At 47.5% G+C, this 72089-nt stretch overlaps 4 protein-coding genes across 4 annotated transcripts in view; 2 read left to right on the top strand and 2 right to left on the bottom strand.

Moving 5' to 3' along the window:
• The window catches only part of LOC308150670 (ankyrin repeat, SAM and basic leucine zipper domain-containing protein 1-like), a gene marked incomplete at both ends in the record, with an annotated part of 31254 nt that extends 10109 nt beyond the window's left edge, over positions 1 to 21145 (top strand). Inside the window, 9 exons of the mRNA XM_080523475.1 lie at positions 3223 to 3343; positions 4597 to 4731; positions 6933 to 7051; positions 8238 to 8310; positions 11137 to 11193; positions 12935 to 13062; positions 15529 to 15634; positions 16025 to 16138; positions 21002 to 21145. Of these exons, the coding sequence (XP_080379601.1) occupies positions 3223 to 3343; positions 4597 to 4731; positions 6933 to 7051; positions 8238 to 8310; positions 11137 to 11193; positions 12935 to 13062; positions 15529 to 15634; positions 16025 to 16138; positions 21002 to 21145 (997 nt within the window). The remainder of the gene's footprint in view (positions 1 to 3222; positions 3344 to 4596; positions 4732 to 6932; positions 7052 to 8237; positions 8311 to 11136; positions 11194 to 12934; positions 13063 to 15528; positions 15635 to 16024; positions 16139 to 21001) is intronic.
• Positions 21146 to 53630: 32485 nt separating this feature from the next.
• LOC308150669 (helicase-like transcription factor) lies at positions 53631 to 63452 on the bottom strand (the record flags this gene model as incomplete). The annotated part of the gene is made up of 13 exons (XM_080523474.1): positions 53631 to 53777; positions 54095 to 54175; positions 54882 to 55062; positions 55707 to 55819; positions 56294 to 56413; positions 56633 to 56814; positions 56955 to 57070; positions 57226 to 57405; positions 57631 to 57766; positions 57899 to 58029; positions 58451 to 58596; positions 62959 to 62977; positions 63382 to 63452. The coding sequence occupies 13 exons, from the start codon at positions 63450 to 63452 to the stop codon at positions 53631 to 53633; spliced, it is 1623 nt and encodes a 540-aa protein (XP_080379600.1).
• Positions 63453 to 63768: 316 nt separating this feature from the next.
• On the top strand, positions 63769 to 65194 carry LOC308149498 (CMP-N-acetylneuraminate-beta-galactosamide-alpha-2,3-sialyltransferase 2-like; the record flags this gene model as incomplete). Its single annotated transcript, XM_080522357.1, has 1 exon — positions 63769 to 65194. One exon carries the CDS (start codon positions 63769 to 63771, stop codon positions 64834 to 64836), a length of 1068 nt encoding a protein of 355 aa, XP_080378483.1. The 3' UTR covers positions 64837 to 65194.
• Positions 65195 to 67632: 2438 nt separating this feature from the next.
• Positions 67633 to 72089, bottom strand: part of LOC308150666 (uncharacterized protein) — a gene marked incomplete at both ends in the record, with an annotated part of 18975 nt that continues 14518 nt past the window's right edge. The window contains 2 exons of the mRNA XM_080523471.1: positions 67633 to 67702; positions 71742 to 71901. Of these exons, the coding sequence (XP_080379597.1) occupies positions 67633 to 67702; positions 71742 to 71901 (230 nt within the window). The remainder of the gene's footprint in view (positions 67703 to 71741; positions 71902 to 72089) is intronic.

Raw genomic sequence — 72089 nt, 5'->3', positions numbered from 1 at the left:
GGCGGTGACGTTGGAGCTGTGTTTGCTTGTTTGCTCAAAACACTTGTCTACGTATCGATTCTCTGCTAGTCTGGGAATGAGTAAGGACTTCTACAGTACACACACACACACACACACACACACACACCAGTTCACAACCCCCCCCCCCCCCCAGCAAACGACCTTGTCACCTGTCTGCCTCTGAGAACAGCCGCCCGCCCCTTGGGAAAAACATGAGAGCAGGTTCACTTCAACACCAGTGACGCTCGCCTGACTGACTGTCACCTGACTGCATAGATATGGTCAAACAGGAAGTAGATGGTAAATGTGTCGTGATGAGATATGGCTGTACCTGTCACTCACCTGAGCTTAGAGGACTGTGTCACACACAACTTTCCATACAAGTACTCACATTCACTTACTCTTTCACACACACACGCGCGCACACACACGCTCGCACACACACACACACACACACACACACACACACACACACACATACACACCACACCACACCACACCACACCACACCACACCACACCACACCACACCACACCACACCACACCACACCACACCACACCACACCACACCACACCACACCACACCACACCACACCACACCACACCACACCACACCACACCACACCACACCACACACACACACACACGCCTCTCTCTGTTCCTGGGAAGTGTCAGGTAGGGGTGGGCAAACGATCAACATTTTTTGTTCGATCATCGTAACGAATTAACGATCAATTATCGATTAATCAATAAGGTTTAAAAAAAAAAAGCGAGAAATAACAAACATGTTTTCCTTGGGGAAAAAACTTTATTTGTGTTGCTATTGCAGAATTGCACAATGCACACATTCATTCATTCACATTAACTAGACACTACAGTCAGATAACAATCCTCTTAAACAAGGCAGTGAGTACTGAGTAGCCTAAATTCCCTGTCTTCTACTCTATCCGGACACGTTGGAATTATTATCATAACCCCCGGAGAATCAAAGTTATTGACCTGCAAAGGGTGCCTCCTTGACCGGCTTTTCCCGTGAATAACACCGGGTATGGAGGTGGTACAAACATAAGACTATTATTGCTAAATTCACCATCAGTATACGGTCATTTTGAGCCCTTAACCACCGCGCTGACACCCCGAGAAGATATACTTTTAATATGAAACTCGATCAATCGGGCGTTCACCGGCTGCTGGACGAAACTCCCAACTCCCGCTGTCAGCGAGGCGAGGGAATATTTATATCCGGGAATTCGCTCCTTGCTGTGTCCACGGTGATAGGAGTGGAGGATCGTCTCCATTCAAATAGTGTTGGATTCCCTGTCTTCTACTCTATCCGGACACGTTGGAATTATTTTCCTAACCCCCGGAGAATCAAAGTTATTGACCTGCAAAGGGTGCCTCCTTGACCGGCTTTTCCCGTGCATAACACCGGTTATGGAGGTGGTACAAACATAAGACTATTATTGCTAAATTCACCATCAGTATACGGTCATTTTGAGCCCTTAACCACCGCGCTGACACCCCGAGAAGATATACTTTTAATATGAAACTCGATCAACCGGGCGTTCACCGGCTGCTGGACGAAACTCCCAACTCCCGCTGTCAGCGACTGGACAGCGGGAGTTGGGACTGGAGGTCAGGTTACACTAACGTACGGGAACTTCCGTCATGCCGTACTGCGTTGTGAAATTCAATGCGAAGGCAAATGCAAAGTTCATTTCTCACACATAACGTGGACAAACTAATTTCCATTATTATTATTATTATAAAAAAATAAATAAAAAAAAAACGATTATCGAGCAAAATATTTTGTGATCGACCAAGACCTTATCGATCAATTAATCGATCATCGATCATCGATGCCCACCCCTAGTGTCAGGTATGGTGATGAATAGCCAGTGTGTTTCCCACACCTCTGGTCTGACGCGGTCTCTCACCCACTGTGTGTGTGTGTGTGTGTGTGTGTGTGTGTGTGTGTGTGAGTCCCAGGTGATAAAGTTCAGTGGAAAGCATCAGTGGTTATTTGTACTTTGCCAAGATGATGTTGCTTCACACACGAGCTCTGGCACACGTAGGTAGATGACCAATCACATCCTCTTCCTCTGTTCTCGGTAACATTGTTCTTTTTCATGAATGAAACCCCACAGAAACCTTCAAGCGGGGGTAACACTTTTACAGGGGTGCAAACTTGTCACCTTTTAGCCGTTTTAGCCGATTTTTACCTCAAAATAGGTCAACAGTTTTCATAAAGTTCTTTCAAAAAGTCACCTTTTTGGGCCATCACCAGTTTGCATCCCTGACTTTATGTGAACAGTGATTACTTAGTGATTGATTACTTAGTGATTTATTAAGTCATTGAGTGCCGACAGTCTCCAGACCGCTTGGCCATATATCGTACAGTACGACATGTTTTTATGTTGCCACTGAGATTGTGAAAGAGATTGGTGGTCTAGGACATCCAGAACCAGTGAAATAGGGTAGGTAGGTAATTTGCGGTAGGTCATTTTGACTGACGTTTTTACGGACATGGCCGATACGCATGGGATTAAGAACACAGACGACCTCCATAATCATTACAAATTACGGACGTCACCACGTAATACTAGTCCTGTGTGAATAGGGCTTTTGTGAGCAGCAGATCTAGGTAATGACCAGGTATCTGTGTGGCCAGTCAATGACACAAGTTGATCTACGTGCGAGAGCCCGCCAGGACACGAAACAGGCGTTCACAACACTGGTGTTTAGTCAGGTCATAGTGAGGGAGAACAGCATGAACAAACAGCGTGAACAAACTCTCTTGAACTGGACATACAGGGTTCCCACGGGCCCTTGAAATCCTTGAAAGTTTGTGAATTTGAGAAAAAGAAATCAAGGTCTTAAAAGTTTTAGAAAATAGACATGGGTCATTGAAAGTGCTTGAATTCCCCTCTCTCTCTCTCTCTCTCTCTCTCTCTCTCTCTCTCTAAAAAATATATATATATTCAACAATGTTTTACTTAGCTCGTCAACTAGTTCTGTCTCAAACTATGCCGTGCTGGGTCCTTGAATTTGAGAGAATTGAGTCTTGAAAGGTGCTTGAATGTGATGTTTCAGAATGTGTGAGAACCCTGTACTTAGTACTCGGTTCTAGGAGTGCCATGGGCTTGGTGTATGTCGCCCTCTAGAGGAAATCCAGTGTCACTGCGCCGTATCAAACCCCATTGCACCATCTCTGGTCCACAGCTCTGGTCTGACCTCTCTGATGCTGGCGGCGCGCGAGGGCCAGCTGATCAGCGGTCAGCTGATCAACCTGCTGGTGTCTCACGGCGCAGAGATCAACTCCCAGGACTCCCATGGCGACACGGTGAGTGTACCAACTTTTCAGAACTGCAGAGTCACTACCCATCTTCCGTTGGAGACTGAAGACCTCCATCTCTTCAGGTTACACCTTAACTGCTCCTCCTGAGACATCTACTGCCCCCCAGCACTGCGTCTCCTGAAGACACCCGCTTTTTTCCCTCTACTGTGTCCCCTAAAAACTTCTATTGACCCCTTTGTACTGTTTCTCTGTTTCTCCAGTGTCTATATATTTAAAAAATCTATAATAATAACTAGGTTTAGAAGAAGGTGATAGAAGAAGGTTTTTCCTTCTATCACAGAGACTGCCAATTGCCCCGGGCCTGAGCTGGATTACTCTTCCTGCTACGACTTGTGGATTGACGATTCACTTGCTTAGTCAAATGTATTGATTAAGTAAGTCGATTTGGAATAAGGCGTCTGCTGAATGCCAAACATGTAAATGTGAATGTTAATGTAAATGTGACCTGCCTGAACCCCCCAGTCTCACAGGGGCGTCGTGGTCACGCCTGGGTTCATTTACATTTACATTTTTGGCATTTAGCAGACGCCTTACTCCAAAGCGACTTACTTAATCAATACATTTGACTAAGCAAGTTAATCGTCAATCCACCAGTCGTAGCAGGAAGAGTAATCTAGCTCAGCTCAGGGGCCATTGGCAGTTGTCGTGATAGAAGAAAAAATAAAACAAAAAAACACTTATGTTTTAATATAGACACTGGAGAAACAGAGAAACAGTACAAGGGGGGCAATAGAAGTTTTAGGGGACACAGTAGAGGGGAAAAGCGTGTGTCTCAAAAGATGCAGTGCTGGGGGGTAGTGGATGTCTCAGGAGACACAGTGCTGGGGGGTAGTAGATGTCTCAGGAGACGCAGTGCTGGGGGGTAGTAGATGTCTCAGGAGACGCAGCGCCTTATGTCTACGACATAAGGCGTCTGCTAAATGCCAAAAATGTAAATGTAAATATAAGTCAGTCCATTTACTAATTACCACCCTGGTAACTCTCCTTGTGACTCTCCTGGTAACTCTCCTTGTGACTCTCCTGGTAACTCTCCTGGTGACTCTCCTGGTGACTCTCCTGGTGACTCTCCTGGTAACTCTCCTGGTAACTCTCCTGGTAACTCTCCTGGTATCTCTCCTGGTAACTCTCCTGGTATCTCTCCTGGTATCTCTCCTGGTAACTCTCCTGGTGACTCTCCTGGTAACTCTCCTGGTAACTCTCCTAGTAACTCTCCTGGTACCTCTCCTGGCCCCCCCCAGGCCCTCACCATGGCGGTGCAGTACGGCAGGGACGTGGCCGTCCTCAAGCTGCTCCAACTGGGGGCCGACCAGAAGATCAGCAACAAGGCCGGGAAGACTGCTGCAGACCTGGCCCAGACCTTCAGGAGAACACAGGTACAACCAACCACCTCCTGACCCTGTGTGAGTCTGATCAGATGAATGACCAGAGTGTGTACACTTTGATCGCTCTGATGGGCTTGGCACGTCCAGTTAAAGCTGTCGTCAGATAAAAGAGTCGTTCAGAAAAGATGTTGTCACGTAGTCCGGGTGCTTGAGAGTGTATAAACTGAATAACCCTAAACACTAACCCTAACCCCTCCTGCACACTGGTGTGTAAGGTTTGGGGGGTCGCTCTTATTGTGGAGCGACCCTTTGGCGTCCTCTGGTGTTTATGTATGCATTTTTGTCTGTCCTAATTACTGATTGGTACCTGGTGTGTTTTTTTGGCTGTGGCTATTTATATCCCTCTGTTTCCTCTCTGGTTGTCGGTTGTTCACTATATGTTGTGTTCATTATGTGTGTACGGGGTCGTCGTAGCCTTATCGTTCCTCGCCTGTTTAGGAAATAAAGTATCGTTTGACTTTTGTAAGTACATTGCCCTGCCTTGTTCTATTGACGGCGTTTTTGGGAGACTAAAGCCATCTCCCCTTTTGTTTTGTTGTTTTGTTGCCTATTATTATTTAATCGTTTATCGGAGACTTGATTTCTCCTCTTTTGTTTCACCGCTTACTGGGTGGTTATTATTAATTCCCGTTTGCTCAAAATAAAGAGTACCTTTATTTTTGAATTATACTCCTGCATCCGTCTACTCTGTTCTACTCTGCACTTGGGTCCAAATACATTATCCCATCGTAACACTGGTGCCCTTGTTTGATTCACAGCTCTTGGGTCATAACGACCCCCAGGTTATGTGCTGTAGACTATATGGAGTATGGGCAAGTCTCTGCATTAAGAACTACCAGTGTCAGTGCTCCTGTCCCAGGGTGCTCCAGGGCTTGCTGTTATGCACAAGTTGCCTGTTATGAAAAAAACCGAAAACCAGATATTGTTGACACCCCTTCGATTCTGCGACTGCTTTACAGTCTCACCAGCGGGCGTCACTAGGCTACACTTTAAAAAAAGGTCCTATAATTGATTTGCCATTTGTAAGAGAAGATAAATAGAATAAAAAATGAAGGCACTAAAACTAGAAATCAGACAGTAACTCTTTTTTTCCTACAATGCTGAATGCTGCTGTTTAAATAGTTTTAACTGTAAACCAGTTGGTCACTGAGTACTGCAGAGTACTGTTTTGTTGCTTGATTAAAGGCTGGCAGTCCTCTTGTTGTGGACTATACTGGGGAAGTATTTCAGGAGTACAACAATAAATACAAATACCGGATTGATATCGGTATCGCAGATACCTGAAGCCCAGGTATCGGTATCGGTATCGGTAGTGAAAAAATGGGATCGGGACATCCCTAGTTCTAACCCCCTGTGTGCTCCCTATCCAGGGACGCGGGAAGGGGGGTGCTGAGGGTGCTGCAGCACCCCCTAGCGGCAGGCAGAAGGAGCTCCTCCTGCCTGAATTTAAAAAATAAAAATATTATTCAAACAATAATTTAAAACAATATAATAACTATTGTTGCTTTTGGGAATACAAATAAATGTGTTTTTTGTAATAAATGTAAAAATGTGTTTGTTCGTTTTAATGTTAGTGATCACATGGTCATATCTTGCTAGGGAATCTCTGAGTTCTTTAGCAAAAATGCTAAATCAGCCAGAACAATTGAAGTGGAGTTGGAAGAAGATGCTGAGCTTAACAACACTCCCATTAATGCTCTACTGTCGGACGTTGTTGAGAAAGAGCAACAGACGGCCAGAAACGTATTAGAACTGATATTCAGATCCATCCGATTCTTCGGCAGCGAAGGGCTTCCGTTAAGAGGCAATAACAATCGACATGGAGTGCTGTCTGTAATAATGGTCAACATCATGTTTGTGGACATTGTGGGACACTGTGAGCTGAGTGGAAATTACTGTAAATTCCAACACATTGTTCGTAAAATATTTAACGTTACGTCTTTGTAGTGTGCGGGTGCGTGCGTGCTTAACTATTATTGCCCGTGCATTGGGGCCCGTCGTTATGCCACTGTGTGCGTGTGAGCGAACGAGCAATCAGCGAGAGGGAGGGAGGGAGGGAGGGAGAGAAATCGTTATACTTTTTCCCCTGGCAATTTTTTTCCCTGTAGCGTATATAGACAGCACCTCAGCACCCCCAGTCAAAATACCTTCCCGCGTGCCTGTCCCTATCCATGGCTTCCTCCCTCCTGCAGATCATCAGGAACCTGGCCTCCTACGGCGAGGCCCTGACAGACGGGCTGGGGCCCTCCAGGGAGGAGACCATGTTCAAGTTCTTCAAGGGGGGGCCTCGCGCCCCCGCCTCCAAGCAGAGGTGAGGTCGGGGCTTGACCCACTAGAGGGCTGACCCAAACCCTACTGTACTAGCTCTGATATTCTACATTCACATTGTCCTTTGCAGCACTGCCTGCAGTAGGCCCCGCCCACTACTGCCCAGCTGAGCTGGTTTAGTCTATGTCCTGTAGTTAGTGTAACTCTCGTTAACACTAGAAGAGCCGTGAGGGGTCACGGTGACCCCTGTGAGTAAAAAAAAATTTCTATCTTTGCACTCGATCAAATTTCAGGACCCTCCTTTCATGACTTCTCCTAGATATGTGCGTTCTACCACCCAGTATCCTTACATTTTCTAAATCACTTCAGGATAAGATAGTATAAAGCTGTTTTGCAGTTTTTCTGTGTAGGAGGCAGGCTAAAAAAAAGAAGCGCCCTCTAGTGATCTCTGTGTGTAAATAGCAGATTTACATTCTAAAAAGGGGGTCTATTTGACCCTCTACTAGTAGGTAAAATAGGTACGGCTGTTGTAGTGTTAAAACACATCCTCTCTCCTCAAAGTAACCCTACATCTTGCCCTGAGTGGATGAGTGACAGTAAGGATTCCACTACGCTGCTGTCACCTGTCACAGTTGGTCATGTCAGCTGAAACATCATAGACAGGAGGAAGGAAGTATGGACTTCAAACTATTCCCATTAGACTCGTCATTCAGTGTGGGCTGTGAAGCGTGTGTTTGGCCCTCTTGTGGGCATTATAATAATAATAATAATACATTAGTCTTATATAGCGCTTTTCTAGACACTCAAAGACGCTTTACAAACTGAAAAGATCGAGTAGTAATAATAAAAAGACACAAAAAATAAATGAAAGAAAGTATAGGGGCCTAATGAATGTAGTGCTGGGGACACATGGGAGAGGGAGGGGGAGAGGATTAACTGGTGAAGGCGAGCTTGAAGAGGTGGGTTTTGAGGGCCTGTTTAAATGTTGGGACCTGGCCTGTGAGACAGCTGTTTCTCCATTGTTCTTTAGCAGCTAGACATAAACACAAATAAACTGCCGTCATAATGTGTGTTACTGTTTACCAGAGCTGAACTGGCGTAAGCAAAAGCTTTGTTGCGATTACATACGACTGTTGGTGATTCAGTGTGTCAGTGTTTAACACGGTTTCCGCTGTGACCTTGTTTGAAACCAGTTTGAAACTGTGACCTTGACCTTCTCCTCTTAACAGCCTGGCCGAACTGTGTGACTTGGAGCTTCTCCTGCACGGCCTGGACCTGGAGTACCTCTTTGACGTCATGCTGGTGAGTCTCTATGTTGAGTCCTCCTGTTTAACAGTGTATCATCAGGCTGGCCTTAAAACCACATCAGGCAAGATGTTTTTAGATTAGATTAGATTAGATTAGACTAGACTAGACTAGATTAGATTCAACTTTATTGTCATTGCAGAGTTCAAGTACCAGACAGCAAAATGCAGTTTCGCATCTAACCAGAAGTGTGAATAGTGATATAACACATGATATAAAACATGATAGTGATAAGTGATAGGTACAGTATGGCAAGTTACGGTAGTTAGTTATATACAGGAGAGGATAGCAGTAAGCTATGTACAGTTATGAGCTATGAACAGTTAAGGTAGATATGTACAGTTAAGGTAGCTATGTACAGTTAAGGCAGATATGTACAGTTAAGGTAGATATGTATAGTTAAGGTAGCTATGTACAGTTAAGGTAGATATGTACAGTTATGAGCTATGTACAGTTAAGGTAGATATGTACAGTTAAGGTAGCTATGTACAGTTTTGATTGATTGATTGAAAACTTTATTAGAAGATTTGCAGAAGTAGGTACATGAAAGTACATATTACATACAAGGTCAACTAACAGGATAAAAACCCAAGAAAGCCACTGGCTTATTTCAATTGGGGTCCTTGATTCTCAATTCATCGTTACATGTAAGACCGACAAAAAAACTAGTACTATCTACAAGATAATACAGACAAATAACTAGTACTATCTACAAGATAAACATACATCCAACATGGGAAGAACAATACAACAAAACATAAGGTATGTACAGCGGGTAGGACAGGTGGGGACATACACCACAGGTGGGGGCGGGGGACAAAACACAAAGTATGTACAGTGGGTAGTTCGGGCAGGGGGACAGACAAATAATATGTACAATGGGTAGTTCGGGCGGGGGGACAAAACAACAAGTATGTACAGTTTTTGATTTAGAGGGTCCAGTTACGGATTGCAGCCTCCTGTAAATGTTTTTGAGAGTGGTTTTGAAGGTGGGCAGTGTTTTGCACTCCTTTAAGATTATAGGAAGGGCGTTCCACATTTTTACTGCATAGTTTGCAAACGAGTTTAACCCCTTGTTTGTGGTGCAACGCGGTTGAACGTGGTTCGTGGAGCTTCCTCTGGTATTGTATGTGTGGACGTTGTTCACTTTTTGGAAGTATGTTGACAGGTACTTGGGTGTCTTTGTGGTGTAGCGTATCTTGAAGACCAGGCCCAGTGCAAGCTGCTGCACTCTGTCAACTACTCGTAGCCAATCAAGGCTAAAAAAATGAGCAGCGGTTAGATGTGTCCTAGGGTTGAGGCCTAGCAGAAGCCTAACCAGTTTATTTTGGGCTGTCTGGAGTCTTGTTTTTTGGGCCTTTGTGGTTCTATAGTACCATGATGTTACGGCATAGTCGAAGTGACATTGAATGAGAGCTGCTGATAGGGTCCTCAGTGTGTTTTTACTGACAAGTGAGGATATCCTGTACAAGAATCTAGTTCTATGGTTAACTTTTTTGATTACTTTTGCTGCCATTTTATCTCCGGAAAGATTTGCCTCTAAGATGGAGCCCAGGTATGTAATATCCTCTTTTCTTGTGATAGTAATGTTACCCACTTTTATTTTGTAATTTACAGCCTTTCTGAGTTTAGATGGGGATCCGTATAGGATGGTTTCAGTTTTACCTAGGTGTATTGATAGTTTATTGTCAGCTAGCCAGATGCAGATTCTACTCAGTTCAGTGCTTAGCGCTTTTTCCACCTGCAATATGTCCCTGTCAGAGACCAGCAGAGCCGAGTCATCCGCGAACAGGAACAAATTGCAATCACATGCTGATGACATGTCATTCACATATATTAGGAACAGTAAAGGTCCCAATATGCTTCCTTGTGGAACGCCGCAGTTAAGGTAGCTATGTACAGTTAAGGTAGATATGTACAGTTATGGTAGATATGTACAGTTAAGGTAGCTATGTACAGTTAAGGTAGATATGTACAATTAAGGTAGCTATGTACAGTTAAGGTAGATATGTACAGTTAAGGTAGATATGTACAGTTAAGGTAGATATGTACAGTTAAGGTAGCTATGTACAGTTAAGGTAGCTATGTACAGTTATGGTAGCTATGTACAGTTATGGTAGATATGTACAGTTATGAGCTATGTACAGTTATGGTAGATATGTACAGTTAAGGTAGCTATGTACAGTTAAGGTAGATATGTACAGTTAAGGTAGCTATGTACAGTTAAGGTAGCTATGTACAGTTAAGGTAGATATGTACAGTTATGGTAGATATGTATAGTTAAGGTAGATATGTACAGTTAAGGTAGATATGTACAGTTAAGGTAGCTATGTACAGTTAAGGTAGATATGTATACTTAAGGTAGATATGTACAGTTAAGGTAGATATGTTAATTTTGCCATTTAGCAGACGCTTTTATCCAAAGCGACTTACAATTACGAATTACAGGGACATTCCCCCTGGAGTAACTGAGGGCTAAGTGCCTTACCCAAGGGCACACTAGTAGTGGTGTGGCTTCAGGCGGGATTTGAACTCACAACCTTCCGATCACAAGTCCAACTCACTATCCACTAGACCACCACTACCCCTATACGTGTGTAATTATATGTACAGTTAAGGTAGATATGTACAGTTAAGGTAGCTATGTACAGCATGGTGTATACAGATGTATACATTAGAGGCTATATCAAAAAGAGGTATGTAGAAATGTGCAAAGATATGGTATGCTAGATACCAGACACTCTGGTTTGGAACATTATGCAAACTGTAAAAGTCCTATTGTAGCAGTGTAGATGTGTATTTTATTAATGTGGTTTCTTACAGGAGAATGACGTCACCTGGAGCGACCTGCTGACCATGGAGAAGGACGACCTGGAGAACGTAAGAAGAAGTCTTACACACACACACACACACACACACACACACACGCTCACACACACACACGCTCACACACACACACACACGCTCACACACACACACGCACACACACACATGCTGTCGCAGCTTCAAAGTACTACCACTGTAGTCCAGGGGTTGACATAATAATAATAATAATAATAATAATAATAATAATAATAATAATAATAATACATTAGACTTATATAGCGCTTTTCTAGACACTCAAAGACGCTTTACAAACTGAAAAGATTGAGTAGTAAAATAAAAAGACACAAAAAATGAAAGAAAGTATAGGGGTCTAATTCATTTTTAGATTACTAATCTAAGTCTAGGTGTCTTTGTGGGACAATCTACTCTGTATACTAGTGATGGGGGAAACGAAGCTTTCGACGCAATTGACACGTTCGACACAATTGTGTCGGAAAAAGTGTCGATCTATCGATGCAGTCGATACAGCAGCTCCACAATGACATCTGCTGGTCAGGTCATGGTATTGCGGCTGTATCGACTGATTCACAAGTCAGGAATTTGAGGCAAAATACAATAAGCCTTGTTCAATAAAGGTGCTGTGATAAACTGTGTGGCCATATATGCGATCTTAAATGTTGATGTGTCTAGTAGACTATAATAAATACATATATGAAAGAATAAATAAATAAATGCAAATGTTGTGTCCATTTCTGATATGTAAAGATACAAATCTGAACGACATTTAGGCATGTGTGGGACATGGCTGTTTGATAATTGGGGCAGATATAGATGGTCAACATGGCATAACAGGGGCCACAGTGTTGGGACGTGCTCGTGGAACAGGGAAAGAGTGCAAAACAAGGCTACATTGTGGAAACTGGACAGACTTGTGCTTATGTGAACAATCAAATATTTATTGCTTGTGTACATGAACAGGCAACGTTTTTTTATGTGTATCTATCTGGCTAGCCTATGTGTTGCAATTATGAATCTATGACTATCTCTGTATGTTCTATATCTATCTATCAATATCTACCAATCTCATGTCTATTTCTATCTCTATCTCTGTCTCTGTCAATAAATGTATTCTGTCTAGCGTCCGTATGTCTCCACTCTGACTACAACCCTCGAATATGAGTGAATATGAGTGAATATGAGAGTTCAACGTCATTTTATGCAGTACCAAACTTGGAACACTGCCCCGTTTGCGGAACGATTGACACACGCGTCAGATGTGCGTGTGTGACGTACGAATCTTTCTTCGAGTAGTCACGTGGTTTTTGCCATTTGACACAAGCATCGATACATTTGTATCGACGCACATTGCGTCGGAAGATAGACGCTGTGTCGTGACTACTGCGTCGAGCGTAACATCCCTACTGTATACTGCAAATCCACCTAGTAGATTTCAGGCGGCGAACAAGCAACGCCAGCGTCCTCTCTCAACCGCAATTTTTTTTAAAGCTCAAAGTCAGCTTTATTGTCAATCCAGTATATGTACAGACATACAGAGGGCTGCCATTGCGTTTCCCTCTCATCCACGGTGCATAGCAAACAAAAACAATAAATAACAATATGATACGACAAGATAAAAAAATAAAAAAAAGATAAAAGATTTGAAATGTGCGGTACAATGTACAGGGGTGGAATACAATATGAACAATGACAATAGTACAGGCGTGCTTGTATGCATGAAGCTGAAATGTGTCTGAAGGTTCTGTATCACGGGACTGAGCTCCTCTGTGTCTCCCAGATGGGCATCGATGACCCAGAGGACCAGAGGAAGGTGCTCAGCGCCGTGCAGGAGATGCACCCGGACAGAGTGGACCTGGACAGAGTGGACCTGGACAAACTCAGCCAGCTGGACAACATACACACTGGGTACCCACACACACACACACACACTCAGCCAGCTGGACAACACAGACACAGGGTACACACACACACACACACACACACACACACACACACTCAACACACACACACACACACACACACACACACACACACACACACTCAGCCAGCTGGACAACACAGACACAGGGTACACACACACACACACACACACACTGCAGACTAGTTACTTGTTTAAATGTTGCAATTGATCCGCGGTGGACATGCTTGCCGAACCGTGGGGGGGCGTTTTCTTTCTTTTCAGGAGAAAATAAATGGTCACCTTTTTGGGCCGTCACCAGTTTGCACCCCTGACTACAGCAGGTGGATCATATCTACTGGTCTCACACTCTGCAGCAGTCCACCATTCATTCACACACACACACACACACACACACACACACACACTGGAAGTCATCCATCCCTCCGCCCCTCCAGTCTAACCCTTCCCTCTGTCCCCCCTGCCTGGGATCTCCTGTCCCCCCCCAGCCCAGAGAGAGAGGAGTGCGGGGCGGTGTGTGTGTGTGTGTGTGTGTGTGTCCTAATGGGCTAAGCGGGCAGTAATGATTTGTAAGGTGAGAGGGGATGGAAGGTGACAGATGGAGGGCCAGAGCTCAGGGCCAAACAGCCGTGTCTGTCTAGACCCACCCCCCCCCCCCACACCATGAATCCTCAGTCCTACCCCGCTCTCTCCTCCCTGTACTCAGCGTCCAGGCCCCGTAGAGGGGAGGGCGGGGGTGCGGAGCGCGGAGAAGACGCTGTAAATCCCACAAGGCTAAACCTCTCCTCCGCTGACGGGTCCCACTGTAAACACCCGCAGACAGACAGACAGACAGAGAGGTCCAGAGGTTTCGGCTCATCCTACCACAGCCCTAAGCCGGATTTCTGGTGGGAAAAAAGGTTCCGCTCACACACACACACACACACGCCCATCGCGGCGCGGTCATCCGTTTAGCTTTTCATCTCCGCTGCCCTCAAAGCGACTCACTTAGAAGAGGCGTCGTCTCAGGGAGATCAACCACCGCTCCGGCTGGGAACGTCCCTCCTCCTCCCCCTCCTCCCCCTCCTCCTCCTCCTCCTCCTCCTCCTCCTCCTCCTCCTCCCCCTCCCCCTCCTCCCCCTCCTCCTCCTCCTCCTCCTCCTCCCCCTCCTCCTCCTCCTCCTCCCCCTCCTCCTCCCCCTCCTCCTCCTCCCCCCCCTCCTCCTCCTCCTCCCCCTCCTCCTCCTCCTCCCCCTAGACTAAGATTTAGACTAGACTAGAGTAGAGTAGAGTAGATTTAGATTCAACCTCTTCTTGTCATTGCACAACAGAATGTCTTTTTTTTTCTCTAGGCAGAAGAGCAATTAGGGGTTAAGTAAGTGCCTTGCTCAAGGGCACAATGGCAGTGGTAGGCACCACTTGCGGCCCTGAGGGAGGGGATCGAACCGAACCAGCGACCTGCCTATCGCTATCCGCCGGCCTCTCTTAACAGAGGTCAAGTCCCCTAGATAAACTAACAGAGTGTCTAACACCCAGGGGCCTGAGCAGGGAGATAGTACCTCCAGGCCTGCCTGACAGTGTTTACATGCCCCGCTGACAGAGTGTGAGGCTCACAGAACAAGCTGCTGGGATCCACCACGGCTCACCTATCACCCCCCCGCCCCCCGCCCCCGCCACGGGAAACATACCATTAAGATAAAGAACCGCATTTATCAGCCATCATCACCACCACCATCTCGAGAATGTCGTCGCTGAGAGGAATAGGACTTCTTTGACGGATACGAGATTATGTACGAAGACGGAGAGAGAGAGAGACAGGAGAGACATAGGTCACGGTCTGTGGGTTTTTTGAATGATGATGATGCTGAGGGTCCACACATGGTCTAGGAACAAGTGTTTCTGTGTGTGTTCAGTTGTCTGGGTGTTGCGTAGGGGGGGAGACTGTAAATGGATTGTAAACGGACTGCACTTACATAGCGCCTTTATCCAAAGCGCTTTACAACGGCCTCTCATTCACCCGTTCACACACACACATTCACACACCAATGGCGGCAAGCTGCCATGCAAGGCGCCGGCCCCGCTCACTGGGAGCAATTTGGGGTTCAGTGTCTTGCCCAAGGACACTTCGACATGTGGCCAGTCGGGGCTCGAACCGCCGATCTGCCAACCTTGTGATCATTAGGCGGCAGCTCTACCTCCTGAGACACAGCCGTTTGACTGTGCGCCCCTAGTCGCCTGTCTGTCCGTCCGTCCGTCCGTTCATGGGAAGTGGAAAGTGGAGCCTTCCTGTCTCTCTGTCGTCACCTCTTTGGGACAGACGGACACAGACATCCATTTGTGTCTGTCTGTCTGTCTGTCCCAAAGAGGTGAGTCGTCTGCTGTACATCTCCCCTGATCGATGTCTCTGTGTGTGTGTGTGTGTGTGTGTGTGTGTGTGTGTGTGTGTGTGTGTGTGTGTGTGTGTGTGTGTGTAGGAGTGAGGAGTTGTGTAACTTCCTGATCAGTCTGAGGCAGCAGTGTTGTTACCTGACGGAGACGGTTCAGGACGTCATCGGCCGCTTCCCACAAAGCGCCTCTGAGGTAACACTGGTGTGTGTGTGTGTGTGTTTGTGTGTGTGTGTGTGTGTGTGTGTGTGTGTGTGGGTGTGGGTGTGGGTGTGGGTGTGGGTGTGGGTATGTATGTGTGTGGGTGGGCGGGTGTGTGGGTGTGGGTGTGGGTGGGTGGGTGGGGACATGAAGGGTAGTAGGATGAAGCCTAAGCTTATCATGTCCTACCCCTAACCGTCACTTCCATGTGAGAACAATAATACTTAAATTATATTCTCCATTGATTAATACATAAATTAACAGGATCAACAGTACTGATAATTTTTCTGTCTTCTTAATACTGTCTGCTGCTCTTGGTGCGTCTTAATACTGTCTGCTGCTCTTGGTGCGTCTGATGGATGTCTGTCTTCCTCTGGTCCCCAGCTGATTCTGGGCCTGGACCCCCAGGGCAAGTCTCAGGCCATCTGCAGCGAGCTGGTGGTCCAGACCGGAGACCTGCAGAAGGAGGTCACCTCTCTCCGGAACCTTCTACGCAAGGTCAGTACGGTACTCTCCATGTCTGTCTCACCCTCTGCTCCTTATCCTCCCCCTCCACCTCCCTATCCTCCTCCTCCACCTCCCTATCCTCTCTGCTGTTCCCCAGCCCCGGCCAACCTCCCCCTCCACCTCCCTATCCTCCTCCTCCACCTCCCTATCCTCTCTGCTGTTCCCCAGCCCCGGCCAACCTCCCCCTCCACCTCCCTATCCTCCTCCTCCACCTCCCTATCCTCTCTGCTGTTCCCCAGCCCCGGCCAACACCCCCCTCCACCTCCCTATCCTCCTCCTCCACCTCCCTATCCTCTCTGCTGTTCCCCAGCCCCGGCCAACCTCCCCCTCCACCTCCCTATCCTCCCCCTCCACCTCCCTATCCTCTCTGCTGTTCCCCAGCCCCGGCCAACACCCCCCTCCACCTCCCTATCCTCCTCCTCCACCTCCCTATCCTCTCTGCTGTTCCCCAGCCGCGGCCAACCTCCCCCTCCACCTCCCTATCCTCCTCCTCCACCTCCCTATCCTCTCTGCTGTTCCCCAGCCCCGGCCAACCTCCCCCTCCACCTCCCTATCCTCCTCCTCCACCTCCCTATCCTCTCTGCTGTTCCCCAGCCCCGGCCAACCTCCTCCTCCACCTCCCTATCCTCCTCCTCCACCTCCCTATCCTCTCTGCTGTTCCCCAGCCCCGGCCAACCTCCCCCTCCACCTCCCTATCCTCCTCCTCCACCTCCCTATCCTCTCTGCTGTTCCCCAGCCCCGGCCAACACCCCCCTCCACCTCCCTATCCTCCTCCTCCACCTCCCTATCCTCTCTGCTGTTCCCCAGCCCCGGCCAACCTCCCCCTCCACCTCCCTATCCTCCTCCTCCACCTCCCTATCCTCTCTGCTGTTCCCCAGCCCCGGCCAACACCCCCCTCCACCTCCCTATCCTCCTCCTCCACCTCCCTATCCTCTCTGCTGTTCCCCAGCCCCGGCCAACCTCCCCCTCCACCTCCCTATCCTCCTCCTCCACCTCCCTATCCTCTCTGCTGTTCCCCAGCCCCGGCCAACCTCCCCCTCCACCTCCCTATCCTCCTCCTCCACCTCCCTATCCTCTCTGCTGTTCCCCAGCCCCGGCCAACCTCCCCCTCCACCTCCCTATCCTCCTCCTCCACCTCCCTATCCTCTCTGCTGTTCCCCAGCCCCGGCCAACCTCCCCCTCCACCTCCCTATCCTCCTCCTCCACCTCCCTATCCTCTCTGCTGTTCCCCAGCCCCGGCCAACCTCCCCCTCCACCTCCCTATCCTCCTCCTCCACCTCCCTATCCTCTCTGCTGTTCCCCAGCCCCGGCCAACCTCCCCCTCCACCTCCCTATCCTCCTCCTCCACCTCCCTATCCTCTCTGCTGGTCCCCAGCCCCGGCCAACCTCCCCCTCCACCTCCCTATCCTCCCCCTCCACCTCCCTATCCTCTCTGCTGTTCCCCAGCCCCGGCCAACCTCCCCCTCCACCTCCCTATCCTCCTCCTCCACCTCCCTATCCTCTCTGCTGTTCCCCAGCCCCGGCCAACCTCCCCCTCCACCTCCCTATCCTCCTCCTCCACCTCCCTATCCTCTCTGCTGTTCCCCAGCCCCGGCCAACACCCCCCTCCACCTCCCTATCCTCCTCCTCCACCTCCCTATCCTCTCTGCTGTTCCCCAGCCCCGGCCAACACCCCCCTCCACCTCCCTATCCTCCTCCTCCACCTCCCTATCCTCTCTGCTGTTCCCCAGCCCCGGCCAACACCCCCCTCCACCTCCCTATCCTCCTCCTCCACCTCCCTATCCTCTCTGCTGTTCCCCAGCCCCGGCCAACACCCCCCTCCACCTCCCTATCCTCCTCCTCCACCTCCCTATCCTCTCTGCTGTTCCCCAGCCCCGGCCAACACCCCCCTCCACCTCCCTATCCTCCTCCTCCACCTCCCTATCCTCTCTGCTGTTCCCCAGCCCCGGCCAACACCCCCCCCACCTCCCTATCCTCCTCCTCCACCTCCCTATCCTCTCTGCTGTTCCCCAGCCCCGGCCAACACCCCCCCCACCTCCCTATCCTCCTCCTCCACCTCCCTATCCTCTCTGCTGTTCCCCAGCCCCGGCCAACCTCCTCCTCCACCTCCCTATCCTCCTCCTCCACCTCCCTATCCTCTCTGCTGTTCCCCAGCCCCGGCCAACCTCCCCCTCCACCTCCCTATCCTCCTCCTCCACCTCCCTATCCTCCTCCTCCACCTCCCTGTCCTCTCTGCTGTTCCCCAGCCCCGGCCAACACCCCCCCCACCTCCCTATCCTCCTCCTCCACCTCCCTATCCTCTCTGCTGTTCCCCAGCCCCGGCCAACCTCCCCCTCCACCTCCCTATCCTCCTCCTCCACCTCCCTATCCTCTCTGCTGTTCCCCAGCCCCGGCCAACCTCCCCCTCCACCTCCCTATCCTCCTCCTCCACCTCCCTATCCTCTCTGCTGTTCCCCAGCCCCGGCCAACCTCCCCCTCCACCTCCCTATCCTCCTCCTCCACCTCCCTATCCTCTCTGCTGTTCCCCAGCCCCGGCCAACCTCCCCCTCCACCTCCCTATCCTCCTCCTCCACCTCCCTATCCTCTCTGCTGTTCCCCAGCCCCGGCCAACCTCCCCCTCCACCTCCCTATCCTCCTCCTCCACCTCCCTATCCTCTCTGCTGTTCCCCAGCCCCGGCCAACCTCCCCCTCCACCTCCCTATCCTCCTCCTCCACCTCCCTATCCTCTCTGCTGTTCCCCAGCCCCGGCCAACCTCCTCCTCCACCTCCCTATCCTCCTCCTCCACCTCCCTATCCTCTCTGCTGTTCCCCAGCCCCGGCCAACCTCCCCCTCCACCTCCCTATCCTCCTCCTCCACCTCCCTATCCTCTCTGCTGTTCCCCAGCCCCGGCCAACACCCCCCCCACCGTACTGGTGAGAGAGTGAGTGACCAGGGTCATCTTCCTCCTCGCTCTCTCTCTCTCTGTGTGTGTGTGTGAGCGAGCGTGTGTGAGCGAGCGTGTGTGTGTGTGTGTGTGTGTGTGTGTGTGTGTGTGTGCACACAGGGGTAGTCCTGACAGGGCTGGGTCCTCACAGCCCATAAGTCAAAGACAGTATGACAGTGTTCTGTCAGTGGGGGGGGGGGTGGAGGGGAGGGGGGGTGGGTTCTGTCAGTGGGGAGGGGTGGAGGGGTCGGGGAGGGGCGGGGGGGGGGGGGGGGGGGTCTTCAGGGAAGTGGGGGTCGGGGTGAGGACAGGAAGGGGGGGACCCCTGGACGCTCCCGGTGTCAGACAGGAATTCGACGGCCAACAGAGGCCATGTGGAAAGACGAGGTTCTCCTTCTCCTTCTCCATCTCCTCTGTGACAGCTCAGCTCCAGACATGGACCCGCACGCGTGCGCAACACGCACTGAGTGGAAGAGTGGGGGGTGGGGGGTGTGGGTCAAGATATCCCCTCTGTGTCATCTGAGTGTGTTGGTGTGTTGGCAGATATCAAGTGAAGTCTCAGCGTCCTTGTCGCCCCTCTGGAGATCAGCGTGAATGACACGGGTTTGAGGTTTGAACACGTTTAGCCTCCTGCTCTGAACTCTGTTTCATAGAAGAACAACATGGTCAGGAAATGACGAGGACAATTTCCCCCAACCACATTCATTCAATCAACAAACATCAACACGCCCGTGACTGCCACCTAGTGTCCAGTTTAAACTCTACACCGAGTTGGGAGTCTAAATAGAGCACACACAGTATACATAGTGAGATGAGCCATGTTATCTCGTAATGTCTAATGTTGTAGTGGGGCGGTTGTGTCTCAGGACGTAGAGTCGCCGTCTAATGATCACAAGGTTGGCAGATTAGTGGTTCGAGCCCCGGCTGGCCACATGTCGAAGTGTCCTTGGGCAAGACACTGAACCCCAAATTCCTCCCAGTGAGCGGGCCGGCCGGCGCCTTGCATGGTAGCTTGCTGCCACTGTTGTGTGAATGTGTGTGTGAATGGGTGAATGAGAGGCCGTTGTAAAGCCCTTTGAAGTGGAAAAGCACTTTCATTCATAAAATTCACCCTGTCTGTGTTGACTTTTGACTTGACTTTTGGACCATTGGGACTGACTATAGCGTCATATACCATCAACGGGGGAGAAATACGACATGAAATATGTCAAAATGCAGCACTATCATGTAATGTTAGATATATAACGTTAGACAGGGAGCGCAGATGTATTTTTATGGCGTTCCGAAATGAACGATATGAGGCTGGGAGGGAAAAATCACAGTATACCCACTAGAAAACACTAGACTACACCACTGTGTGTAAGTGTGTAGCAGTCGTCATGGTGATGTGGTAGGTAAGGGACTTGGCCCTGGCCTCAGATCAGATCAGGGCAGTCAGGTGAGTGACCAGACATGCCAGCGTCTCCACAGGTAGTAACCGTCTTAGCGCTCCAGCCAATCGGCCGCAGTAATTGAGCCAATTCCCAGCGCTCACCCTGAGCGCAGGAGAGCTTTGATGGAGGTGAACTGGCGGGGAAGTGGCGTAATCCGGACAGGATTATGTTAGCCCCCAACATTAGGTCAGGATTGGTCACCTGAAAGGAGGGAGTGTGTGTGTGTGTGTGTGTGTGTGTGTGTGTGTACTGATCTCTCTCTCTCTCACCTTTTCCCTTGTGATGCTCCCCTCCTCTTTCTCTCTCTCTCTCTCTCTCTCTTTCTCTCTCTCTCTCTCTCTTTCTCTCTCTTTCTCTCTCTCTCTCTCTCTCTCTCTCTCTCTCTCTCTCTCTCTCTCACCTTTTCCCTTGTGACGCTCCCCTCCTCTTTCTCTGTCTCTCTCTCTCTCCCTCCCTCACCTCTTCCCTTGTTCCCTCCCCTCCTCCTCCTCTCTCAGATGGACCAGACCGGAGAGCCCTGCTGTCTTCCTGGACCTGGTTCCCACGGCAGCTGGGGGAGACGGGTCCTGAAGAGCTGCGCGCTGAGCATGCTGGGAGCTGGTCTGCTGTTCCTGCTGGCCAGGGCCAAGGGTGTGAAGTAGATGATGTGCCTTCCCTCTCCTCTAGACGCCCCGCGAAACATCCTGTTACTCTTGTTTTGGCCCAGTTATGGCTTAGGTTATTAATCAGTTCACTCTTTTGTCTGATGTTTATTTTTGGTTAAGAATTATGGCTAATGAGACTAGGATCTCAAATGCGTTTCAGAGAAGTTTCAGGTGATATTTAGGTGTTATTGGTCCATGTGGCTGTGTTTTGTTTCTGATTGTTTTTTGCGTTCGTACTTGTACAACTACTGTTGTAGTTAGTTGTTTAAACTTTTGAAGTAATAGTGTGGGGTTTTGTCAAATAAAACCCAGTTTCTTTATCTAGAGCACCCAAGTTTAGTATCAGTGAAATCCTCCCAGAACATGTTCCAGTAAAGAGAGCGGGAGGTCACTTACGGCTCAGAAGGAGAACGCTTTACACCAGTTTTCTTTTGAAATTGAATTTAGAGAAATGTCCAGTTTCAATAATATAGATCTACATCTATATATGTAAAATGTTTAGTGTTTTCTTATGTTATATTATTGACATAAATCAACTATTAAACTGGCAATCTGGCACTCAACAACAAAGTGGTGGAAATGATCGCTTCATCCCAAGTTGTTTTGGTTTAGAATGACATTGCTTACGAACATTACCAGTAACAACAACAACAACAACAACAACAACAACAAAAAGCTTCTGATGGGGAAGACAGTTAAACTATAAACTCGTGAGGCATTTACAAGTTATATTCTTCAAGAATCAACGGCTGGATATCATTCGTTTAAAAGTAAAAAGATTCATGTACCCATCCTTGATTGCCCCTTTAAGAAATGACTCATGGAAATGTTAGGTTCATCTTTTGTATTTTGATGCAAAACATTACAACACATGCCTAGATACAAGGTCAGCTGTCTAGACCAGGGGTCTTCAACCTTTTTCAACCCAAGGACCCCTTGGACGAGAGACAAACAGAACAGGGACCCCCACATGTAATATATATTTTTAAAGCCTATAATAACTTTTATATTTACTTCATTCACCTTTACTTTCACAGTATTAACCTATTTATATACTAGGTTATTAGCCTATATGTGTTTATGATTGATAAAACGTTCATGCATAATTATGATTGGTTATTATTATTGTTGTTGTTGATGAGGCTTATATTTTCTATTATTATTATTTTTCAACAATGAAACTTTTAGCTTCAGGAAGCCAGGTATGCCTACCTCAGTGAGATGACTGGCCCTGGTTGGTGGTACACAGCTTGTCTATTCTGGGGGAGATGGAGGTTGTCAGGCAGAGCATCATGTCATCCTCAGACTGCTGTCTGGAACGGTATTTGCTCTTCAGGTAGGTGAGGGAGGAGAATCCACTTTCACAAAGATAAGTTGTTGCAAAAGGCAAGAGGCTCATCGAGAACTGGGTGAGAGGCTGTGACTCGTACACATTATTGTGTGTACTGTCTGTGGTTAGGTCGATCAGCTGATCTTCCTCAGCGGCTGTCAGGTTTAGGCGTCGGATGCATTGTCTTTGCATGGAAACCGTATCCATGTCTTGTGCTTTCTCCAAGACTCAGTCTCAGAAAAGTACTTCTCAAATTGACTTTCGAGTGCCTCCAAGTGATCAACAATTGCGCATTTCACGTCAGGCGAGGGCACCGCGGAATCCGCGGAAATGCATTGAAATGCGCAGCCAGCTCCGCGCGGTAGCAGAATCTCGTGGATAGCTGTGCGTAATTCAAAGACGCGCGCCAATACTGATCCACGGGAAAGCCATCTGACCTCAGAATGGTAAAGGAGCGCGTTATAGCGGCGCATAGAGAAGCAAAGAGGCGGGTTTGTTATTATCAAACTAACTAAATTAGTAACGTTATGCTAGTTATTAATTAACGTTAATTTCGCAATGAAGACCGAACTGCAGCGTTTTAGCCAACACCTAGCTTGCTAGACAGGTGTTTTTTTTGTGTGAGACTCTAGAATCATGGGCATAATTTATTTTGTAAATAGTTTTTGTCAAAAGTAGCTTATTATTGCCTATTAATGCTTGTACTTTACTCAATATCATTTTTGTTATATTTTTAAATTCTCACTGATTATTTTGGTGAAAAATGTCAATTATTATGACAAAAATTGGCGGACCCCCTGCAGTACCTCTGCGGACCCCCTAGGGGTCACGGACCCACGGTTGAAGACCACTGGTCTAGACGATGAACGTTTCCCTGTATACAGCCTAACCTAAGTTGTTGCTTCAATTGTCCTCATTATTAGATTTTGAGAATTATATAATTATTATTAACCTATATATAAAGACGCTGATATGCCTCACAATCAAAGTGTGGGCCCTTTTTGATGGGCCCAGGCAGGGACGCAGGAAGGGGGGTGCTGAGGGTGCTGCAGCACCCCCTAGCGGCAGGCAGAAGGAGCTCCTCCTGCCTGAATTAAAAAAATAAAAAAATATTCAAACAATAATTTAAAAACAATATAATAACTATTGTTGCTTTTGGGAATAAAAATAAATGTGTTTTTTGTAATAAATGTAAAAATGTGTTTGTTAGTTTTAATGTTAGTGATCACTTGGTCATATCTTGCTAGGGAATCTCTGAGTTCTTTAGCAAAAATGCTAAATCAGCCAGAACAATTGACAGGGACGCGGGAAGGGGGGTGCTGAGGGTGCTGCAGCACCCCCTAGCGGCAGCAGAAGGAGCTCCTCCTGCCTGAATTTAAAAAATAAAAATATTAATTCAAACAATAATTTAAAACAATATAATAACTATTGTTGCTTTTGGGAATACAAATAAATGTGTTTTTTGTAATAAATGTAAAAATGTGTTTGTTCGTTTTAATGTTAGTGATCACATGGTCATATCTTGCTAGGGAATCTCTGAGTTCTTTAGCAAAATGCTAAATCAGCCAGAACAATTGAAGTGGAGTTGGAAGAAGATGCTGAGCTTAACAACACTCCCATTAATGCTCTACTGTCGGACGTTGTTGAGAAAGAGCAACAGACGGCCAGAAACGTATTAGAACTGATATTCAGATCCATCCGATTCTTCGGCAGCGAAGGGCTTCCGTTAAGAGGCAATAACATCGACATGGAGTGCTGTCTGTAATAATGGTCAACATCATGTTTGTGGACATTGTGGGACACTGTGAGCTGAGTGGAATTACTGTAAATTCCAACACATTGTTCGTAAAATATTTAACGTTACGTCTTTGTAGTGTGCGGGTGCGTGCGTGCTTAACTATTATTGCCCGTGCATTGGGGCCCGTCGTTATGCCACTGTGTGCGTGTGAGCGAACGAGCAATCAGCGAGAGGGAGGGAGGGAGGGAGGGAGAGAAATCGTTATACTTTTTCCCCTGGCAATTTTTTTCCCTGTAGCGTATATAGACAGCACCTCAGCACCCCCAGTCAAAATACCTTCCCGCGTGCCTGTCCCTATCCATGGCTTCCTCCCTCCTGCAGATCATCAGGAACCTGGCCTCCTACGGCGAGGCCCTGACAGACGGGCTGGGGCCCTCCAGGGAGGAGACCATGTTCAAGTTCTTCAAGGGGGGGGCCTCGCGCCCCCGCCTCCAAGCAGAGGTGAGGTCGGGGCTTGACCCACTAGAGGGCTGACCCAAACCCTACTGTACTAGCTCTGATATTCTACATTCACATTGTCCTTTGCAGCACTGCCTGCAGTAGGCCCCGCCCACTACTGCCCAGCTGAGCTGGTTTAGTCTATGTCCTGTAGTTAGTGTAACTCTCGTTAACACTAGAAGAGCCGTGAGGGGTCACGGTGACCCCTGTGAGTAAAAAAAAATTTCTATCTTGCACTCGATCAAATTTCAGGACCCTCCTTTCATGACTTCTCCTAGATATGTGCGTTCTACCACCCAGTATCCTTACATTTTCTAAATCACTTCATCAGGATAAGATAGTATAAAGCTGTTTTGCAGTTTTTCTGTGTAGGAGGCAGGCTAAAAAAAAGAAGCGCCCTCTAGTGATCTCTGTGTGTAAATAGCAGATTTACATTCTAAAAAGGGGGTCTATTTGACCCTCTACTAGTAGGTAAAATAGGTACGGCTGTTGTAGTGTTAAAACACATCCTCTCTCCTCAAAGTAACCCTACATCTTGCCCTGAGTGGATGAGTGACAGTAAGGATTCCACTACGCTGCTGTCACCTGTCACAGTTGGTCATGTCAGCTGAAACATCATAGACAGGAGGAAGGAAGTATGGACTTCAAACTATTCCCATTAGACTCGTCATTCAGTGTGGGCTGTGAAGCGTGTGTTTGGCCCTCTTGTGGGCATTATAATAATAATAATAATACATTAGTCTTATATAGCGCTTTTCTAGACACTCAAAGACGCTTTACAAACTGAAAAGATCGAGTAGTAATAATAAAAAGACACAAAAAATAAATGAAAGAAAGTATAGGGGCCTAATGAATGTAGTGCTGGGGACACATGGGAGGGGGAGGGGGAGAGGATTAACTGGTGAAGGCGAGCTTGAAGAGGTGGGTTTTGAGGGCCTGTTTAAATGTTGGGACCTGGCCTGTGAGACAGCTGTTTCTCCATTGTTCTTTAGCAGCTAGACATAAACACAAATAAACTGCCGTCATAATGTGTGTTACTGTTTACCAGAGCTGAACTGGCGTAAGCAAAAGCTTTGTTGCGATTACATACGACTGTTGGTGATTCAGTGTGTCAGTGTTTAACACGGTTTCCGCTGTGACCTTGTTTGAAACCAGTTTGAAACTGTGACCTTGACCTTCTCCTCTTAACAGCCTGGCCGAACTGTGTGACTTGGAGCTTCTCCTGCACGGCCTGGACCTGGAGTACCTCTTTGACGTCATGCTGGTGAGTCTCTATGTTGAGTCCTCCTGTTTAACAGTGTATCATCAGGCTGGCCTTAAAACCACATCAGGCAAGATGTTTTTAGATTAGATTAGATTAGATTAGACTAGACTAGACTAGATTAGATTCAACTTTATTGTCATTGCAGAGTTCAAGTACCAGACAGCAAAATGCAGTTTCGCATCTAACCAGAAGTGTGAATAGTGATATAACACATGATATAAAACATGATAGTGATAAGTGATAGGTACAGTATGGCAAGTTACGGTAGTTAGTTATATACAGGAGAGGATAGCAGTAAGCTATGTACAGTTATGAGCTATGAACAGTTAAGGTAGATATGTACAGTTAAGGTAGCTATGTACAGTTAAGGCAGATATGTACAGTTAAGGTAGATATGTATAGTTAAGGTAGCTATGTACAGTTAAGGTAGATATGTACAGTTATGAGCTATGTACAGTTAAGGTAGATATGTACAGTTAAGGTAGCTATGTACAGTTTTGATTGATTGATTGAAAACTTTATTAGAAGATTTGCAGAAGTAGGTACATGAAAGTACATATTACATACAAGGTCAACTAACAGGATAAAAACCCAAGAAAGCCACTGGCTTATTTCAATTGGGGTCCTTGATTCTCAATTCATCGTTACATGTAAGACCGACAAAAAAACTAGTACTATCTACAAGATAATACAGACAAATAACTAGTACTATCTACAAGATAAACATACATCCAACATGGGAAGAACAATACAACAAAACATAAGGTATGTACAGCGGGTAGGACAGGTGGGGACATACACCACAGGTGGGGGCGGGGGACAAAACACAAAGTATGTACAGTGGGTAGTTCGGGCAGGGGGACAGACAAATAATATGTACAATGGGTAGTTCGGGCGGGGGGACAAAACAACAAGTATGTACAGTTTTTGATTTAGAGGGTCCAGTTACGGATTGCAGCCTCCTGTAAATGTTTTTGAGAGTGGTTTTGAAGGTGGGCAGTGTTTTGCACTCCTTTAAGATTATAGGAAGGGCGTTCCACATTTTTACTGCATAGTTTGCAAACGAGTTTAACCCCTTGTTTGTGGTGCAACGCGGTTGAACGTGGTTCGTGGAGCTTCCTCTGGTATTGTATGTGTGGACGTTGTTCACTTTTTGGAAGTATGTTGACAGGTACTTGGGTGTCTTTGTGGTGTAGCGTATCTTGAAGACCAGGCCCAGTGCAAGCTGCTGCACTCTGTCAACTACTCGTAGCCAATCAAGGCTAAAAAAATGAGCAGCGGTTAGATGTGTCCTAGGGTTGAGGCCTAGCAGAAGCCTAACCAGTTTATTTTGGGCTGTCTGGAGTCTTGTTTTTTGGGCCTTTGTGGTTCTATAGTACCATGATGTTACGGCATAGTCGAAGTGACATTGAATGAGAGCTGCTGATAGGGTCCTCAGTGTGTTTTTACTGACAAGTGAGGATATCCTGTACAAGAATCTAGTTCTATGGTTAACTTTTTTGATTACTTTTGCTGCCATTTTATCTCCGGAAAGATTTGCCTCTAAGATGGAGCCCAGGTATGTAATATCCTCTTTTCTTGTGATAGTAATGTTACCCACTTTTATTTTGTAATTTACAGCCTTTCTGAGTTTAGATGGGGATCCGTATAGGATGGTTTCAGTTTTACCTAGGTGTATTGATAGTTTATTGTCAGCTAGCCAGATGCAGATTCTACTCAGTTCAGTGCTTAGCGCTTTTTCCACCTGCAATATGTCCCTGTCAGAGACCAGCAGAGCCGAGTCATCCGCGAACAGGAACAAATTGCAATCACATGCTGATGACATGTCATTCACATATATTAGGAACAGTAAAGGTCCCAATATGCTTCCTTGTGGAACGCCGCAGTTAAGGTAGCTATGTACAGTTAAGGTAGATATGTACAGTTATGGTAGATATGTACAGTTAAGGTAGCTATGTACAGTTAAGGTAGATATGTACAATTAAGGTAGCTATGTACAGTTAAGGTAGATATGTACAGTTAAGGTAGATATGTACAGTTAAGGTAGATATGTACAGTTAAGGTAGCTATGTACAGTTAAGGTAGCTATGTACAGTTATGGTAGCTATGTACAGTTATGGTAGATATGTACAGTTATGAGCTATGTACAGTTATGGTAGATATGTACAGTTAAGGTAGCTATGTACAGTTAAGGTAGATATGTACAGTTAAGGTAGCTATGTACAGTTAAGGTAGCTATGTACAGTTAAGGTAGATATGTACAGTTATGGTAGATATGTATAGTTAAGGTAGATATGTACAGTTAAGGTAGATATGTACAGTTAAGGTAGCTATGTACAGTTAAGGTAGATATGTATACTTAAGGTAGATATGTACAGTTAAGGTAGATATGTTAATTTTGCCATTTAGCAGACGCTTTTATCCAAAGCGACTTACAATTACGAATTACAGGGACATTCCCCCTGGAGTAACTGAGGGCTAAGTGCCTTACCCAAGGGCACACTAGTAGTGGTGTGGCTTCAGGCGGGATTTGAACTCACAACCTTCCGATCACAAGTCCAACTCACTATCCACTAGACCACCACTACCCCTATACGTGTGTAATTATATGTACAGTTAAGGTAGATATGTACAGTTAAGGTAGCTATGTACAGCATGGTGTATACAGATGTATACATTAGAGGCTATATCAAAAAGAGGTATGTAGAAATGTGCAAAGATATGGTATGCTAGATACCAGACACTCTGGTTTGGAACATTATGCAAACTGTAAAAGTCCTATTGTAGCAGTGTAGATGTGTATTTTATTAATGTGGTTTCTTACAGGAGAATGACGTCACCTGGAGCGACCTGCTGACCATGGAGAAGGACGACCTGGAGAACGTAAGAAGAAGTCTTACACACACACACACACACACACACACACACACGCTCACACACACACACGCTCACACACACACACACACGCTCACACACACACACGCACACACACACATGCTGTCGCAGCTTCAAAGTACTACCACTGTAGTCCAGGGGTTGACATAATAATAATAATAATAATAATAATAATAATAATAATAATAATAATAATACATTAGACTTATATAGCGCTTTTCTAGACACTCAAAGACGCTTTACAAACTGAAAAGATTGAGTAGTAAAATAAAAAGACACAAAAAATGAAAGAAAGTATAGGGGTCTAATTCATTTTTAGATTACTAATCTAAGTCTAGGTGTCTTTGTGGGACAATCTACTCTGTATACTAGTGATGGGGGAAACGAAGCTTTCGACGCAATTGACACGTTCGACACAATTGTGTCGGAAAAAGTGTCGATCTATCGATGCAGTCGATACAGCAGCTCCACAATGACATCTGCTGGTCAGGTCATGGTATTGCGGCTGTATCGACTGATTCACAAGTCAGGAATTTGAGGCAAAATACAATAAGCCTTGTTCAATAAAGGTGCTGTGATAAACTGTGTGGCCATATATGCGATCTTAAATGTTGATGTGTCTAGTAGACTATAATAAATACATATATGAAAGAATAAATAAATAAATGCAAATGTTGTGTCCATTTCTGATATGTAAAGATACAAATCTGAACGACATTTAGGCATGTGTGGGACATGGCTGTTTGATAATTGGGGCAGATATAGATGGTCAACATGGCATAACAGGGGCCACAGTGTTGGGACGTGCTCGTGGAACAGGGAAAGAGTGCAAAACAAGGCTACATTGTGGAAACTGGACAGACTTGTGCTTATGTGAACAATCAAATATTTATTGCTTGTGTACATGAACAGGCAACGTTTTTTTATGTGTATCTATCTGGCTAGCCTATGTGTTGCAATTATGAATCTATGACTATCTCTGTATGTTCTATATCTATCTATCAATATCTACCAATCTCATGTCTATTTCTATCTCTATCTCTGTCTCTGTCAATAAATGTATTCTGTCTAGCGTCCGTATGTCTCCACTCTGACTACAACCCTCGAATATGAGTGAATATGAGTGAATATGAGAGTTCAACGTCATTTTATGCAGTACCAAACTTGGAACACTGCCCCGTTTGCGGAACGATTGACACACGCGTCAGATGTGCGTGTGTGACGTACGAATCTTTCTTCGAGTAGTCACGTGGTTTTTGCCATTTGACACAAGCATCGATACATTTGTATCGACGCACATTGCGTCGGAAGATAGACGCTGTGTCGTGACTACTGCGTCGAGCGTAACATCCCTACTGTATACTGCAAATCCACCTAGTAGATTTCAGGCGGCGAACAAGCAACGCCAGCGTCCTCTCTCAACCGCAATTTTTTTTAAAGCTCAAAGTCAGCTTTATTGTCAATCCAGTATATGTACAGACATACAGAGGGCTGCCATTGCGTTTCCCTCTCATCCACGGTGCATAGCAAACAAAAACAATAAATAACAATATGATACGACAAGATAAAAAAATAAAAAAAAGATAAAAGATTTGAAATGTGCGGTACAATGTACAGGGGTGGAATACAATATGAACAATGACAATAGTACAGGCGTGCTTGTATGCATGAAGCTGAAATGTGTCTGAAGGTTCTGTATCACGGGACTGAGCTCCTCTGTGTCTCCCAGATGGGCATCGATGACCCAGAGGACCAGAGGAAGGTGCTCAGCGCCGTGCAGGAGATGCACCCGGACAGAGTGGACCTGGACAGAGTGGACCTGGACAAACTCAGCCAGCTGGACAACATACACACTGGGTACCACACACACACACACACACACTCAGCCAGCTGGACAACACAGACACAGGGTACACACACACACACACACACACACACACACACACACTACACACACACACACACACACACACACACACACACACACACACTCAGCCAGCTGGACAACACAGACACAGGGTACACACACACACACACACACACACTGCAGACTAGTTACTTGTTTAAATGTTGCAATTGATCCGCGGTGGACATGCTTGCCGAACCGTGGGGGGGCGTTTTCTTTCTTTTCAGGAGAAAATAAATGGTCACCTTTTTGGGCCGTCACCAGTTTGCACCCCTGACTACAGCAGGTGGATCATATCTACTGGTCTCACACTCTGCAGCAGTCCACCATTCATTCACACACACACACACACACACACACACACACACACTGGAAGTCATCCATCCCTCCGCCCCTCCAGTCTAACCCTTCCCTCTGTCCCCCCTGCCTGGGATCTCCTGTCCCCCCCCAGCCCAGAGAGAGAGGAGTGCGGGGCGGTGTGTGTGTGTGTGTGTGTGTGTGTCCTAATGGGCTAAGCGGGCAGTAATGATTTGTAAGGTGAGAGGGGATGGAAGGTGACAGATGGAGGGCCAGAGCTCAGGGCCAAACAGCCGTGTCTGTCTAGACCCACCCCCCCCCCCCACACCATGAATCCTCAGTCCTACCCCGCTCTCTCCTCCCTGTACTCAGCGTCCAGGCCCCGTAGAGGGGAGGGCGGGGGTGCGGAGCGCGGAGAAGACGCTGTAAATCCCACAAGGCTAAACCTCTCCTCCGCTGACGGGTCCCACTGTAAACACCCGCAGACAGACAGACAGACAGAGAGGTCCAGAGGTTTCGGCTCATCCTACCACAGCCCTAAGCCGGATTTCTGGTGGGAAAAAAGGTTCCGCTCACACACACACACACACACGCCCATCGCGGCGCGGTCATCCGTTTAGCTTTTCATCTCCGCTGCCCTCAAAGCGACTCACTTAGAAGAGGCGTCGTCTCAGGGAGATCAACCACCGCTCCGGCTGGGAACGTCCCTCCTCCTCCCCCTCCTCCCCCTCCTCCTCCTCCTCCTCCTCCTCCTCCTCCTCCTCCTCCCCCTCCCCCTCCTCCCCCTCCTCCTCCTCCTCCTCCTCCTCCCCCTCCTCCTCCTCCTCCTCCCCCTCCTCCTCCCCCTCCTCCTCCTCCCCCCCCTCCTCCTCCTCCTCCCCCTCCTCCTCCTCCTCCCCCTAGACTAAGATTTAGACTAGACTAGAGTAGAGTAGAGTAGATTTAGATTCAACCTCTTCTTGTCATTGCACAACAGAATGTCTTTTTTTTTCTCTAGGCAGAAGAGCAATTAGGGGTTAAGTAAGTGCCTTGCTCAAGGGCACAATGGCAGTGGTAGGCACCACTTGCGGCCCTGAGGGAGGGGATCGAACCGAACCAGCGACCTGCCTATCGCTATCCGCCGGCCTCTCTTAACAGAGGTCAAGTCCCCTAGATAAACTAACAGAGTGTCTAACACCCAGGGGCCTGAGCAGGGAGATAGTACCTCCAGGCCTGCCTGACAGTGTTTACATGCCCCGCTGACAGAGTGTGAGGCTCACAGAACAAGCTGCTGGGATCCACCACGGCTCACCTATCACCCCCCCGCCCCCCGCCCCCGCCACGGGAAACATACCATTAAGATAAAGAACCGCATTTATCAGCCATCATCACCACCACCATCTCGAGAATGTCGTCGCTGAGAGGAATAGGACTTCTTTGACGGATACGAGATTATGTACGAAGACGGAGAGAGAGAGAGACAGGAGAGACATAGGTCACGGTCTGTGGGTTTTTTGAATGATGATGATGCTGAGGGTCCACACATGGTCTAGGAACAAGTGTTTCTGTGTGTGTTCAGTTGTCTGGGTGTTGCGTAGGGGGGGAGACTGTAAATGGATTGTAAACGGACTGCACTTACATAGCGCCTTTATCCAAAGCGCTTTACAACGGCCTCTCATTCACCCGTTCACACACACACATTCACACACCAATGGCGGCAAGCTGCCATGCAAGGCGCCGGCCCCGCTCACTGGGAGCAATTTGGGGTTCAGTGTCTTGCCCAAGGACACTTCGACATGTGGCCAGTCGGGGCTCGAACCGCCGATCTGCCAACCTTGTGATCATTAGGCGGCAGCTCTACCTCCTGAGACACAGCCGTTTGACTGTGCGCCCCTAGTCGCCTGTCTGTCCGTCCGTCCGTCCGTTCATGGGAAGTGGAAAGTGGAGCCTTCCTGTCTCTCTGTCGTCACCTCTTTGGGACAGACGGACACAGACATCCATTTGTGTCTGTCTGTCTGTCTGTCCCAAAGAGGTGAGTCGTCTGCTGTACATCTCCCCTGATCGATGTCTCTGTGTGTGTGTGTGTGTGTGTGTGTGTGTGTGTGTGTGTGTGTGTGTGTGTGTGTGTGTGTGTGTGTAGGAGTGAGGAGTTGTGTAACTTCCTGATCAGTCTGAGGCAGCAGTGTTGTTACCTGACGGAGACGGTTCAGGACGTCATCGGCCGCTTCCCACAAAGCGCCTCTGAGGTAACACTGGTGTGTGTGTGTGTGTGTTTGTGTGTGTGTGTGTGTGTGTGTGTGTGTGTGGGTGTGGGTGTGGGTGTGGGTGTGGGTGTGGGTATGTATGTGTGTGGGTGGGCGGGTGTGTGGGTGTGGGTGTGGGTGGGTGGGTGGGGACATGAAGGGTAGTAGGATGAAGCCTAAGCTTATCATGTCCTACCCCTAACCGTCACTTCCATGTGAGAACAATAATACTTAAATTATATTCTCCATTGATTAATACATAAATTAACAGGATCAACAGTACTGATAATTTTTCTGTCTTCTTAATACTGTCTGCTGCTCTTGGTGCGTCTTAATACTGTCTGCTGCTCTTGGTGCGTCTGATGGATGTCTGTCTTCCTCTGGTCCCCAGCTGATTCTGGGCCTGGACCCCCAGGGCAAGTCTCAGGCCATCTGCAGCGAGCTGGTGGTCCAGACCGGAGACCTGCAGAAGGAGGTCACCTCTCTCCGGAACCTTCTACGCAAGGTCAGTACGGTACTCTCCATGTCTGTCTCACCCTCTGCTCCTTATCCTCCCCCTCCACCTCCCTATCCTCCTCCTCCACCTCCCTATCCTCTCTGCTGTTCCCCAGCCCCGGCCAACCTCCCCCTCCACCTCCCTATCCTCCTCCTCCACCTCCCTATCCTCTCTGCTGTTCCCCAGCCCCGGCCAACCTCCCCCTCCACCTCCCTATCCTCCTCCTCCACCTCCCTATCCTCTCTGCTGTTCCCCAGCCCCGGCCAACACCCCCCTCCACCTCCCTATCCTCCTCCTCCACCTCCCTATCCTCTCTGCTGTTCCCCAGCCCCGGCCAACCTCCCCCTCCACCTCCCTATCCTCCCCCTCCACCTCCCTATCCTCTCTGCTGTTCCCCAGCCCCGGCCAACACCCCCCTCCACCTCCCTATCCTCCTCCTCCACCTCCCTATCCTCTCTGCTGTTCCCCAGCCGCGGCCAACCTCCCCCTCCACCTCCCTATCCTCCTCCTCCACCTCCCTATCCTCTCTGCTGTTCCCCAGCCCCGGCCAACCTCCCCCTCCACCTCCCTATCCTCCTCCTCCACCTCCCTATCCTCTCTGCTGTTCCCCAGCCCCGGCCAACACCCCCCTCCACCTCCCTATCCTCCTCCTCCACCTCCCTATCCTCTCTGCTGTTCCCCAGCCCCGGCCAACCTCCCCCTCCACCTCCCTATCCTCCTCCTCCACCTCCCTATCCTCTCTGCTGTTCCCCAGCCCCGGCCAACACCCCCCTCCACCTCCCTATCCTCCTCCTCCACCTCCCTATCCTCTCTGCTGTTCCCCAGCCCCGGCCAACCTCCCCCTCCACCTCCCTATCCTCCTCCTCCACCTCCCTATCCTCTCTGCTGTTCCCCAGCCCCGGCCAACCTCCCCCTCCACCTCCCTATCCTCCTCCTCCACCTCCCTATCCTCTCTGCTGGTCCCCAGCCCCGGCCAACCTCCCCCTCCACCTCCCTATCCTCCCCCTCCACCTCCCTATCCTCTCTGCTGTTCCCCAGCCCCGGCCAACCTCCCCCTCCACCTCCCTATCCTCCTCCTCCACCTCCCTATCCTCTCTGCTGTTCCCCAGCCCCGGCCAACCTCCCCCTCCACCTCCCTATCCTCCTCCTCCACCTCCCTATCCTCTCTGCTGTTCCCCAGCCCCGGCCAACACCCCCCTCCACCTCCCTATCCTCCTCCTCCACCTCCCTATCCTCTCTGCTGTTCCCCAGCCCCGGCCAACACCCCCCTCCACCTCCCTATCCTCCTCCTCCACCTCCCTATCCTCTCTGCTGTTCCCCAGCCCCGGCCAACACCCCCCTCCACCTCCCTATCCTCCTCCTCCACCTCCCTATCCTCTCTGCTGTTCCCCAGCCCCGGCCAACACCCCCCTCCACCTCCCTATCCTCCTCCTCCACCTCCCTATCCTCTCTGCTGTTCCCCAGCCCCGGCCAACACCCCCCTCCACCTCCCTATCCTCCTCCTCCACCTCCCTATCCTCTCTGCTGTTCCCCAGCCCCGGCCAACACCCCCCCCACCTCCCTATCCTCCTCCTCCACCTCCCTATCCTCTCTGCTGTTCCCCAGCCCCGGCCAACACCCCCCCCACCTCCCTATCCTCCTCCTCCACCTCCCTATCCTCTCTGCTGTTCCCCAGCCCCGGCCAACCTCCTCCTCCACCTCCCTATCCTCCTCCTCCACCTCCCTATCCTCTCTGCTGTTCCCCAGCCCCGGCCAACCTCCCCCTCCACCTCCCTATCCTCCTCCTCCACCTCCCTATCCTCCTCCTCCACCTCCCTGTCCTCTCTGCTGTTCCCCAGCCCCGGCCAACACCCCCCCCACCTCCCTATCCTCCTCCTCCACCTCCCTATCCTCTCTGCTGTTCCCCAGCCCCGGCCAACCTCCCCCTCCACCTCCCTATCCTCCTCCTCCACCTCCCTATCCTCTCTGCTGTTCCCCAGCCCCGGCCAACCTCCCCCTCCACCTCCCTATCCTCCTCCTCCACCTCCCTATCCTCTCTGCTGTTCCCCAGCCCCGGCCAACCTCCCCCTCCACCTCCCTATCCTCCTCCTCCACCTCCCTATCCTCTCTGCTGTTCCCCAGCCCCGGCCAACACCCCCCTCCACCTCCCTATCCTCCTCCTCCACCTCCCTATCCTCTCTGCTGTTCCCCAGCCCCGGCCAACCTCCCCCTCCACCTCCCTATCCTCCTCCTCCACCTCCCTATCCTCTCTGCTGTTCCCCAGCCCCGGCCAACCTCCCCCTCCACCTCCCTATCCTCCTCCTCCACCTCCCTATCCTCTCTGCTGTTCCCCAGCCCCGGCCAACACCCCCTCCACCTCCCTATCCTCCTCCTCCACCTCCCTATCCTCTCTGCTGTTCCCCAGCCCCGGCCAACCTCCTCCTCCACCTCCCTATCCTCCTCCTCCACCTCCCTATCCTCTCTGCTGTTCCCCAGCCCCGGCCAACCTCCCCCTCCACCTCCCTATCCTCCTCCTCCACCTCCCTATCCTCTCTGCTGTTCCCCAGCCCCGGCCAACACCCCCCCCACCGTACTGGTGAGAGAGTGAGTGACCAGGGTCATCTTCCTCCTCGCTCTCTCTCTCTCTGTGTGTGTGTGTGAGCGAGCGTGTGTGAGCGAGCGTGTGTGTGTGTGTGTGTGTGTGTGTGTGTGTGTGTGTGCACACAGGGGTAGTCCTGACAGGGCTGGGTCCTCACAGCCCATAAGTCAAAGACAGTATGACAGTGTTCTGTCAGTGGGGGGGGGGTGGAGGGGAGGGGGGGTGGGTTCTGTCAGTGGGGAGGGGTGGAGGGGTCGGGGAGGGGCGGGGGGGGGGGGGGGGGTCTTCAGGGAAGTGGGGGTCGGGGTGAGGACAGGAAGGGGGGGACCCCTGGACGCTCCCGGTGTCAGACAGGAATTCGACGGCCAACAGAGGCCATGTGGAAAGACGAGGTTCTCCTTCTCCTTCTCCATCTCCTCTGTGACAGCTCAGCTCCAGACATGGACCCGCACGCGTGCGCAACACGCACTGAGTGGAAGAGTGGGGGGTGGGGGGTGTGGGTCAAGATATCCCCTCTGTGTCATCTGAGTGTGTTGGTGTGTTGGCAGATATCAAGTGAAGTCTCAGCGTCCTTGTCGCCCCTCTGGAGATCAGCGTGAATGACACGGGTTTGAGGTTTGAACACGTTTAGCCTCCTGCTCTGAACTCTGTTTCATAGAAGAACAACATGGTCAGGAAATGACGAGGACAATTTCCCCCAACCACATTCATTCAATCAACAAACATCAACACGCCCGTGACTGCCACCTAGTGTCCAGTTTAAACTCTACACCGAGTTGGGAGTCTAAATAGAGCACACACAGTATACATAGTGAGATGAGCCATGTTATCTCGTAATGTCTAATGTTGTAGTGGGGCGGTTGTGTCTCAGGACGTAGAGTCGCCGTCTAATGATCACAAGGTTGGCAGATTAGTGGTTCGAGCCCCGGCTGGCCACATGTCGAAGTGTCCTTGGGCAAGACACTGAACCCCAAATTCCTCCCAGTGAGCGGGCCGGCCGGCGCCTTGCATGGTAGCTTGCTGCCACTGTTGTGTGAATGTGTGTGTGAATGGGTGAATGAGAGGCCGTTGTAAAGCCCTTTGAAGTGGAAAAGCACTTTCATTCATAAAATTCACCCTGTCTGTGTTGACTTTTGACTTGACTTTTGGACCATTGGGACTGACTATAGCGTCATATACCATCAACGGGGGAGAAATACGACATGAAATATGTCAAAATGCAGCACTATCATGTAATGTTAGATATATAACGTTAGACAGGGAGCGCAGATGTATTTTTATGGCGTTCCGAAATGAACGATATGAGGCTGGGAGGGAAAAATCACAGTATACCCACTAGAAAACACTAGACTACACCACTGTGTGTAAGTGTGTAGCAGTCGTCATGGTGATGTGGTAGGTAAGGGACTTGGCCCTGGCCTCAGATCAGATCAGGGCAGTCAGGTGAGTGACCAGACATGCCAGCGTCTCCACAGGTAGTAACCGTCTTAGCGCTCCAGCCAATCGGCCGCAGTAATTGAGCCAATTCCCAGCGCTCACCCTGAGCGCAGGAGAGCTTTGATGGAGGTGAACTGGCGGGGAAGTGGCGTAATCCGGACAGGATTATGTTAGCCCCCAACATTAGGTCAGGATTGGTCACCTGAAAGGAGGGAGTGTGTGTGTGTGTGTGTGTGTGTGTGTGTGTGTACTGATCTCTCTCTCTCTCACCTTTTCCCTTGTGATGCTCCCCTCCTCTTTCTCTCTCTCTCTCTCTCTCTCTTTCTCTCTCTCTCTCTCTCTTTCTCTCTCTTTCTCTCTCTCTCTCTCTCTTTCTCTCTCTCTCTCTCTCTCTCTCTCTCACCTTTTCCCTTGTGACGCTCCCCTCCTCTTTCTCTGTCTCTCTCTCTCTCCCTCCCTCACCTCTTCCCTTGTTCCCTCCCCTCCTCCTCCTCTCTCAGATGGACCAGACCGGAGAGCCCTGCTGTCTTCCTGGACCTGGTTCCCACGGCAGCTGGGGGAGACGGGTCCTGAAGAGCTGCGCGCTGAGCATGCTGGGAGCTGGTCTGCTGTTCCTGATGGCCAGGGCCAAGGGTGTGAAGTAGATGATGTGCCTTCCCTCTCCTCTAGACGCCCCGCGAAACATCCTGTTACTCTTGTTTTGGCCCAGTTATGGCTTAGGTTATTAATCAGTTCACTCTTTTGTCTGATGTTTATTTTTGGTTAAGAATTATGGCTAATGAGACTAGGATCTCAAATGCGTTTCAGAGAAGTTTCAGGTGATATTTAGGTGTTATTGGTCCATGTGGCTGTGTTTTGTTTCTGATTGTTTTTTGCGTTCGTACTTGTACAACTACTGTTGTAGTTAGTTGTTTAAACTTTTGAAGTAATAGTGTGGGGTTTTGTCAAATAAAACCCAGTTTCTTTATCTAGAGCACCCAAGTTTAGTATCAGTGAAATCCTCCCAGAACATGTTCCAGTAAAGAGAGCGGGAGGTCACTTACGGCTCAGAAGGAGAACGCTTTACACCAGTTTTCTTTTGAAATTGAATTTAGAGAAATGTCCAGTTTCAATAATATAGATCTACATCTATATATGTAAAATGTTTAGTGTTTTCTTATGTTATATTATTGACATAAATCAACTATTAAACTGGCAATCTGGCACTCAACAACAAAGTGGTGGAAATGATCGCTTCATCCCAAGTTGTTTTGGTTTAGAATGACATTGCTTACGAACATTACCAGTAACAACAACAACAACAACAACAACAACAACAAAAAGCTTCTGATGGGGAAGACAGTTAAACTATAAACTCGTGAGGCATTTACAAGTTATATTCTTCAAGAATCAACGGCTGGATATCATTCGTTTAAAAGTAAAAAGATTCATGTACCCATCCTTGATTGCCCCTTTAAGAAATGACTCATGGAAATGTTAGGTTCATCTTTTGTATTTTGATGCAAAACATTACAACACATGCCTAGATACAAGGTCAGCTGTCTAGACCAGGGGTCTTCAACCTTTTTCAACCCAAGGACCCCTTGGACGAGAGACAAACAGAACAGGGACCCCCACATGTAATATATATTTTTAAAGCCTATAATAACTTTTATATTTACTTCATTCACCTTTACTTTCACAGTATTAACCTATTTATATACTAGGTTATTAGCCTATATGTGTTTATGATTGATAAAACGTTCATGCATAATTATGATTGGTTATTATTATTGTTGTTGTTGATGAGGCTTATATTTTCTATTATTATTATTTTTCAACAATGAAACTTTTAGCTTCAGGAAGCCAGGTATGCCTACCTCAGTGAGATGACTGGCCCTGGTTGGTGGTACACAGCTTGTCTATTCTGGGGGAGATGGAGGTTGTCAGGCAGAGCATCATGTCATCCTCAGACTGCTGTCTGGAACGGTATTTGCTCTTCAGGTAGGTGAGGGAGGAGAATCCACTTTCACAAAGATAAGTTGTTGCAAAAGGCAAGAGGCTCATCGAGAACTGGGTGAGAGGCTGTGACTCGTACACATTATTGTGTGTACTGTCTGTGGTTAGGTCGATCAGCTGATCTTCCTCAGCGGCTGTCAGGTTTAGGCGTCGGATGCATTGTCTTTGCATGGAAACCGTATCCATGTCTTGTGCTTTCTCCAAGACTCAGTCTCAGAAAAGTACTTCTCAAATTGACTTTCGAGTGCCTCCAAGTGATCAACAATTGCGCATTTCACGTCAGGCGAGGGCACCGCGGAATCCGCGGAAATGCATTGAAATGCGCAGCCAGCTCCGCGCGGTAGCAGAATCTCGTGGATAGCTGTGCGTAATTCAAAGACGCGCGCCAATACTGATCCACGGGAAAGCCATCTGACCTCAGAATGGTAAAGGAGCGCGTTATAGCGGCGCATAGAGAAGCAAAGAGGCGGGTTTGTTATTATCAAACTAACTAAATTAGTAACGTTATGCTAGTTATTAATTAACGTTAATTTCGCAATGAAGACCGAACTGCAGCGTTTTAGCCAACACCTAGCTTGCTAGACAGGTGTTTTTTTTGTGTGAGACTCTAGAATCATGGGCATAATTTATTTTGTAAATAGTTTTTGTCAAAAGTAGCTTATTATTGCCTATTAATGCTTGTACTTTACTCAATATCATTTTTGTTATATTTTTAAATTCTCACTGATTATTTTGGTGAAAAATGTCAATTATTATGACAAAAATTGGCGGACCCCCTGCAGTACCTCTGCGGACCCCCTAGGGGTCACGGACCCACGGTTGAAGACCACTGGTCTAGACGATGAACGTTTCCCTGTATACAGCCTAACCTAAGTTGTTGCTTCAATTGTCCTCATTATTAGATTTTGAGAATTATATAATTATTATTAACCTATATATAAAGACGCTGATATGCCTCACAATCAAAGTGTGGGCCCTTTTTGATGGGCCCAGGCAGGGACGCAGGAAGGGGGGTGCTGAGGGTGCTGCAGCACCCCCTAGCGGCAGGCAGAAGGAGCTCCTCCTGCCTGAATTAAAAAAATAAAAAAAATATTCAAACAATAATTTAAAACAATATAATAACTATTGTTGCTTTTGGGAATAAAAATAAATGTGTTTTTTGTAATAAATGTAAAAATGTGTTTGTTAGTTTTAATGTTAGTGATCACTTGGTCATATCTTGCTAGGGAATCTCTGAGTTCTTTAGCAAAAATGCTAAATCAGCCAGAACAATTGAAGTGGAGTTGGAAGAAGTTGCTGAGCTTAACAACACTCCCATTAATGCTCTACTGTCGGACGTTGTTGAGAAAGAGCAACAGACGGCCAGAAACGTATTAGAACTGATATTCAGATCCATCCGATTCTTCGGCAGCGAAGGGCTTCCGTTAAGAGGCAATAACAATCGACATGGAGTGCTGTCTGTAATAATGGTCAACATCATGTTTGTGGACATTGTGGGACACTGTGAGCTGAGTGGAAATTACTGTAAATTCCAACACATTGTTGGTAAAATATTTAACGTTACGTCTTTGTAGTGTGTGGGTGCGTGCGTGCGTGCTTAACTATTATTGCCCGTGCATTGGGGCCCGTCGTTATGCCACTGTGTGCGTGTGAGCGAACGAGCAATCAGCGAGAGGTAGGGAGGGAGGGAGGGAGAGAAATCGTTATAATTTTTTCCCTGGCAATTTTTTTCCCTGTAGCGTATATAGACAGCACCTCAGCACCCCCAGTCAAAATACCTTCCCGCGTGCCTGGGCCCAGGTTGTATAATCGACATGTATTTGATATTGATAGACATTCCGTTGCAAATCGCACTTTGATGAGACTTAAACAGGAAAGCTCAAACTTCTCCCCGTGTCCCGGCTGGCAGCATGATCTGTTGTTTTACCAATGTCCCCTCTTGTCTTGTTCGTCTCTTCCACGGAGATCAGGAGAGGACTTCAATGTGTCCATTAATCTCCTTCAGGAGACAGGAGACCTCCCCATCCAGAGACGCGCCGGGGACATCACATCCCTTCTTACATAAACGGGAGATCAAAGACAGAGGAAACGCATTGTGACAATCGTGGAAGTTCAAAAGAATGTGATAATCCAATTCCAATGCACACATCACCTTTAAGGGTTTAGGGGCTTTACGGGAATCTGTGCGTCGTTTCTTCTGATCACTTCTTATCATTCTTCCAAGTGATCATTTAGTAGTGTTATATCTCTATCTGCCATCTAATATTTCATATTTCATATCTGCTATCCATCTAATATTTCATATTTCATATCTGCTATCCATCTAATATTTCATATTTCATCTGTGCCCTGCATAACATAACATAACATGGCGTCATGCAATGAGTTGGTGAACTATTTGGCACCTGGGCATGTTAGGAGACACCAGTTTCTTCCCAAACACGTCCAAGTCTGAGTGTTTGGGTTCCAGACGCTCCGGGTTCAACACCGATCACGTCGGAGCGCATTCTACATTCTCCACCTTGCCGCTTGGAGACGGGCCAAGCCTGTGGTTGCGGGTGTCAGAGCCAGCCTGAACAGATACTCTCAGACATCTACTTTCTGCACCTCATTCCTGAGACGGGACTGCGCCCACCCCTTGTGTAAGCACTTTAAACCTGATAGCAGATGATCTGCCTATCTCTCTCCGGCACAGCAAATCTCTCTGGTAACTGAAGTGCGACTGTCTGATATCTCCCAGGCGCGGTCCCTTGATATAACATTATATAATAACCCGGGATGGTTTTTACGCGCAGAGATCCGTCCTGCAATCTTCTGATAATCGGTTTTTAATGCAAGATAAGAACAAATAGCTAATAACATTTTTGCATTTGTGCAATCATCACCGAGTTGGCTTTGCTTGGCACAGTCCCGACGCGCGCCTGGGTTCGTTTGGACTCATGGAAATGCTTTAATGCTCACTACTACTCCAGGTGCCTGAACGAATGTGCTGCTCACCGACCAAAGCTTTGTAATATGAACTTATTGCCAAGTGGAATATGTTTGTATGTATCTGTAGTAGCAGTCTGCTGGCTCACGTCCCTGAGGGTCGACGCGTCTTGGTGGTAAGTAGGCCGACGCACAGCAGAGAGAATGTGGAGAAACGCACACATGTGTTCACTGTTCTGGTTCATTCATTGTTCATGTAGTAATGTCGTGACGTTAGAATTATATGGTTCTATCTCCATTTTTGTCAAAATGTAGTTTTTTTACATCATCTGATCCGTTAGGTGTTTATTAATGCCTGTGTGGTGTTATTTTTAAAATGTTGACATTTTTGAGTTAGTAATTCATCAAATACAAAGGTTCCATCTCACAAAAACATAATGGAATGTAAAAACTTTGACGCTCAATATCTCTGAACTACCTTATAATTCTAAGCTCACGCATTGTTCATGTAGTAATGTTCAGTCATTCAGTGGTAGACTACATCGTATGACTAAATGTAGGCTATGTCGTTTTTTCCACAGTCAAAATGTTTTCATTGAACCAAATAAATTGTGGGCAAATAGCCTCCATAACATGCAATTATTTATTATGAGACAGAGTGTAAGATAGATAGACATACTGTTGTCTCCAACTTAATGTTTCCAAGACGGTCAGCATGTTTTTTACCCAAACAAACCGTTCTGCTGAAGAAGCATATGTCATTATCTCAGGGGAACAACTACAAGTTGTGAACGAGTTCAAATATCTTGGGGTGCTGTTAGATTCCAACCTCACTTTTAAGGCACATATCAAAAAGGTCTGTAAAATTGTCAAGTTCAATCTGTCCAACTTCCGCTTTATAAGGGACTACATGTCAACAGAGGCAGCTACCATGTATGTCCACGCCATGATCTTCACACACATCAACTACTGCATAACAAGCTGGTCACAAGCAAATCCCACAACCTGCAAAGCACTCGAGTCACTATACAAACAAACAATCAAAACACTAGACAAGAAGCCAAGACACTTTCACCACTGCACAATACTGAAGAAACACAACATTCTAAGCTGGGACAATCTGAAAACCTACACAAACCTCTGCCTTGTCTATAAAACTATCCACAATTTAGCCCCACCACCACTTAACACCTTCATCTCACGACCAGGAAGTACAGCACGCACCACAAGGGGTGTCACCAGAGGGGACTGCACCATCCCATTTAGGAGGAGTGCCTTTAGTCAGTCTGCCTGGTCAGTTAGAGGGGCACGTGAATGGAACCTGATTCCAGGGCACCTTAAAGAATTAGGCACCTTTAAATCATTTAGAAAGCACCTAAAACAGTGGATGATCAACACACACACCTGCCAACATTGAAATGTCCTGTCCTATACCTGTATGTCATGTGTACCGCCTGTCTGTGTACCGCCTAACATGTCTTACCTGTACAGTCTGTGTGCTTGTTTTTAGTCTGCTTACCGTGCGTATATGTTGCTTGCTTTTAGTCTGCTTACCGAATATGTACCCTCCCTTTAACCGCCTATGATTAATGTATGCTCTTTTAACCCTCTGCTTATATGTACCCTCCTTTTAACCGCCTATGATTAATGTATGCTCTTTTAACCCCCTATGTTATGCCCTTAAGCTAAATGCTTGTCCTGTCTACTTTTTTGTGCCTAGGTCTACCTATATTTTATCTTTTAAATGTACTTTTTTCCTCCAGGGAGCCGTATACAACATCATGGCATAGGGACTGCGGATGAAAACTAGCTTTCGGGCTAACTCTGGCGTATTTACAATTTATTTTTGTTTTATTAATATGCACTGTCCCTTGAATAAATAAATGAATCTGAATCTGAAATCTGAAATTTAAAAAACAACATACACAAATACATAATCATATGTATCAATATACATAATATATATTTATTATATATATCTATATATATATTTATATATATCTCACCTATAGGGAGACAGGACAGGGTGAGTGACAGCTAGCTCCACCTATAGTGAGACAGACTGACCCCACATCGCCCCCTGCCCCGCTGACTCACCAGAGAAGAAGAGCACGGCGGCCAGCGCCAGGTCTCGGGTGTGCTGGGGAGGGACGGCGGTCCGCACCTCCACCCGGGCCGAGATGTTCTGGTGGGGGGGGACAGTGATGTTCTGGTGAGGGGGGACAGTGATGTTCTGGTGAGGGGGGACAGTGATGTTCTGGTGAGGGGGGACAGTGATGTTCTGGTGAGGGGGGACAGTGATGTTCTTGTGAGGGGGGACAGTGATGTTCTGGTGAGGAGGGACAGTGATGTTCTGGTGAGGGGGGACAGTGATGTTCTGGTGAGGGGGGACAGTGATGTTCTGGTGAGGGGGGACAGTGATGTTCTGGTGAGGGGGGACAGTGATGTTCTGGTGAGGGGGGGCAGTGATGTTCTGGTGAGGAGGGACAGTGATGTTCTGGTGAGGAGGGACAGTGATGTTCTGGTGAGGAGGGACAGTGATGTTCTGGTGAGGGGGGACAGTGATGTTCTGGTGAGGGGGGACAGTGATGTTCTGGTGATGGGGGACAGTGATGTTCTGGGGAGGAGGGACAGTGATGTTCTGGTGAGGGTATATGATTATTCCATTTTGAATTGCACTTGCATTAATTAGTTAGGCCACATTTAGGGTTAGGGTTAGGGTTAGGGGTTAGGGTTAGGGTTAAGGTTAAGGTTAGGGTTAGGGTTAGGGTTAAGGTTAGGGTTAGGGTTAAGGTTAGGGTTAGGGTAACCATAGGGTTTCCAATTCAAAATGGAATAATCCCGAGAGAAGCCCCGACAGGCGCACATAACAGGCGCACCCCTGCGCTATCAGAACGAGCTACCCCAATGTCACGTCGGAATTCGACGTTTGGATGCAAATGTCACGTCGGAATTCGACGTTTGGATGCAATCTCACGTCAGAATTCGACGTTTGTCCATAAACGTCGTATTCTGCCGTCTGCCGTGTGAGACCAGGCTGATTAGAGTTAGTAGATTTGTGACAGTATGATTATGTATTTGTGTATGTATGTATTTATGTATGTATGTATTTGTGTATGTATTTGTGTATGTGTGTATGATTATGTATTTGTGTATGTTGTTTAAAAAAAAAAAAAAAAAAAAAAAACTGTATGATTATGTATTTGTGTATGTTGTTTTTTAAATAATAAATAAAAAATAAAAAATAAACTCACGAAAGCGGGGAACATAGAACCCTTTTTCGGAAGCGGGGAACATAGAACCCTTTTTTTAATTTTTTTATAAGAAATCGGGGAACATAGGACCCGGGGAACATAGGGATGACCCCAAGCCGTCATGGCCAGGCGATTTGCCTGCTGGTAGGGCCTTGATTGCTTCAATAATCTCCTGTGAACTAATAGGTGACTCTTACTCCTCTTGTTGTGCACCACTCAGTTTTGGGAGGTTCAAATTATCAAGGAAGGATACTATCTCGTCATCCGTGGCAGTGCTTTCAGACGTATAGAGGTTATATACAAGTCTATTAAGATGTCATTTATCTTACTAGGTTCAGTTGCCAATGTCCCTTCTGCATCCCTCACTGCTGCTATAATAGATTTAGACTCTTTCTGTTTAATGTATCTAGCCAAGAATTTTCCCGCCTTGTCCCCAGATTCAAAAATAGTCTGCCTAGCTCTAAACAGAAGAAACTCTGTTTTCTTAGATATTATAGTATTATATTCATACTTAAGATGAGTCAGTTTTTTACAAAGTACGTCAGATATATTCCTTTTTAATTTATCCTCTATATTCTTAATGTCCCTTTCTAAATCTAGAAGTTTAGCAGTGGAAGCCTTTTTTTTTTTATGAGAGGAGTACTGAATAATGAATCCCCTGAGAAAAGCCTTCATGGCCTCCCATGCCACTATGGCGGAGGGAGCTGTAGGGACATTGGTCTCCAAGTATAGATTGATCTGTGCCCTAAGCTCCTCCCTAAAACCAACGTCCCGTAGCAGCGATGAGTTAAAGCGCCACACTCGTGACCTCATGGTCTCTCGATATGGAGTCATATCTAATCTAACCATAGCATGGTCGGTCAACAGAATGCTATCAATAGTGCAGGCCAGTATGGAGGGCGTGGTCTCCCCTTCTTGTCTCGATCCATGAGCCAGGGTCGTGACAGTCAGCTTGGAACACAACAACATGTGGAAGAAGTCCAGGGGGTTGAATACTTACTGAAGGCACTGTCTATCCTTCACATGGAGTACTCAACCCCATGTAACCTACATAGGCCTTTATTCTCTCTCTCTCTCTCTCTCTCTCTCTCTCACATACACACACACACATTAAACACTCTCAGTCCGTACACCCCTCCATTGATGCTGTTTTTACTACCACCGCCTACATCAGAAGGTGTCACCTCGTGTGGATATGAGAATGTTCTCCCTTCAGAGTTCCTCATTGTTAGCTATTAAAACATCCTGGGAACAGGATATAGGTGAAGACATTACAGACGACTTATGGGATGATATACTTCTCTGGGTCCACTCTTCATCTGTATGTGCCAAACATGGTTTCATTCAATGTAAAATGTGATAGGTGTCGACAAAGTCCTGCCTCGTTGATTAACATGTGTTGGTCTTGCCCATCTCTTCAGAACTACTGGTCCAGTATGTTTGACACATTAACGGAGGTACTTCGGGTGCCCTTTGACCCAGGGTGCCCTTTGACCCAGTTCCATCTACAGCTCTATTGGCAGGACCACTGTACCTAATACAGTGGTCCTGCCAAGAATGAAAGTGGACCTTGTGGCCTTCCTAACCCTGTTAGCTAGACGACTGATATTACTTTGTTGGAAGTCATTCTCTCCTCCATCCCACGAGGCTTGGATCAGAAATGTCCTAATTTTAGCAAGCTGGAAGATAATTAAATACACACTGCATGGGTCTACAGCAAATGTTTTCAAAATATGACCATAGAAAAATTGCAGTTCCAGGGTATACCTCTGTGAAGCTGGCTGTTGGTTATGTTTTTTTTTTTTTTCTTCTATTTTGTTTCTGCTCCTTTGACTACCTAATATTTATCTGTAGCACTAACTGTAAACATTTTAATATGTACCATGAAGATGTTTTTTTTCCACTGTCTTTCTTGTTTGTGAAGTTTTTGTGGGTGGGGGAGAGGTTAGGCTACATATTTTTTTTTTAATTTTTATAAATCGGTCTCTGTTTGCAACCTTTTTGTTATAGACACATTAGCTTTAAAACTGTATTCTCTGTATGTTTATTTTTTTTAAAAACATGCTGATATAAGGATATCCCTCTTCTCTGTTCTTCTATCCTCTGCTACATAGGTCTGTGTGATACACATTGATACATCTAAACAATTCACTCTTCTATTTATTTTTTTTAGACTCTTTTTATTGGTGTTTTTCCACAATATCGGCAGTATTCACATTACAATACATAAATCCATTTCCAAAATGTGCTGAAAAAGCCAAAGGATAACCATCTCACAGCTAATCACAGATAGTTAAAAAAACGTTTTTTTTTTTGTTTGTTTTTTCAACAACAACAAAAATCAGTGATTATTGACATATCAATTAAAGTGCGAGATTTGTTGGGCTCCCACTTCCTCCCCAACAACCACTCTGACTCTAGACATCTTTACAGCTGCCATGTCAAGGCACTCCTGGTAGAAAGTTGCCCCCAACCACTTATCCCAAATCAATTTATCTGTCCCAATCCTAACCATTACAGGCCAAAAGCTAAATACATCTTTAGAATGACCATAAACAACCCCCAAAAACATATAGAAACCTCTGCATGTATTTTCATTATGCTTTAGTGTTGTTTTTTCACATGGGGTTTCTGCCTCCGCTACCTCCTTTTGCGACGTTCTAGCTTACTTATTTAGCCAGTATAGCTAGACAAAACGACCCTCGAAAACGATCCTCCAGAACAGAATTCCTAAATGACAACTCCTAGCTGGAATGACTATTCCTAGTTCATTTAATGACAGTAGACTTTAGGGAATGGTGTACTAAACGTATTCTTTCAGAAGCCTTCGGGTGCAGGGTTAAATAAACATAGTGTGTCTATCGTTCCTGATGCTCTGCTGTCCCCTCACAGGGCTTCGGGGGGAGTGTGTACAAGGCCGCTGCGGCTGGGAGGGTGGAGGGGAAGGGATTGAGGGGGACAGGGGGGAGACGGGTCAGCAAGTCATCCTGGGGGAGGGAGGAGAGAGAAGGAGGGAGGGGTGGGAGAGAGGAGGAGGGAGGGGTGGGAGAGAGGAGGAGGAGGGAGGGGTGGGAGAGAGGAGGAGGAGGGAGGGGTGGGAGAGAGGAGGAGGAGGGAGGGGTGGGAGAGAGGAGGAGGGAGGGGTGGGAGAGAGGAGGAGGGAGGGGTGGGAGAGAGGAGGAGGAGGGAGGGGTGGGAGAGAGGAGGAGGAGGGAGGGGTGGGAGAGAGGAGGAGGGAGGGGTGGGAGAGAGGAGGAGGAGGGAGGGGTGGGAGAGAAAAGGAAACGTTATGATAAGTTTACCTTGGAACTCCTTCAGGCACAGGGGAGAGAGACAAAAACACAGGCCGGACAATCGCTCCTTCTTGCAAGAACTAAATAGATACTCTAAGTCTCAGTCTCCTGGTTACAAAGTTTAGTATTCTGTGTATTTGACTCTGACACACTGTCAATCACATTTCAGTTCAAAGGTTAAAGGTCAATAACTTTTACACCACAAACACTCCTGGTAGAATCTGTACATATACTCAGGACACAAAAAGGGGGATGAAAGAAGATAAAGATTGGTGGAGGGGTTCAGTGTGACTGGTCACTGGAGGGGTCAGTGTGTGTGTGTCTGATATTTCACCTAGGGGGTCAGTGTGTGTGTGTGTGTGTGTGTCTGATATCTCACCTAGGGGGTCAGTGTGTGTGTGTGTGTGTGTGTCTGATATCTCACCTAGGGGGTCAGTGTGTGTGTGTGTGTGTGTGTCTGATATCTCACCTAGGGGGTCAGTGTGTGTGTGTGCGTGTGTGTCTGATATCTCACCTAGGGGGTCAGTGTGTGTGTGTGTGTGTGTGTGTGTGTCTGATATTTCATCTAGGGGGTCAGTGTGTGTGTGTGATATCTCACCTAGGGTGTCAGTGTGTGTGTGTCTGTGTGTGATATCTCACATAGGTGGTCAGTGTGTGTGTGTGTGTGTGTGTGTGTGTGTGTGTGTGTGTGTGTGTGTGGTATCTCACCTAGGTGGTCAGTGTGTGTGTGTGTGTGTGTGTGTGTGTGATATCTCACCTAGGGGGTCAGTGTGTGTGTGTGTGTGTGTGTGTGTGTGTCTGATATCTCATCTAGGGGGTCAGTGTGTGTGTGTGTGTGTGTGTGTGTGTGTGTGTGTGTGTGTGTGATAACTCACCTAGGGGGTCAGTGTGTGTGTGTTTGTGTGTGTGTGTGAGTGATATCTCACCTAGGGGGTCAGTGTGTGTGTGTGTGTGTGTGTGATATCTCACCTAGGGGGTCAGTGTGTGTGTGTGAGTGATATCTCACCTAGGGGGTCAGTGTGTGTGTGTGTGTGTGGTGTTGAGTTACTGGCCCAGACTTGGGCTGCGGACACGGAACAAACACACACGCGCACACTGACCCCACCAGCCCCAAAATAGAACAGCTATACTGATACCTTATTTACGCTCTGCTCTATACACTATCTCAGTGTTGCACTCGGTTGTACCACACACATACAGACTGACAACTGTTTGTGTGTGTAGGTACGGGCATGAAGCCAAGGTGGTGCATTTCTTGGGGAAAGAGAAGCCATGGAACTACTCGTACGACCCCCAGAGTGGCCAGGTCAAAGGTCATTCTCTGCCCTCTAACCAGCTGCACCCTGACTACCTGGTCCGGTGGTGGGAACTCTTCTCCACTGTCTTCCCGTCACTACGACAGGCCTACGGAGACACTCCCTTTCACTCCGGCGTCATCATTGAGGTAAGAAAGGGAGAGAGAGAGAGTGTGTCCGTGTGTCCACTCTGGAGTTATTCTGTCTAATCCTCTGTGTTTTTCCTCTCTCTCCTCTCCAATAGAGTGAGATCTGTGGTCACGGTGTGCGTGATATCCACCAGGCGCCCCCCCCTCCCGCAGCCCCCCAGGTCTCGTCTGAGGAGAGGAAGCAGCGATGGGAAGCGGGTCAGGCCGATTACATGGGCGACGACTCTTTCGACCACATCCAAAGCAAACTCGACTCCTTCCTCAAGTAGGGGCCGTGGGGTGGGGGGGGGCGATGGGCGGACAGAGGGGGCCACCAATCACAGGCAAGCTCAAACTGCCACTCGACCAATCGGAAGAGCTCGTGGTGGAGAATGACGAATTAAAACGCCAAAGTGCATCCTGGGCCTCACTCTCTGTTTCCTGTTGGAGTCTGTTTCTGTTGGGGGGGTGGGAAGCCAGCAAACTGACCAGCAAAGCCATGTTGAATTTCTGAAGAGGTTAAAATTGGGTTATGGTTTTGACCTAGTTGGGCTGTCAATGTGATGCTGGTCAAAAAAAGTAATTTTTTTTGTCTTGTGGGTGTGTGCGCGAATGACCCTGGTCCAGAAACAACTCTTATCCTTCTCCCCTTATCTCTGCCGTGTTTGCAGATCTGATGAAATCAGAAAGGTGTGACAGAAATAGTTCTGGCTCTCCGACCAGCCTTCTAATGAGCTTTGGTTAGCAGCTGTCCACCACGAGCATAGAATTGTCCAGTCCTTACAAAGGAAAGAGGGGGAAAAGAGTTTGTTTCTGTTCTAGACTGACTAGTTCCTCTAGTTCCTCCAGTGTGTAGTCCAGTCTAATGCAGCTATGCAGCTCACTCACCCACTCAGTGCAGAACTCCTACCTACTGACACCAACTCACTGGGACTTCAGTGTTAGTCTCACTCCAGCTCTAACTCACTCCACAAAGCCTAATAGTGGCAAACATAGGGTAGTTGTACTCTTAAGGGCTCTGCACACAGCGTGCGATTCTGTTGGCAAAATTAATTAATTAATTAACATTCCATTTTGAAGTTTGAATGGAAGTCTATGAGAACATCGCATTTCAACACACACGGCCCCGAATGCAATGTTCTCATAGACTTCCATTCAAACTTCAAAATGGAATGTTGACGCGCAACAGAATCGCACGCTGTGTGCAGAGCCCTTTAGAGGGGAGGAAGGAACTGTGTCTGTTAATTTAAAGTATTTAACTAACTTAACCTGTCACACAAAAATGTGATGAGCTGTGTAATAAGTCATAATGTAAAGCCCAGTGTTCTCCCCGTCTCTGTTTACTCATGCATGTTAAGTTCTGTGATTTTGCTTGTTAAAAAGGAGGAAGGTTTCGTAAGTGAAACCCATGGTAGAAATCCAGTCTCAGCCCTTGAGTTTGTTTTCGCCACGTCCTGTCCTGTTTCATCACTTCCTCTCTGTAGTGTGACCAACTGCCTTACCGATGTTCAGTTTACAAAAACCTCACCTCACTTACTGATGCCAATCACCTTAAAGGTTGAATCTGAAAAGTTTGTCCTTGATTCCTTGTGTCCTCTCTACACCTATTGGAAGACAAACTCCTGGGGGGCGGGGCGGCTTCAGACCGTTTTGAGAAGGAGGCGAGGAAGCAAGGAAAGACTTTTTGGGATTTGGCCTAAGGATAACTTTACCTGCTGCTGCCAATCCCACCAGCCTCCCTCTGTGCCCTCGGTGTTCCAAACCTCTAACTCAGTCACTCTGCTCCTGTCGACTTCCCCTTAGCTCTGAGAGGTTAGGGTGTATTCAAGATAAAGGGAACTCCGATTAGCCTAACAGAGGGCTAGGCAGAACTGTTTGCCAGTTTTTATTTACCTAGCCTCTGTATCACACTTATGTGTGCGGCGTGCCCTGGGATGACTAATTCAATGCTTGTAAACCCACAAGGTGGAAACAGTGAGGTCTTAGTGAGTGAGTGAGGGAACCAACTTTCTTCCTCATGATGACACACCTCAGCCTCAGTGTGGAGGGGTCTCCCCAGGAATGGAACTTAAGGATTTTGGCAACTGGCTAGCTGCAATTTCTACTGGCCTGGCTGATGTTCTATTAGCCCACAGTCTAAACCCTGCCAAAGCTAAAGTTTTTGAAGTGAATACATGTACAATATTTCAATTCAATTGTGCATCTACACAATTATTATTTCCCATATACAGCTACATAAAATTGTGACTGTTGGGTTATGACCTAGCTATTCTTTTGCAATGAGAAGACAAACATTTTAATTGGTTTGCTGGGATAGTTGTTCACTAGCCAGATCTGATAAATACTAACCTGGGGGCTAACAGGCTAGCTTAACTTCCATCCCTGCATGCCTTACACCTATTTGTAGTTGTGACCTTATCGATAACCTTCGTCCCTTTATAAGACCTGAGAGGACTGGTGAAGTGAAGCCTTCTGTTTCAACTCAGTTCTGTGCCTCTGTTTCGTTTGTTTAAGTAGAATTGAGTTCTAATGGTTTCAGTAACCAAAAAACTAAGTGTGCCCTACTACTACTGCTGTATAACAATACTTTTCCTATGTTCTCCTTCCAGATGTAAGTTGTGAACGTAATTTGCATGACTTATCCTGTGTTTAAAATAAACCACTTATTCATTCTGGTTTGTCACTTAAAACATTTATTCCCACATACATGAAACCACACATCAATCCCAAAAAAGAAAAGTTGCTTTGGATAAGGTAAATGGATCTGTTAAATGCCCCCCCAAAAAATATGTATCATGAGACTTGTTAACCAAGGGCAGTGTGGTGAGTGGGAATGTAACGATGGACATATGTGCTGAGAGAACATTCCACAACAAACAGTATCAAAACTAAACTTCAAAACAAGGTTCCCATATGTAGGGACGTCTACAGCTCCATGAGGGCTTTTATTTCATTAATGCGTGACGCCTTCTTGTCGGTGGGGTTCTTGGAGCCGAAAGCCTTGTCCACCAGATCCTGCTTCTGCCTCTGAATCTTCACCATGTTCTCCTCCACAGAGTCCTTCACGATGAACTACACACACACACACACACACACACAGATCTTAACAGGCACACAGAATGTCTGCTGAATCCTCAATGTTCTACTTTATGAATGACTTTTATTCCGAAAAATGTAAATAAAATTCAACGTGAAAATCAATGAACATCTGAACATTTTGGTCAGTTGCCGACTTGTTCCCACTTTCACCAGATGCTGTCACATACAGTAACACACAGATAGACTGACCTAATGGCAGAGTGAGTGGAATGATATCATGTGATGTCAGGGCAGCAGTAAATTACCCGAGACTGCATAACCAATAACCCTCAGCCTGTCTGACTCCTGACCTTGGTGATGAAGACGTCTCTCTTCTGGCCCAGGCGGTGACAGCGATCCACACACTGGTCCTCTGCTGCAGGGTTCCACGCCTGGGGAACACAGTGTGGGGTTAATGTACAGTGTGTGCGTGTGGTCCATAATGCCATAGTTGCGGAAATGATGTATTATGAAAGTTTAAGTATTGAAGAGCTCACTCAATATAACAAACAACAGTTTTAGGATCACAAAATACTTATTTGTCAGCGAACTCCGCTTGTTTTTGATTCACAGTATCGTCTTCCGTTCTGGGGGGTATTCCATCAACGACGCTAAAGGAAGAAAACAGGCTTATTCTGGTCTCGCAAGAGTTATCAAAAATAAGCCTGGATTTTCCTTTAGCGACTTTGATGGAATACCCCCCTGCTTTGTACTTGGTGAGTGTTGGTGATACATGTCTTGTTTACGTTTTAGGACTGTTCAAAAGCAAGGACTGTGTGATCATCTAGTTTATGTGTAGTCCATGTTCAATCAGCATGTTGTGATGTGCTAAATATGCTTATGTTAAATAAGTTACATAGCAATGTTCTTTGTTGTTAGCTGCGCGATGGAGCACAGTCTGTTTGTTTTGGTTCAGGGTGATTTCCTCCGCTATTTGGTTTGAGGTGTACGAATATTCAAATAAGCATATTTTCAACTATTTTTATAAATCTGTAAAAAAAACTGGAAAATGACCAAAACACACACACAAAAAAAAAAGTACCAGCTCCTGTCACATATGTGTGTATCTGTCACAGGCAGGCCACAGCTGACACTCACTGGATCCATGAGGAAAACACGGGAGGCGGCTGTCAGGTTGAGTCCCACCCCGCCAGCTTTGAGTGACAGCAGCATGATCGTGGGGCCGTCAGGAGCGGGGCTCTGGAACTCCTGGATGACCTGGGTCCGCCTCTTCTGAGTCATGGTGCCGTCCAGACGCACAAAGATAAAACCTGCCTCCCTACAGGAGAGATGGATGGAAAGAGAGAGAGCGAAAGAAACTGAATACAGATGTAACAATAAAAGAAAAATAGCTATGATTAGGGATGTAACGATACACTCAACTCACGATTCAATACAATCTTTTTTTTTAACTTTTTTTTTACAAAATGAGAATGCAGACAAATTATGACTGAAAAATGACAGAAACTACAAAATACAGTTTTCCTTAAAGAATCCCTTTTTATTTATGAGGTAGGGTATATCTGCAAAACACAAACTATGCAACAAATGCATTATTTCCTTTTCTTTATAACAAAAAGCGAGGTAAAAAGTAGATTACACCCTCTGCTGTTTAAAAAGAGTATCGCAATTAATTCTTCATCTCACCAATTTGAATAGTCACACGATGCCTCGTTACATCCCTAGCTATGAATATACAGCATATGACATTTAGCTGACACTTTTATCCAAAGCAACTTACAGTGAGTGCATACTGTACATCTTTCAGTACATAATATGTACCATATTATGGTCTCAGCGGGAAACCGACAACCTAAGCGTTGTTAGTGCCATGCTCTACCAACTGAGCCACAGAGGACCAGTGAATACAGTTCCGACACCAACAACATCTGGCTCAAACCGGATCAGCAGAGTGTGTGTTACCTGAGTGGGGCCTCCAGCAGAGTGAGGAAGCGTGTGAACTGAGAGACCACAAGACTCTTTATGCTGCCGTCCTCACTACGCAACCTGAGCAGATTCTCCATCAGAGCCTCAACCTGCACACACACACACACACACACACACACACACACACACACACACACACACACACACACACACACACACACACACACACACACACACACAACAAAATGCAGTTTAGCATCTAACCAGAAGCAAATAGTGATGTAGTGCAAAACATGATAGGTACAGTATGGCAAGTACGGCAGTTACAGTTGAAGTCGGAAGTGTAAGTCATTAGAACTCATTATTTAACCACTCCACAGATTTCATGTTAACAAACTATAGTTTTGGCAAGTCGGTTAGGACTTCTACTTTTTGCAAGTAATTTTTCCAACAATTGTTTACAGACAGATTATTTCGCTTATAATTCACTGTATCACAATTCCAGTGGACCAGAAGTTTATATACATTAAGTGGAATGTGCCTTTAAAGTGTGTGTGTGTGTGTGTGTGTGTGTGTGTGTGTGTGTGTGTGTGTGTGTGTGTGTGCGTGTGTGCGTGTGTTACCTTTGAGCTGGTCCTCCCAGTCTGTGAGTGTATGTTCTCCTCCTCCTCTACCTCCTGTGGGAACTCCACCAAATCACTGGCCTTAATCTGACCCCGACACAGAGGACAAAGTGCCTGTTCCTAGAGAGCCAGGGGAGGGGTGGGGGGAGAAAGAGTGAGAGAAACAGAGAAGGGGATTGAGGGGAAGAGAGAAAGAGGGGGAAAAGAGAGGGAGACCGATATATGGGGGGGAGGGGAAAGGGAGAGAGTGGGACAATGGAGAAAGAGAGTTGTGTGTTTCAAGACGCAATTCATTTCACAGTCATAACCCTTATTGTCCAGAACAGGCAGGCAGCGTACCTGTTCGCTCCTGAGGACCTGAGCGATGCAGGGTCGACAGTACACGTGGGCGCAGTGTGTGATGACGGGCAGGCGGACAGAGTCCAGACAGACAGAACACTCCTCGTCAGAGCCACTGGCCAACACCAGCCTCAGCTTCTCCATCAGACGCTCCCTCAACTCAGCTGGAGTCGCAGGCTCACCTGCAGGGAGAGGGAGAGGGGGAGGATGTCAGAGAGAGGATCTTAATGTAGGGCACCAAACGTTCAGAGACAACATTCCATTTCAATACGAAAATAAATTAGAATGTTCTAGTCATGGTATATGTGTGTATGTGTGTTACCTAAGTCTATGGTGATCTTGCCCAGCAGGTCACGGTGGCAGCAGAACTGCCGGAGCCTCACCAATATGGCTAAGACATCAGCGTAATTCCTGAGAACACTCCCCTCTGCTACATACCTAGGTACACACACACCCACTGTGAAACAACTCTACATGGAAAACTCAGTGAACATACAGTACGTATATAAGAAAAAGAAAAAAATGTAGACACACAGTTACTCAGCTGCACAAATCCCTCACACACACCCCCACACCCACTTGCGGCTAAGTACCTGCTGATGGTGGTCCGTCCCTCCGTGCGGGCAAGCTCATATTCCTCTCTCTCTGTGTCTGTGAGCGTCACATGTTGGACACACACAGTCTTCTCTGGGAGAGACACCAGGGGGCGCCCACCCACTTTGCTGGCCTTGGTACGCCGCAGCGTCACACATTTAACCAAGGCCTGCAGGTTCCTACACACACACAGCAAATATTTACAGACCCAATGTACATGTCTGTGTGTGGCTATTTTCATTCCATAATGGTATGGACATCTTAAAAGTCAATTTCAAGGGCCATAGCAGTATAAAAAGAAAACTCTTAATTTTGAAAAAGGTTAATTTTGTTTGTTTAGATCACCGTGAGCTGCTTCAGGGAGCCTTTATTCTAAGTGGGAATGTTGGTGAATGGCCACTCACTGTAGACCGGTCCTGTCTCCCTCGGTGACGGGTCTCTGGATGACCCTGTTCCACCATTCCTTCACGTCAAACGGCTTCAGACGCAGGAACGCCAGCAGCATCCACAGGTCCTTCAGACTGTTCTGGATAGGGGTGCCTGGACACAAACACACAGACACACAGAATAAGGAACCATACTACCAAAACATGACAGTATACAGTGGAGGGAGGGAGAGAGAGAGAGAGAGAGAGAGAGAGAGAGAGAGAGAGTATGTGTGTTTGTGTGTACCTGACAATATCCAGCGGCGGTTTGATCGCAGCTCTAGGACCGCTCGGCTCTGCTGAGCATTGGGGTTGCCGATCACGTGTCCCTCGTCGAGAACCACCCTCAGCCAGTTGACTGCATGGAGGGGACTCCTACTGCCACTGCCACTGCCACTGCCACTGGCCTGGGAGCCAGAGAGGGAGAGAGGGAGAGAAGGGGAGGTTGAGATAGAGATGGTATACTTGAGATAGAGATGGTATACTAAAGCACTCCAGATTATGCCTAATCCTGGACTAAGCATCTTTAATAGAGATGTTACATTGAAAGCGTGATTTAGTCTGTGAATCCGGCCCTATGAGGTGAAAACTAAAGGGGACACGCCTGACCAGCAAACTAACATTGCATTTCTGAGTTGGTTAACATGTGGTTAAGGTTAAGGGTTTGGTTGAGATTAGGGTCAGTTTTAGGTTTTGACCAACAACCTGTCAATGGTTTAATCTCACCCGCACTACAAAAGACACGTCAACCTCTGACAGGTGCACATCAGAGAGGTGTCAGTCATTCACACTCCCTCACCCACCCACCCCATAGTCTGCAGACAGCACGTTGTACGTAGAGAGGACCACATCCTGTTTGGACAGGAAGCTCGGGTCTCTTTTGCGCTCCGGGCCGTAGTACAGATAGACGTTCAACTTCATGTCTCCTCGCACGTGCTGCTCAAACTAGTCCTGCACACAGAGGGATTCAACACACACTGTGACAGACCACTAAAACCAGTTGATGTATGTGAGAGTGAGCGTACAGACGTGACAGTGGCTGTGTGTGTGCGTGTGCTCACCAGCCAGTTGCTGAGTACAGACATAGGACAGATGATGAGAGTGGCTGTGGCTGCTGGGTCCTCCACACTGTTTGGTAGGGTGGCCTCTACACACACACACACACACACACACACACACACACACACACACACACTCTCTCTCTCTCTCTCTCTCTCTCTCTCTGTGTCTCATCAAACAGAAGGTGAATTATAATAAACAGGTTAACACAAAACAACTGCGGTTCTCCATCACACACACTTTACCTTTCTTAGAGGTGCTGCTCTTCGCCCTTTTACTGGAGCTCTTCTGTGGAGGGCCTCCCCCTGTTAACCCACTCAGAACTGCAGCAAAGTCCTGATCCTCCTGCAACGCAACAGCCCCTACGAACCCAGACACACACCTTTTGGATTACTGCAGAACACACTGCCATTGCACTGCATTTTAAACAACAAATCATTCATCTCTTTCACCGCTCCATCTCTCTCTCTCTCTCTCTCACACACACACTTTACCTTTCTTAGAGGTGCTGCTCTTTGCCCTTTTACTGGAGCTGCCCTTAGCTGGGAGAGGATAGATAAACCATTCATGAAGCAGATGGTGACCTGGGAGATTGTGCATGCGCAACCACACACACTTTACCTTTTTGGGGTGGCACCACCTCCTTCACCACCTCAGCTGGCTCTTCTATGTGATACCCCTCTCCACTTTTCCCTGGGAAGGACGGAGGGAGAGAGGGAGAGGGCAGTCAGACACATAGTACACACACTATTAGCTGTCATGTCCAATAGGCCAAGGCACACTCACGCACGCCCGCACGCACGCACGCACGCACGCACACACACACTCTTTCTCTGTCATCACCTTTAGATTTTGAGTTCTTCCCAGTGCTAGTAGAGGACTTTGTCAGGAGAGGGCTGCTCCTACAGAGATATATACACACACATCATATATCGTAGTAGTGGTGGTCTAGTGGATAGTGAGTTGGACTTGTGATCGGAAGGTTGTGAGTTCAAATCCCGCCTGAAACCACACCACTACTAGTGTGCCCTTGAGTAAGGCACTTAGCCCTCAGTTACTCCAGGGGGAATGTCCCTGTAATTCGTAATTGTAAGTCGCTTTGGATTTAAAAGCGTCTGCTAAATGGCAAAATTAAATTTAATTAAATTTAAAAAAATTAAATTAAAAATAAACTAGATGATCACACAGTCCTTACTTTTGAACAGTCCTAAAACGTAAACAAGACATGTATCACCAACACTCACCAAGTACAAAGCAGGGGGGTATTCCATCAAAGTCGCTAAAGGAAAATCCAGGCTTATTTTTGATAACTCTTGCGAGACCAGAATAAGCCTGTTTTTTTCCTTTAGCGTCGTTGATGGAATACCCCCCAGAACGGAAGACGATACTGTGAATCAAAAACAAGCGGAGTTCGCTGACAAATAAGTATTTTGTGATCCTAAAACTGTTGTTTGCTATATTGAGTGAGCTCTTCAATACTTACACTTTCATAATATGAAGGGGGAAAAAAAGAAGCATTATTATTTATTTTTTTACATCATTTCCGCAACTATGGCATTATGGACCACACGCACACACTGTACATTAACCCCACACTGTGTTCCCCAGGCGTGGAACCCTGCAGCAGAGGACCAGTGTGTGGATCGCTGTCACCGCCTGGGCCAGAAGAGAGACGTCTTCATCACCAAGGTCAGGAGTCAGACAGGCTGAGGGTTATTGGTTATGCAGTCTCGGGTAATTTACTGCTGCCCTGACATCACATGATATCATTCCACTCACTCTGCCATTAGGTCAGTCTATCTGTGTGTTACTGTATGTGACAGCATCTGGTGAAAGTGGGAACAAGTCGGCAACTGACCAAAATGTTCAGATGTTCATTGATTTTCACGTTGAATTTTATTTACATTTTTCGGAATAAAAGTCATTCATAAAGTAGAACATTGAGGATTCAGCAGACATTCTGTGTGCCTGTTAAGATCTGTGTGTGTGTGTGTGTGTGTGTGTGTGTGTGTGTGTGTGTGTGTGTGTGTGTGTGTGTGTAGTTCATCGTGAAGGACTCTGTGGAGGAGAACATGGTGAAGATTCAGAGGCAGAAGCAGGATCTGGTGGACAAGGCTTTCGGCTCCAAGAACCCCACCGACAAGAAGGCGTCACGCATTAATGAAATAAAAGCCCTCATGGAGCTGTAGACGTCCCTACGTATGGGAACCTTGTTTTGAAGTTTAGTTTTGATACTGTTTGTTGTGGAATGTTCTCTCAGCACATTATGTCCATCGTTACATTCCCACTCACCACACTGCCCTTGGTTAACAAGTCTCATGATACATTTTTTTTTGGGGGGCATTTAACAGATCCATTTAACAGATCCATTTAACTTATCCAAAGCGACTTTTCTTTTTTGGGATTGATGTGTTGTTTCATGTATGTGGGAATAAATGTTTTAAGTGACAAACCAGAATGAATAAGTGGTTTATTTTAAACACAGGATAAGTCATGCAAATTACTTACAGTTCACAACTTACATCTGGAAGGAGAACATAGGAAAAGTATTGGTATACAGCAGTAGTAGTAGGGCACACTTAGTTTTTTGGTTACTGAAACCATTAGAACTAAATTCTACTTAAACAAACGAAACAGAGGCACAGAACTGAGTTGAAACAGAAGGCTTCACTTCACCAGTCCTCTCAGGTCTTATAAAGGGACGGAGGTTATCGATAAGGTCACAACTACAAATAGGTGTAAGGCATGCAGGGATGGAAGTTAAGCTAGCCTGTTAGCCCCCAGGTTAGTATTTATCAGATCTGGCTAGTGAACAACTATCCCAGCAAACCAATTAAAATGTTTGTCTTCTCATTGCAAAAGAATAGCTAGGTCATAACCCAACAGTCACAATTTTATGTAGCTGTATATGGGAAATAATAATTGTGTAGATGCACAATTGAATTGAAATATTGTACATGTATTCACTTCAAAAACCTTAGCTTTGGCAGGGTTTAGACTGTGGGCTAATAGAACATCAGCCAGGCCAGTAGAAATTGCAGCTAGCCAGTCGCCAAAATCCTTAAGTTCCATTCCTGGGGAGACCCCTCCACACTGAGGCTGAGGCGTGTCATCATGAGGAAGAAAGTTGGTGTGTTCCAATTCCCTCACTCACTCACTAAGACCTCACTGTTTCCACCTTGTGGGTTTACAAGCATTGAATTAGTCATCCCAGGGCACGCCGCACACATAAGTGTGATACAGAGGCTAGGTAAATAAAAACTGGCAAACAGTTCTGCCTAGCCCTCTGTTAGGCTAATCGGAGTTCCCTTTATCTTGAATACACCCTAACCTCTCAGAGCTAAGGGGAAGTCGACAGGAGCAGAGTGACTGAGTTAGAGGTTTGGAACACCGAGGGCACAGAGGGAGGCTGGTGGGATTGGCAGCAGCAGGTAAAGTTATCCTTAGGCCAAATCCCAAAAAGTCTTTCCTTGCTTCCTCGCCTCCTTCTCAAAACGGTCTGAAGCCGCCCCGCCCCCCAGGAGTTTGTCTTCCAATAGGTGTAGAGAGGACACAAGGAATCAAGGACAAACTTTTCAGATTCAACCTTTAAGGTGATTGGCATCAGTAAGTGAGGTGAGGTTTTTGTAAACTGAACATCGGTAAGGCAGTTGGTCACACTACAGAGAGGAAGTGATGAAACAGGACAGGACGTGGCGAAAACAAACTCAAGGGCTGAGACTGGATTTCTACCATGGGTTTCACTTACGAAACCTTCCTCCTTTTTAACAAGCAAAATCACAGAACTTAACATGCATGAGTAAACAGAGACGGGGAGAACACTGGGCTTTACATTATGACTTATTACACAGCTCATCACATTTTTGTGTGACAGGTTAAGTTAGTTAAATACTTTAAATTAACAGACACAGTTCCTTCCTCCCCTCTAAGAGTACAACTACCCTATGTTTGCCACTATTAGGCTTTGTGGAGTGAGTTAGAGCTGGAGTGAGACTAACACTGAAGTCCCAGTGAGTTGGTGTCAGTAGGTAGGAGTTCTGCACTGAGTGGGTGAGTGAGCTGCATAGCTGCATTAGACTGGACTACACACTGGAGGAACTAGAGGAACTAGTCAGTCTAGAACAGAAACAAACTCTTTTCCCCCTCTTTCCTTTGTAAGGACTGGACAATTCTATGCTCGTGGTGGACAGATGCTAACCAAAGCTCATTAGAAGGCTGGTCGGAGAGCCAGAACTATTTATGTCACACCTTTCTGATTTCATCAGATCTGCAAACACGGCAGAGATAAGGGGAGAAGGATAAGAGTTGTTTCTGGACCAGGGTCATTCGCGCACACACCCACAAGACAAAAAAAAAGACTTTTTGACCAGCATCACATTGACAGCCCAACTAGGTCAAAACCATAACCCAATTTTAACCTCTTCAGAAATTCAACATGGCTGAGCGCGGAGGCAGGCAGGGGCACGGCAGGGAGAGATCATGTCGCTTTACACAGAACAGTTACTCACTCCTACACGATGAGCCGGAGACCGTGCAGCACATGCAGACCATCGCTCCGGAGAGGAACATGAGGACGTTCCACCAATGACAGCCCTTAATTTGGCCTGACAGGAAGTTAAGAAATCAAAGGCTGTTTTTTCCCCCCCCCCCCTGCCTTTTTCATTTCCTTGCCTATGGCCTTGAGCAGAGTCAGGCAGACTCTCTCCTGGGAGCACTCTCCTCTCGTAGCCATAGTCAGTCATTATTGCGTGAGCAGACCAGCATGGCCACATAGGATCCAACTGGACTGGGGACAGCTCTGCTAACAGAAACTCAGGTATCCTTTTCTTGTACAGTGAAGTTCTGTGAGTTCAGAAGTCTCCCTTAACCTCTGGCTGGAACAGAGGCGAGGTGTACATTTAGAAGGAAGAGGCCCGACAGTATGTATTAGATTAGGCTGCTTCTGTGTCCGGCGTGACTCCTGAGGGTATACTTGAAATACTGCAACAAGCCTCTCAACTCTTGAGAAACCCTGGGTCCCTGGCTCTGCCACTGGGCAGTTCTGTTGTCCCAACAACCATGCTCTTCAAGAAGAAGTTGTGCCTGATGGCGGTGTTCGGAGGCATCCTCTTCGTCATGATCGCCACCCACACCATCCAGAAGGGCAGCATCCTGTCTCTGTCTCTGTCTCTGTCTCTGACGGAGGGCCACGCCACCACCAGGACTGTGCCAGGGCCCGGCGCCGACCCGACGCAAGCGCCACGCCCACCCAGCACGGCGCTGCCCAGCCCGGGCACCAAGGTTTGCGGATGTAAGTCGTGTGTAGCGAACACGGGGACCTCGGAGTGGTTCGGCCAGCACTACGACCCCCAGCAGCAACCCTTCCTCTCAGACAAAGACAACAACATGGACCCCCTCGCACTGAAGTGGTGGCTGGCTTTGCAGCGTTCTAACGACGATCATACGATAGAGGACGTGACTGAGAAGTTGTTCCAGGTCATCTCTCCCCCTGCCATGGATGTGCGACCCAGACCAGGCCAGTGCAGGACGTGTGCCGTGGTGGGGAACTCTGGGAACCTGTTGGGGTCACACAACGGCCCACTGATAGACTCTCACACCAGTGTCATACGGATGAACAAGGCCACTACCGCCGGGTTCGAGGGGGACGTAGGGAACAAAACGACCCACCACTTCATGTACCCTGAGAGTGCCGTGGACATCGCTCCTGGGGTCCACATGGTCCTGCTGCCTTTCAAACTCCGTGACCTGCAGTGGCTGGCCAGCGCTCTGTCCACGGGAGAGATCAAAACTACATATATGAGGGTGAAAGACCGAGTACAAGCTGACAAAGACAAGGTAATAGTGGTGAATCCAGCGTTCTTTAAGTACACCCACGAGCGCTGGACAGAGCGTCACGGCAGATACCCGTCCACTGGCATGCTGACCATCATCTTCGCTCTCCACATCTGTGATGAGGTGTCTGTGTTTGGTTACGGGGCAGACCAGCAGGGGAACTGGCACCACTACTGGGAAGAAAACAAATATGCTGGGGCCTTCCGGAAGACCGGGGTGCACAACGCTGACTTTGAGACGCAGATCATCCGCATGCTGGACTCTGAGGGCAAGATCGCCCTGCATGGCAGATGAGACTGAGACCATCCCAGGTCATTTACATTGCAGTCCCGCTGCACAGATAATCTCACAGATCTCTCAACGCCTGGAGAAGTATATTGAAAACATAGGAAACGAAACACGCATGATACGGCAATCTTCTAATCTGGGGATGTGCAACTGCAATGTAACACAAACCTGACCTGAGTTGTATGGTGGACAGGGCCCAAGCTGTGAGAGGCCTGGGAGCTGTGGACATACGGAGGCCACAGAGGGACATTTTAAACCTGTGATACGCCCTTGCTCTCTGCAACTACCACTGTGAGCTAAACATATAACCAAAACCAGATACACAGAGTCCTCAGACCAAATGTGCAATTCAGATGATGTACTTTGAGCATGCACATAGTATGTGGACCCCCTTCAACTGCATCCACTAATAGGTCAAAGACATTTACGGGGGAAGGAGAACATGTTGAAGGAAGGATGTGAAGTTTCTGAAGCTGAGTCCACTTTATTGATTTCCTTCCCTGTTCTGAACGTGACATTGCTGCAACACACCGTAGAGCCTTATACCGAAGAAGCCTGTGTTATCAGCATCATAAGGCGTAGAGAAACCCTGTTGAGAGGGGATAGAACCACAATCATTTGTACTTTTTTTTTTTTTACGAGGACTGACTAGGGCAATGTTTCAAGTCAACACTTTTAACAGTTTTAATGTCGTCTCTTCTCGAAAGTTGTATGCTGTATTCCATTTTACTCTACACCATGATTGCTTTCACAATCACGTTTATTTGTATTTGGAAGGAAATTACCCAGTTATGCTGTCCATTGTTACATTTAAATGAATTGTATCTTAATGTTTTAAAACATTTTGTCAAAATATTATATATAGTATGGGGAGAAAACTAAGGGTACCTGACTGACCAGAAAAACTATATTTAATTTCAGAATTGGTAAACATGGGGTTCAGGTCAGTTTTTTGACCTAGCAGAGCTGTCAATGGGACGCTGGTCAGAAAGGTCCCTTTAATCCTTCCCAAAAGTAAAAGTAACCATTTTGGCAAAAATACACATTTGGGGGTGGGGTGGGGGGGCTACACGTATTTGATATACAAAGATGGATAACCCTTAAAGGGCTCTGATAATATGGAGATTCCAGTTATGTTCCTTGTGGGAGAGTTTTTAATCACTATTTTTATGTGAATGTAGGACACTTTGTATGACACTCTGGACATTGCTTTTGCTCAGTGTCAAACATTCTAATTGAGTCAGTATGAGTTTATGATTAATCTAAGAGCACTGTGATGGATTAATTCTCACCCTTTAACATTCAAATAAAACCAAAAGCCCAAACCAACCAGTTAGGAGATAATGCAGCTTTAATAATCATAATAACAATTTTGTCATTGCTATCTAACAAACATACTGTAGAAGAAGCTTGTTTCACAGTTGCCTCCTATTTGGAGTAAAACCTAACAAACCTAACCTATCAATTGTGTAGTAATCAGCTACCTATACAATACTACCAATAAAACATCAGAATCCATGAAGGCATTGGTAATGCTAAAATGTCATGTTATTTTATAAATACGAATAATAAACCACTGTCTGCTTACCTAATGTGGCTTAAGAAAATACCAAAAATGAAACCACTCTTCTTAAATCTCTGCAACAGATAACATCAGTCACATACAGAAGAACTATTCTCTAGCTAACCTCAAGCATTTCATTGTGCAAATCAGTAGAAAAATCAATCACTTGGAACGGTGGACAGTTAAACGCCATCAACCTCTGTGCCATGGAATCTATCAAAATGATAGGACTCTAGTTTAAGTATCAATACTGTTGGACCAATGTATGACCCCCAAAGACTAGGACAACTCGCACTCAAACACACACATATACATTTAAATACAGGAATACTATTCAATTACATGAAGATACCTTATTAAAGCAAATGTGACAGAGAACATTATTTTTTGAATGGTTCTCATCCTTGTTACTCGATGCACTTTCATACTATGTGCTTTGTGTTGAAAGATCTTGATGCTCACCGTGACAATGTGTAACCCTGTGTGATGTATCTGAACGTGTCATTGTGAAGCAGAGAGGGTGTGTATGTGGAACACAGTTACTGTATGTGTGTGTGTGTGTGTGTGTGTGTGTGTGTATGTATGCATGTTCAGTTGACTATGATCCAACTATGGAGTTGTTGTTTTAGTATAAAAGCATTTTGACCAATAAAATAAAAAAATTAAAAATAAAAAAATTCAACATGGCTTTGCTGGTCAGTTTGCTGGTTTCCCACCCCCCCAACAGAAACAGACTCCAACAGGAAACAGAGAGTGAGGCCCAGGATGCACTTTGGCGTTTCTCCTCTTTTGTTTCACCGCTTACTGTGCGGTTATTATTAATTCCTGTTTGCTCAAAATAAAGAGTACCTTTATTTTTAATTATACTCCTGCATCCGTCTACTCTGTTCTACTCTGCACCTGGGTCCAAATACATTATCCCATCGTAACACTCAGGTCCTCAGGTCTCAGTCCACAGGCACACAGGAACAGGGAATCGTGGTCTGTTGGAGGACTCCCACAGTCCTTCATCCAGTAATCCAGGTCCAAGAGATCAGAGCAGAAGCTGATGGGGGGTGAGTGGAAGTAAGAGGGGGGGGGGCTTGTGTGTGTGTGTATGTGTCTGTGTGTGTGTGTGTGTGTGTGTGCTTGTGTCAATCTGTCAGTGTGTGTGTGTGTGTGTGTGTGTGTGTGTGTGTGTGTGTGTGTGTGTGTGTGTGTGTGTGTGTGTGTGTGTGGGGCATGGGTACCATGAGGGGTCATCCCTGGAGGTCAAACGTCCGTACACACTGACTGGAGCAGCAGTAGGCCACGAAGCTCACTGGGGTCCTGAGGAGACGGAGGAGGAACACACCAGAGATGAGGGAGGGGCTCAGATGAAAACACATGTGAAACACTATGGTGAGTGTGTGTGTGTGTGTGTGTGTGTGTGTGTGTGTGTGTGTGTGAGAGAGAGAGAGAGAGAGAGAGAGAGTGTGTGTGTGTGTGTGTGTGTGTGTGTGTGAGAGAGAGAGTGAGAGTGTATATGTGTGTGTGTGTGTGTGTGTGAGTGTGTGTGAGTGTGAGTGTGAGTGTGAGTGTGAGAGTCTGTGCGTATGTGTGTGTGTGACAGAGTGAGTGTGTGTGTGTTTATGACAGCTATAATGAGTACTGTGTCTGAGGTGGCCACCGTGTGCTTGGCTACTTGACTATGGCCCTGCTGTCTCCCAGGTCAGCTGCAGCAGCTGTGGCCTGGTTCTTAAAGGATCCTGCTCTAATCACCTCTGCACTCCATCTCCAAGTGTCATTTAGTCAATTAGACAGCCCCATAAATTACTGTCTGCAGTCTCCCGCCCACCCACGTCCTGTCCTGTCCACTCACACACAGCAGGAGCCTTCGCCAAGCCTGTACGCACTGATTATACACCACAGACTCAGGCCCTGCCAACCACGCTGACACTAACACACACTCTCTCTCTCTCTCTCTCTCTCTCACAGTAACACACACTCTCTCTCTCTCTCTCTCTCTCTCTCTCTCTCTCTCACACTAACACACACTAACTCTCTCTCCCCCCCCCTCTCTCTCCCTTTCTCTCCTCTCCCCCCATCCCTCCTTCTCTCCCCCTCTCTCTCTCTCTCTCTCACACACACATAAACACACGCTCTCTCTCTCCCTCTCTCCTCTCTCTCTCTCTCTCTCTCTCTCTCTCTCCCTCTCTCTCCATTTCTCTCCGTCTCTCTCTACTACACACACACACTGGCTTAGTGACAGCTAGGCCTCTGAAGGTATGTGACAGGCCAGAGGATTGCCTTGCCAACAGAGAGTGATTATCTTCCTGGGTTGACGTGGTAGACGACATCAGTGCTGAGACAGGCTGGCATGTGTGAAATAGCGTGCGGCCGGGATGCCAGGGTGTTTTTGTGGGACTCCCTGGTAGGTCTTAACCCCTGTGGCGCCAGCTTAGAGAGGGCTAAGACGAGAGGCGCTAGTGCTGAGACACTAGTGCTGAGGGTGGGGGAAACTACACTGAATGGACACTGAATCACAACTGTAGTAGTGGTCCTTTAGCCATCTGTGTTGCAGTACAACCCGGGCACCAAACAGCAGGTCGGAGTTGCTTTTCCTGTGTCAAAGTCATCCAGTTGCCTATGGAGCGCCTCCAATCTCAACATGGACTAGCATTTCACAGAGGTCTGTTTCATGGGCACTCATACAGGCTCACGCCCGCACACACACATTTTAATCATTTATTTATGTCCACATAGAGACAAGTATACAGGGACACAAATACTGAAGGCACAGATGGGATGCATTCACAAACAGACATGGACAATGTCTTTCACATACAACAGGACAAGACTCACGGGTACAAGTAACACCGTCTCCGCCATATATGGCGGCTGCCAATAATCGCAGAGACAGAGCAATACTTGCTGAGCCTTTTTGCTTCTCCCTTGGACATTCCCAGTAGACGTAGTCCTCTGACAACCAATCTGTGCACATGTCCAAGGCTGCCAAATATAAAGACTAATAGCGTACACCTATAGCCTAGCTCTGAGATGGTATCTACAAGCTGCTGGTATTTCATGACCTTAGTCATGAAGGCTTCCTCTAGGCTTATATCAAAGGTGCACGCTACCTCTAATACAGACACCTCTCTGGACTCTTCATCAACAACAATAACATCTGGTGTGTTAGCAGACAACTGTGAAAAGTGACATTGGTCATTACAGAAATTGAACATAGATGCATTGACACAAGCATGTGTATACATTTTCACTGTGACTGGGAAGTGGAGTGATATGTCCTTTACTATAAGGCTCACAATTCTGTCATGACGTGCTATATACATTCCTTTGTAAACATAACAGCCATTCAAGATATGTGATAGTGTTTCTGTAACCTGTTCTGTGGTGTGGTGCAAGCAATGAGGAACCTGAGTGGAAGGAAACCAAATAGAGAGGTTGAGTCTGGTAGGAAGGACTTGTAATCTGGCCTTGGTTGTGAATATGACAATGTCCTCATCGAGTGCAGTATTTTTTTAGAAAAGAGTGGGAAACAGAGTGATCAGCTGTGGGAAGACATGCCAGTTTTCCCTGGAGTTTCAGAGCAGTCCAGTGTTGTTGTTGTTGATGTTGATGAAGGTCCATGAGAGTCCGTCTGGCCCCTCTAGATGTTAGCTGGTGGCTCTGTCCAGCAAAGGAGGCTGTTGCCCTGACCTGTGTGAGAGGGTCAGATATACAGTTCTCTGAGACCCGAACAGTCTCAGAGTCAGACCGCACCCACTCCAGGGACACCCCGGCTCGGACACAGAGGTCATTCAGGTCTGGCCAATCAGACCAAACTCCAAAACCAGCGGAATGAGTGTCCAATTTTCCGCTGGGTTTCCTCTTGAACCCAAGGAAGTGGGGCTCCGCCCCCCTGGCAACTGGGACCTTCCTTCTCCTCAGGTCCAGGAACATGGAGGAGCGGGCCAGCTCCCTGACGTCCTTGTCGTCGTTGTTAAGCATCCTGAGAAGATGGGAAATTCTCATGCTGGTGTAGATCCATTCTACATTGGGGACCCCTAGCCCTCCCTCCCACTGGGGATGAAAGATGATGTCACGGGTGCTGTGTGAATTGAGTCCAAGCCACCTGCGCACTACGCTCACAGTCTTGTTGTTCATTTCACACAGCACTTTCTGGGGGATGTGGACATTGGAGAAGAGGTGCTGAACTTTGGACAGGGCCACCTGCCTGATGGCTTCTAACTTCATAGTTAGTGGCAGAGGACAACTGTCTACTTTAGCCATCTGTGTTGCAGTACAACCCGGGCACCAAACAGCAGGTCGGAGTTGCTTTTCCTGTGTCAAAGTCATCCAGTTGCCTATGGAGCGCCTCCAATCTCAACATGGACTAGCATTTCACAGAGGTCTGTTTCATGGGCACTCATACAGGCTCACGCCCGCACACACACACACACACACACACACACACACACACACACACACACACACACACACACACACACACAGTACACACACAGTACACACACAGTACACACACACACACACACACACACACACACACACAGTGGGACGCTGTACAAACTCACAGAGGGTGGCAGTGCAGCAAAGCTTCCCCTGGCAAAGCAGGCCTGTCAAAGGGAATCAAGGAGAGCAGCCTTCCCTTTCAATTAGCCTGCCTGTCCATGCAAACCTGCACATAGTGCCAGCATGGGGAGCTCCACCAGCTGGGGGGAGGGGAGGGGGGGGGGGGGGGCTAGACCAGCCTAACACTACCTAAGCAGGGAGGAGAGGAGACCTGCACTCAGCGCCAGCATGGGCAAGGACAGGGAGCTCTGGAGGAGAGGGTGTCTGTGTGTGTGTGTGTGTGTGTGTGTGTGTGTGTGTGTGTGTGTGTGTGTGTGTGTGTGTGTGTGTACTGGCGGGGGGGTACTTCACTGCTTATTAGACCTTTCTTTTTTCCTCCCTCCCGTCTCGTAAGGACTGCGCTAATTGCGGCCTGTCTGGATGCGACGCGTGTTTCTCCGTGGTGTTAATGGCGGTGGCTTAACACGTCTGGAGTACCTGGGCACGCGGGTGTCTGAGTGGGGGCCGCGGGAGGGTGGACGGCGGGGGGGGTTCCACAACAAACGCAGGGTGACAGGGGAGAACAATGGTGCGAGCGCAGTGACGGATTGGGAAAATGAGCCACCCCAACCGGTTGGAGTGGTGGAGTGGGTGGAGGTAGAGAGGAAGGGTGGAGTAGGTGGAGGTAGAGAGGAGGGATGAAGGTAGAGAAGAGGGGTGGTGTGTGTGTGTGTGTGTGAGTATATATATATGTGTGTGTGTGTGTGTGTGTCTACTGTTGACTGTAAGCCGTGTCCCTCTAGGGGGGTCTAGTTACCTGCGGTGCAGGGCGGCCAGGGCGGTCTCTCTCAGGGGGAAGAACTTGGGGTAGACGATGGTAAACATGGGCTGGCTACAGCGATGGCAGTGACCCAGGGGGCACTGCAGGAGGTCCAGGAGGCTCCTGGGTAACAGGAAGGGCGGCAGGAGACTCGGCTCTGCAGAGGGGAGGGGTTGGGGGGGGGTTGGAAAGAGAGAGGGAGAGAGAGAGAGAGAGAGAGAGAGAGAGAGAGAGAGAGAGAGAGAGAGAGAGAGAGAGAGACAGAGAGAGAGAGAGAGAGAGAGAGAGAGAGAGAGAGAGAGAGAGAGAGAAGAGAGAGAGAGAGAGAGAGAGAGAGAGAGAGAG

The sequence above is a fragment of the Nansenia antarctica genome, assembly GCF_963989245.1.
Source record: "Nansenia antarctica genome assembly, chromosome: 2".
Taxonomy (NCBI): domain Eukaryota; kingdom Metazoa; phylum Chordata; class Actinopteri; order Argentiniformes; family Microstomatidae; genus Nansenia; species Nansenia antarctica.
Note: the sequence above shows the minus strand (reverse complement) of the source record. Positions and strands in the feature narration are given on the sequence as shown.